At 38.2% G+C, this 72089-nt stretch overlaps 1 protein-coding gene across 1 annotated transcript; it reads left to right on the forward strand.

Moving 5' to 3' along the window:
• Nucleotides 1-2468: 2468 nt before the first annotated feature.
• LOC139671441 (uncharacterized) lies at nucleotides 2469-33542 on the forward strand. The gene is made up of 3 exons (XM_071554269.1): nucleotides 2469-2706; nucleotides 5010-5128; nucleotides 32982-33542. The coding sequence occupies exons 1-3, from the start codon at nucleotides 2469-2471 to the stop codon at nucleotides 33540-33542; spliced, it is 918 nt and encodes a 305-aa protein (XP_071410370.1).
• Nucleotides 33543-72089: the final 38547 nt, after the last annotated feature.

The following is a 72089-nucleotide window of genomic DNA, read 5'->3' on the forward strand; positions in this document are numbered from 1 at the left end:
TTATTTATCATTAAGCAATGGAAAATTTCACAGGAAAAGCTGTGACAATGTACTGTTGTTATGAATTTTTATTATAGCAGTACATTCTATATTTGGGGACAATTAAAAGGGCTTTTAAATTTATAGCAAAAACCAGACCAGAAATAAGGATGGTCACCTCAAAAACAGGGACATAGACAAGGCACAGATGTTTAATGCATTCTTCACCTGAGTCTTCAATAATGGTGATGGGCTATGGCAGTCCAAGGGTCCTGAGTTGGAGGAATATCGCTCTGAGGATGATAAATCCCAGCCAACACTGAACTTGTGCAGGAGCTTCTGCTTCAGATGGATCCCTGTAAGTCTGTGGGCCCTGATGAGAATCATGACAAGGTACTCAAAGATTTGGCTGATGACATCATGGGGCCTCTCTAAGAGTTTTCAATAAGCTTGGTAATCTGGAGAGATGCCAGTTGACTGGAAGCTGATTAACATTGTCCCAGTCTTCAGGAAGGGCAAGAGAAATGACACTGGTAACTACAGGCCTGCCAGTCTCACTTCAGTGAAAAAGAAACATTTGTACAGTGCACTCTTTTGAGCATGGTTTCCTGATAACCCAAAACTATGATAAGCAGCATCCACTGTCACAGAACAGTAAGAGACTGCCATAATTCAATCTACTTTTTCAACACCTTCCCCTCAGACCTCCCAAAAGCAAAACTAACTTCCACATCCTACTGAAAAAAACAACCAAACAAAAAAGAAGTTATTAAAGCTTAAGGGTGTTATCCAATTTACCCACTTATATTTTTTAAAAAAAATTATTTTATATTCTGGAAATCAGTAAATGAAAGGACATAAAATAAAGCTCAGTTGCTTTTTTCTTTTAATTCTTTCTGCCATTTAAGTGATGCTAAGCATGACTTGTTTAAAAGTTTATGAAAATACTATTCTGTCCTCCACCAGTTTGGGGGGAGTTTGTTGGGGTTTTTGTTTTTTCTTTTTAGCTTTTCTTTGTTTACTTGGATTTTTATCTTTTTCATTTCTGAGAATGGCATTTCTTCCTTAAAAGTGATTATGTTTTGTATGAAATGCATTTTGCTCAGCTCCCACAGCATGGAGAGAGCACTGTAAAAGATATATTGACAGCATCTTTCAGGTTGCTCTGACTCTCTGAGACAATGTGTAAATCTAGAAATTGTACTTGCTCCCACTGTGAACATCAGAATTCAGAAATGTCCACAAAAATTTGGCAGCCTTTAATGTGAACTGGTAATTCAGCACACAAATATTTGATATCCTTGCATAAATACAAGGCTTTGCACTCGCACGTGGGGTTTTTTGGTTTTTTTTTGTTTGTTTGTTATTACACTGACTTTATCACTGTCTGAAACTGTGCTATTTTCTGATGCCGTGAATGACCCTTCCCCCCAAAAACAGGACTTTGAGCCACGTTAGTGCAGGGTAAGATAAAAAGTAAAGGTCCTTTAATAACACAGGGCCTACAGCCCACAGGAATACAGGATGACATGCATGTGTCTCAGTTCTTGTTTCCATGGCTTTTATAATAAGATCCCTCCAATCATTGCTTTACACATTTCTCAGTCCAGCCCCAGTCCCACCCCTGGTCCAACCCCCTGGAATTGGGTCTGGGGTCGTCAAGACCCTCTGTCTTCATCAGCTCTTCTTCCTCGGGCACACAAAGGTCTCTTGGAGTTCATCCAGTTCTGGCTTTTGGGTCACTCTGACCTGTGTTTATGTTTCATTCTGTAGGCCTTCTGATATCCTTCAGCTCTTTACCTTGGAAAGGAGTCTAAACAAGATTAATTAACTAAAGGAATTTGAGCTCCCTGTTCTGGAACAGGGGTAGTGATAGAAAGGCATTAAACTTAAACTGTTAGAAATATTAACCCTGTAAAAATCTACAACTACTGTGTTCCTAAAACCTACAAAATGTGAAAATCAGAACAAAACCCCTTTCAGCATCATTTCCATATCACATACTCTCTATTCATCAAGTAATAGACAGAGGATCCAGCTTAGGGCACAGATGCGTAATATAAGAAAAAAATTATCAAAAACCAATAAACACACTTGTCCATTCAGAATGCTCAATTCAGTTTGAAAACACAAGATATCATCTTAGAAATTTGTAAATAGTCTTCATGCAATTAGTTGCTCTCTACAAGAAATTTGTAGCTGAAGAATATTGTGATGGTAGAATTCAGATCAAATAATTTTATTTTTTTTACACTGTGGAAATGCTTCCTTTTTGCCTTTGCCAAACCTTGCTAAATGTAAACCTCTGCAGAGGGATTTAGACAGGGTGGATACAAGGGCCAAGACCAGTGGCATCAGGTTCAACAAGACCAGGTGCCAGGACCTACACTTTGGCCAAAATAGCTCCATGCAGCGCTACAGGCTGGAGACAGAGTGGTTGCAAACTGCCCAGAAAAGGACCTGGGGTAGGTGGTCAACAGCAACGAAACATGAGCCAGCAATGTGTCCAGGTGGCCAAGAAGGCCAAGGACATCCTGGCTTGTATCAGCAATAGTGTCGCCAGCAGGAGCAGGGAAGTGATTCTTGCTGCTCACTCTGCATTGCTGAATCTACACCTCGAGTACTGTGTCCCATTCTGGGTCCCTCAATTCAGGAAGAACATTGAGATGCTGGATCATGTCCAGAGAATGGCAATGAAGCTGGTGAAGGGTGTGAAGTGCATGTCCTGTGAGGACCAGCTGAGGGAGCTGGGGTTGTTTAGCCTGGAGAAGGCTCACGGGTGATCTTAAAACTTTCTGCAATTATTTGAAAGGAGGTTGTAGCCAACTGGGGCTTGGTCTCTTCTCTCGGGCACCCAGTGGTAGGACAAGAGAACATAGCCTCAAACTGTGCCAAGGGAGGTTTAGGCTGGACATTAAGAAGAATTATTTCTTCGCAGAAAGGGTGATTGGGCACTGGAATGGGCTGCCTAAGGAGGTGGTGGAGTCACCATTCCTGAAGGCATTTAAGGAAAGGCTGGAGGTGTCACTCAGTGCCATGGTCTAGTTGACAAGGTGGTGTTTGGTCATAGGTGGGACTAGATGATCTCAGAGGCCTTTTCCAATCTAATTTGTTCCATGATTCTGTGATTCAAAAGATAATTACATTTGCTAACCCCTCTGGCACAACAGTTTGTAACATTCTGTACAGGTTCTTACATAGCCTTGATTTTCTGTCTACAAATAAAAAAAAAATGAACCTGAAAAAGATTTCCTTAACTCAGTTGTCAACTAAGTTGATGTCAACTTTTGTCCAGACAGTGACTTTGGAACACATCAGCTTCTATTTTACACCTTCTTATACATAAGCCTCCTATACTTCAGAAGCAACTTCTTTTATTTCTATAGGAGGAGGAAGTACATCAACACCACAGACTGAAACCAAGTGACAGGAGTGAGCAGTCCCACTCTTTAGAGTCTTTAGAAGTCTATTCAAGATGCACTTGGTCTCAGGACCGAGACTGGGGGCCACTCCCAAGATCAATCACATACACACAGTTTGGGGGGACATATCGAAGGCGATCCATTTCCGGCTGTGGTCTGTTTATAAAGGTCCCCATAGGGGCGGAGTTTGGAGGGGATGGGACAGTACATCTGGGGGCAGGGTTAGGAAGGCAGGGATGGCAAAGGAGCAGGGCAGGAAAGGGGTGTAGAAAAACCTCAGGAAAAAACACACCGAGAGGGGGAAAGAGTATGAAGGATGCAAGTCTAGGAGACTGAGTCCAACAACTTGGAATCTGAGAGAGTACACATTGGCAAGGGAGGTTTTTTGGGCTTATAACAGGTGACACTAGCAGGCAAGTCTGGCAATATGATGGGCTTTTGGAGGGGTTATTTTGGTTTTGATGTTTTTTTTTTTTGTTTGGTTCTTTGTTTGGGCTTTTGTTGTTTTGGTTTGTTTGGGGTTTTCTTAAGGGATGTGTGCACTTGTGGGTTTGGGGTTTTTTTGGTTTGTTTTTTTTTCCCCAACATCAGAGTAAAAAAACCCAACCACTCAACTATATTAAAGAAGAAAACTATGTAACACTGTCAATAATAATTAAAATATTGTCTTTTAAAGTATCCCAAGCCTGACTGTCTGCCCTTATGTTATATATTATTAAGTATCAAACTAAAACAAGAAGTTTTTACATAGGGATCCTGGAGTGTGACAGGAGATCCTTTTTTGAAAAAGTTTGCTGGTGAACTAGAGCAAAAACATAATGAAATGAATAACTAAAGAGCTGAAGTACATGTTTTATAATCTTTCAGGAGTTCAATCTATTTAAAATGTCGAATGAATAGAAAGATAATTCCTTTACAAGTGGGAAATACCTCTAAGAGAATGGAAGTTTGATTGCAGAGAATTCGTAAAAAAGAGTTATATTAAGACCCAACAGCTGAACGGTGAAGCAAGACAAGCCCATTTTATCAACAATGCAAAGCAGATATTTTGATATTGAAGAGGATCAGGGATACTTGAACATCAGCTAATGATTTTTCCACTTCAGAGAATCAGCAGGTAACTTTTAGTAATAATAAGACTTCTGAGGCTTCTCTTTGGTAGATCCTCAAATGCAAAGAGCAGACGAAGCCAAACATACATCTGTCACAGTGATCTATAGCTATACTGTTCTCTCATTTCATACTTCACAGTAATGACATCTGTAGAACTATCTCACAGAACATTTGGGAATAGCACAGCTGTTATGCATCATAATGCATTTTGTTAATAACAGGTTACATAGCACTTTATAAAAAACACAGCTCAGTCAGTATTGCCCTCCTTCTCCCAACACGCAGGGATATACCATCTTAGTGGCCTCCCTTGCCTGTTGGCTTTCCCTTGGTAGCATGAGCACACAGGATCAACACTCTTACCCCTCAGACAGTGACTTTAACAGAGTGACAGGAGAAAGATGATGCTGCCCTTTTCTCTGTCTCATAGAAGAATGAAACAAGAGTCAGATTTTTAAATAAATTTATTCATTTTTGCTTGGTTTACCTGGCAAGGTGCCAGCACCAGCAGGTCTGCAGAGGCAGACCCTGTGTATGGTGGCCAGGCCTCACCTGTGCTGGACGCAGATGTTTCCAGTGGCTCCAGTAGCCCTACCTTAGAGCACATGTCGCAGGTTTGGCCCAGCTGTTGCCAACCCTGGACTGGCCCCCCCCTTCCCCCTCCCAGAACCTTCCCAGCAAAGGAAAGGGGGAAAAAAAAACTGAAGAGAAACGCACTCTAAAGAAACTGAACTGAATAAAATGAATAAATTATATTTACTAACATTTACAAACCACACTGTATACACAATACATAGGATCCCTCCTCCCAGGGGAGAGGGGAAGGGAGAAAAGGGGATTGATTAGCTGGGAAATAGGGAAGACACCAACCCAACCTAAAGAAACTGAATGAATCAAAACAAACACAATTAAAAACCTCAAGGAAGGGGAACAAGAATGAAACAATCTCACCCAGGACAGGAGAACCACCAGGCACCGGAGGGACCAGGCTTCAACCACCTCCCTCCAGCTCCTCAGCCAAGGAAGGGAAGCAAGAAAGAACCAAACCACTCCCCCACTGCTACGTGGAAGACACGTGTGGAATACTTGTAACTTCCTTAGATACAACGGTTACTGAGGAAGCCATGGGTCAAACCATTACAGCACATCTGCGCCCCTCAGCCACAGGTGGGTGCCTTGCCCCAGACTGGAATTATGGATAGAAACAGCTGAGGGAATATGTTACAATGAACATAAAATGAAGGTTAGGTCCTACTGGTATGCCATGCAGAATGAAAAAGCGAGAACTCATCCCTAGTATAAGAATACTTCACCATTCCTTGCTGGGTTGTCTTCAGTTAGCAAGCCTGATTGTCAGAATGGTACTAAAGACATTAACCAACTAAGAGATCAAGTCTGACATGCCAAGTCTTGATCATACTATTTCTGTAATTTTCTGCAGCTTTGTGCAGTGCTCCTATGGTAGGGTTATGATATCAGACTAAAGGGAGGGACAATTTGACATGTATCTTAATTTTTTTGTTCCATAAAGCTAATAGCTCTTGTTGCCAAAGCTAGATGGACACAGAAGACACACACCAGCTAAAATCCATAAAGTTTTTGCAACACCAAGGGGAGAAGCACACTGCTGTACTTACAAGATTTAGCTGACATGGTCTGACACGTGCTTAAATATAGTAATGAAAAGTTTGATATTTACATGGAATCACTGAAAAGGAATTGTAAGAGACGCTCTAGAGAAACAAAGTATTACAATATGTTGTTACATAGGAGTGGGGCAAAATTAAAGCATTCAGTGTGGTTTGGAGCTCATCAGAAACAAAGTAAACATGATGCTTAGCTAATTGCCTTCACAGATGAATGGGGAGAATATGACCTGCAGGAAAAGTACTTTATCTATAAGGAGAGCCATTTCCAATAAAGATAGACTCAGTTCATCTCCAACTGGTCACATCAAAACATGGCTCCCCAGCTCCAACACAGACTCCACAGTTCATGTTTATAAACACATGACTTTGAATCCAAACCATTCCATGGGCATATTTAAAAGTAGAAAAATACAGACTCTGGGTGGGATTCTAGAAAAACACAATTGGCTTATTTGCATAAGTGAAAATTCATATCTATGTATGAATAGTGTCCCTTGATTGGGTTTTTCACTGCTTCACAGGCTATTTAAATATAAAAAAAATTAAACAAAATTAAAACATTCGCTTCCTTGTACTTTTCAGATAGCATCCTATATAATCAGAACAGCCCATGATGAAACTTATCATCTATTCCTTGAAATGCCTGTTAAGAAAGAGATATTAAATCCCTTCATAATTAACATTTCATTTGAGTCAGTGCACTTAAGGAACTTGCACTTCCCTTTCTCCCGTATATGTCATGGTGTTTCTTCGCAGCAACACTATAGAGAAATTTACTAATTATATCTACTCACCTTCAGATAATCTAGTTCAAACTCAAAATGTGTGTTAATAATTTTGTGATGCATTTAGTCCCTGCAGTTGGTGGAGTAGTGGGATTCATACTGATTTCAAACTTCTCACACAGATGGTTTCAGAAAAAAAAGTATCACAAGCAAGTAAATCAACCTTTTACTTCTAATTTTTTTTTCTGTTTTTGGGGGGTTTATTGGTTGGGGGGTTTTTGTTGTTGTTTTTCAACTTTACTATTCAAGACATCACTGGAGTTTCCCTAGGAGAGTTAACTTGCAAGGGAAGGAGCAACACTTACAGAAAAAGATGTGTGACTAAACAAGACAGGTCTTCAGAAAGGCAGAAGTCAATATTGGGGAATAACATTTGAAAGGATGAACATATTGAACCTAAATATTTCATACTTTTTATTTAAGAAAGATATATATCCAGAAACCCCAATAATGGAATAATCAAGAGGGAACAAAGCTCTTGAAGTGAAATATTCTTTCAGAAATCATGACAGTTCCCCTTGAGCTAAGCTGATTTTCAACACAAAAATAATGAAAACCCCCAATCATCTAGAAAGCAAAGCAGTAGCATAATATTTTGAAAGACACAGCTTCTGGATTTAGCACACAGTTTATTTCCTTCTTAATTTTATGACAGGAAGATTGATTTTCTAAGTAAAAGATGAATCAACACTTAGATATGCTTTGGAGACCACTTCAATCAGTAACTGGGGTGAAAGTTTCACATACATGAAGGATTAAATATCACCAAGTAAATTCCGCCCTGAATATATTGGCTATATGTAATTTTACTTTTAGTCACACTTGCTATGTCATTAAAAACCATGAGTATAATAAGAGATCTTAACTTTTTTATGGAAAATATTTAAGCATCTTATTAGCCACTGAGGAAAAGAAACAAAACCAAACAACAACAACAAAATAAAACAACCCAGGCAAGTCTGCTGAAAAGATTTTAAGATGCTCCCTTAAAATCCCATGTGTGGAATAAATTAGTTAAGACTTTTCAGAAGAGTAAAATTTGTGAGTGAGGCTTCATGGTGCATCCAAAGTGTATTTCTATTGAAATATTTTTTCTCATCTAATAGCATCTGCCATAGACTCTGTTTGAGTCATTGAGAGGCACAAAATCTTCAACTATGTGGAAAATAATTGTATCCAGTTCTAATAGTTCTTCATAGATTTCAAACCATCAGCTTCTGTCTTCTTCTCCTTCAAAGAAGGCTGCTTAAAAGAACAGAGAAAAATTAGTTATGCATCTGAAAGCTGTTATGTTTTCATGTACACCATTGAATAGTTTCTGACTTTTCTCCCAAATCTCAATTTCATATAAAACATAATGCACGTGAGTTAGTCAAGTTTTTGCTTCTGTTCAAGGGAACTCACTCTGCCCCTCTGTCATGTAAAAAGGGAAGATTTACTCAAACCCTTGTGTTTGATTAGTCTGTCTGTGCCCAGGGAAAACTGAGACCCTTGTGCCAGACCAGTCTGTCAGCATCCCATTACAGGGACCCTTCACTGAACAGTTCACTGGATCAGAGAGCAGTTTGACTTGTTCAGGGTCACACTCCAAACAGAGAGACCTCCTCCTGGGTCTCCACACCTTTACCTGCTGCCAGTGAGGGTCAGCACTTCTGAAAGACTCACATCAACATTTTACAGAATAATACTCTTTATTAATAAAATTGTGACAGGTTAAGGTTTGAGAATTTTTGGGGATCATATATGACTGCAAAAATGTATTCAAAGCAATATACTAATTCAAAGGAATATACCAACAAGTCTCTGAAAGACTATTTTCGATTTTTTACTATTAGAATTTTAAATACTGTTCTTTACAAAGAGGACTGGTAGTAACAGTCTGATACAAAATAATACCCTGGTTGCTATTACTCATTTCACACATAAGTTAATACTGGTATATATTCCAAAAGGCCGAACCATGTTACATTTGAAATAGGAACTGTTAGTTTAGGAGGAATAAGCCTATTTACCAAGGATGGAATTCTGAAAATAAGTAAATTTCCATTATAATTGTGGAATAAAGGGTCAGAAAGGGCTACCGTCTCCCCCACTCCAAGCCCCAAAATGACAAAAAGTATCTTTTTTTTTTTTTTTGCTTCTTAATGACCTCAGAATCATAATTGTTTCAAGTACCACAGTAAGGAATTAAGTCCATTAGCATAAATGCACAAGTAAACCTCATTTTTCTACTATTTCTACTATTGTTAAACCACATTTACTTAAAAAAATATCTGGAAGAAGAATTTGGCGTAGCATGAACCGATATTTCCCTTGAGTTCCCAACATCAAAAATACAATATTTTTCTGTGTGGTTTTAAGGATGAGCTCTGCTCAGCCCTAGGGTGACCTCTACTTTACGCTAAAGGAGAAAAAAGATTTATCCTATTTCTATTTCACCATGCTCTCCACTAGTGAAAGCAGAGAGACTTGATTATCCCTCAGTATCATTTTCTTCTTTGAAATTGAAAAAGAAGAACACAATAAAAAGACGACAACTGTGATATATTAATCGAAGGAAGGTGGAAAACTGGTATTGAGAAAGAAGAAAATAACTATGAACAAAACTGACAAAGCCATAATTAGTTAGACATTAAAAAAAAAAAAAAAGAAAAATCAACAGACAGAAATTACCACAGTATAAATATACATTTATATAGTGGACTTTCACACTCACAGTCTGACAATCCAGCTTTACTGATTGTAAGAATATCTTCGTTTCCTTCAGTCAATGTAGTCCAGATTGGCAATGTTAAGTAACTTCAGAAAGTAATAGCTGCAGAAAGGTTGGCGTCCTTACACTTGGGAATGCATCAACTATAATCTAGGAAAGTATATTTAACAACATAAAATCCATAGAGGGCAAACCTACCTGGACATCAGTTAGTATATTTCCTTATCTCACTCCTCAAAAATTAGTTTTGTGACTTGTATCCACTTATTCATCCTTTATTTGGATCGAAAATTTCCCCTCACAAAAAAAAAAAAAAAAGAAACTTGGGTAAAGTCAATCAAAAAAGTTTCCAAAAGTCAAGAGCCTGCAATTTTCTTATGTGGAATCCAAATATTTATAATTGAAAATGACATAAAGGAAAAAAATCTACAAAACAAACCCAAAAAACAAAACAACCAAAGGACCATAACAAAAACAAGCAGCTGAAATTTTCTCCTATTGACATTAATGGGCACCATGAACTCCAGCTGGCACAATATTGGGTTCATTTAAATGAAAAAAGAAATAAAATGTGTACTTTATAAGTGACCTTTATATCCAGACTGTTTAATTAAAGTCAACAGGTACATCTAGGGTTTCTGAAGAACTGTTTCATCAGATGTGTGAAGCCCTCTCATTCATTCTGTCTCTAGCAATAAAAAAAAAAAAAAAAAAAAAAAGGTTTTCCTACCCTTATATCTGCAGGGTTTTTTTTTTTTTTTTTTGCATGACAGCATTACAGAAACCTATTTATCTCTGCCTCCCTAGGGAAATACAGCTAGCCACAAATGGTGGTTTAAAGGATTACATAACAGTACTTGCTATAGGCTATTTCATAGCTATGAAACCCACCATGAAATCTTCTGAATTTTGGAGTTCCTTTATTTAAATACAGGGAATTTTACCCCTTTGGAAAACACTGCATTATTCAGCAATATGAAACACACAATTCTGCAAGCACTGGTTTGTTACCTCTAAGACTTTGTGACTTGTTGTATTAATGGTGAAAGACTATGAAGAGAAGGCAAAGGGAAGAGGAAAGGGAAGAAAAAAAAGATTAATTTTGCCTTTTCAACATTAGATTAATTACATGTGAACAAATACCTGAGATACACATAGAGAAATCTTATCAAGAGATTTTGGAAAAAAATATCAATTAGGGCTCCACTGTGTGGATTTTAAAAAAATGATCCACCAAAAATATCTATTAGGGCATAAAATGGGCATGTTAGCATCCCTCTGTATTTATTCTTAAAATATTTCTTTTTTCACCCTGTTTTTACACAATGTTACCCAGAAGTCAGGAGCAAGTTAGAGAAGTATAAATACTGTTTTCAACTTAAGCAAAGAAGATCATCTATATTGATATCTGAAATCTTAAATTCTAGAGACTGACCCTTAAGGACTGCAGGTTCTTGTTTTAATATCCCAAAATATTGAGTCCATTTAGAGGTTCCTCTCCAGAACTTTATTACCTTTCTCTATTGTCAAACATTTTTACATAAAACATGTTCTTGAATTCAGCAATGATGAAGTTGAAAACAAAGACATAGTTACTGTCTTGAAATATATTAAGCAAGTGTCATTGTGGCTTGGAAATGTTACAGATTGCAATTTACCTGGCTGAATTGCAAGGATCAGGATGAAAACGAGGTTCTTGGCGGGGAAGGATTTGTATGTAAAGAAAAACCCATAAAATATTACAGGATGGAAAGAACCACTTCAGAAATGCATCTCATATAGAGTGTAGTTTAGTGTATTTGCTTACGATACATCTATTAAAGCCAACATAAAATCCAATCTTTTCACCCCAGTCAGAATAGATCTTTTGTTTTCAATATTTTGTTTATATAATAAATAATAAATTATGATGCTATAATGTACACAATGCATATGTGAGCTACGTGCAATGTGTTACGTGATGTTTAATTCACTGCTTTGAGAATTTTGCAGACTATGGGAAGAACTACAGTTAGTGATAAACACGCATTTTTTATCTTTCCAGGTAACATGTCCTTTTCCCCTACTTTCCACTATTTTTGCCTTTTTCATTCTTCTCACTCTAAGGATGTCAAGTTCTCAGGTAGACTGGAAGAAGCAGCAAGACCCATTGATTTATTTTTTCTTAAACTAAGAAAATATATGAATATACCTTTTTTCCCAGAATTATTTTTCTCCAAAAAACAACGATGTGAAATTTTATGTATCTCTTATTGATTAGTGACCTCAAAAAAAAAAAAAACCCAAAACTATTTATGATTCTCATAAGAGATGTATTTGGAGTACCGTCCCTTAGACCATGTTTTTCTTAAATGTAATTTTAGTGAGACAAAATCTATTTGTTATAAGTCATTCAATTTTACTTGAAGCTGTTGTAAGTTTTGGTTACCATGTAAAGCCTCAAGCAAATTATTTTTGCAAAAGTATATACTTAACTTCAGTTCTTATCCTGAATATAATTTGATAGAAAATTTCAAATCTATTTTAGACTTTAATTGCATTGCCTTCTAATGTCAAATTTAATCCTAAACTGGCTGACCATTTGGTTCTAAAATTGTGAGGAATTTTACAATTTTTAAGTTATTTATGAATAATCCATACACATAATCCTTATAATTAAATCTTCTAGCTCAACATCATTGTTATTTAAGGGGAAGAGAGCCTGCCTGTCCAAACATAAGGAGGCTTGGGAAGATGAGCCTCTGCCTGGAGCCCTTCACATACATGTCAGCAGCAAACTCCTGTTCCAAGCACAGAATTCAGTCAGCAGTATTTCTGTTACCAAAAATGCCATTTTCAAATTAGATCACATCTCATCTGCAGTTTTCTGAGAATGTTTAATATCTGCATTGTCAACTGAAAAGTTACCTGTATTGTATTAAACTACACTTTGCAAGGAGTCTACAGGAGCAGGGCAGCTGTCGTCTTCAGATTTTTTTTTTTAATGGTAAGCAGTTAGAATTAAAACCTCTTGCTGCTAACATTTCCAAAATCTTGAAACCTTTTAGTTTCAATGGTATCTTCTCATAGGATAATAACTAGCAACTCCTATCTGGTATTTCCTTTCATGATAGCAAAGCTCATTTTGTTTTTATCATCTGGATGCCTTTCAAATATCTTTTACCAAAGTAATTTTTATTTTACACATGTGTTATTTCTTCCTGTCTTTCTCCTCAGATTTCTTCATACAGACAACTCCAAATTCTGAAGAAAGCTATACCTCACATGCTTATTTGACTCCAGGCACACCAGCTTTCAGCTATATGTATGATCTAACATCTATTCTGACCTTTAGTTAGCCCAGAACCTGTCTTCAGAAACAAAAGATATGTGGTGAATGCCCTGGCACTGTCTGAACAACCCTTTCTAAAGGCATGACATTTTCTCACAGTTGACTCAGCTTCACAGGAACAAATCCCAGAGCACCAGGGCATAAAGCAGCAGGGCTTTGCTCTCCTGGGCACATACATACATTGGTTCAGGGACAGTAACACACAGAAGACCTTGCTGTGAGAACACTTATACTCAGGCTAACTAGAACAGTCTGATCCCAGTACTAATTAGCTCAGATAAGTCTGCAATGGAGATATTCCCTATATAGATCCTCACACCATCAATGCCTTCAAAGGACTTTTTAAATTTCCTTTCTGGCTCTAATGGGTATTGGATGGCCAATGGTCACGAAACTAATTCTGACTGCTGAGAATGAAACATTATGGGACATAAATTTATGAATGGAATTGCACAAGGGAAGAGAGTTTGAATGGAAAAAATAATGGCAAAAATATTAGCTATTCACCTCTGTCTACCAAGAAGGACAGAATACATGAACAAAGGAAGTAGAATATTCACTAGGAAGAATGAAGGGGCCAGAAAGCACATGCCCAGAGCATTCTAAAGGATAGCGTACGAAGTAGATAACAATTTTTTTTTTCTGTCCTAAGATGTGGAAAGAATATTTTAATGAATCTGTTTAGTGGTATAATCCATGAGAGATGTTATGGATACTGCTTTTCTTTCAGAGGCATCCTATTTTGTTCTATAGTTTTGCTCTTAATCTATCACATTAGTTGGAGGGAGACAGAACTTTTGGCATTTACCTACAGAACACTGTAGTACACTGTGGTGGTGTGACCCTGGCTGGAGGGCAGGTACCCACCAAAGCTGCTCTACCAATCCCCTTCTCAGCTGGACAGGGAACAAAAAATATAACAAAAAGCTCATGGGGCAAGAGAGGGACAGGAAGAGATCACTCAACAATTCTTGTCATAGGCAAAACAGACTCAGCTTGATGAAATGATTTTAATTTATTTCAAATCAAAACAGGATAGAATTATAAGAGATAAAACTAAATCTTAAAAACACCCTCTGCCCACCAATTCATCCTTCCTAGGCTTACCTTCACTCCTGAATTCTCTGCCTCCTGCCTGTGCAACAACAATGAGGATGGGGAATGCGAGCTTCAGTCTATTCAACACACAACGTCTGGGCCTTAGCTTACTCCTTGGTGGGGGGACTCCTCACAGTCTTCCTGTGATCCATCTTGGAACCTCTCCTATGGGAGACAGTTCTCCATGAACTTCTCCAATGTAAGTGCTTCCCATTGGTTGCAGTTCTTCACAAACTGCTCCAGCATGGGTCCCTTCCACTGGGTACAGTCTTTCAGGAACAGATTGATTCAATGTGGGTCCTCTGTGGGATCACGACTCCTGCCAAAAAACCTACTCCAACATGGGCTCCTCTCTCTGTAGGGTCACAGATCCTGCCTGGAGCCTGCTCCAATAAGGGTTTCCAGTAGGGTCACAGCCTACTTTGGGCATATCAACCAGCTACAACATGGGGTCCTCCACAGGCTGCAAAAGGATATCTGCTCAACCATGGACATCTATGAGCTCCAGGGGGATAGTTTGCCTCACCACAGACTGCAGGCCCATCTCTGCTCTGGCACATGGGCACCTCCCCATCCTTCTTCACTGAACCTGGTGTCTGGAGGGCTGTTCCTCTCACTCCTCTCTCCCAGCTGCTGATGTGCAGCATGTTCTTTTCTCCCTTCTTAAATAGTTTTGTTTTGGAGGTGTTACCACTGTCACTGTTGGGCTTGGCTTTGACCAGCAGAGGGTCTGTCTTGAAGCCAGTTGGCATGGGCTGCATTGGACATGGGGGAAATTTCTAGTAGCTTCTCACAGAAGTCACACCTGTACCTTTCCCCCTTCCCTGCCTCACCCCTCACCCCCTGCTCCCAGATCCTTGCCACACAAATCCAACGCACATACTGAAATGTTAGTCAGCTGCAAGCATCCTCTCCTTTCATTATCTAATTTCTATGCAGGTCAAAACCTGTATGGGTTTTCTGCTCAACAAGAAAATTATTCAGTCATGTAGGCTTGGACCGTTCAACCAGAAGTCTCAGATTTGCTAAAGAAAAGATATCTCCTAAATCACGGTCTACATAAAAGCTGTTGTGGAAAATTAACTTGCTTGTGCTAGCAAAACATATATGGTTTTCATTATATAAATAAAAATCTGTCACTATCTGACACCAAATATATTATTGGTAACTTGCCCTTCCTTTTACCTTATCCAATAATGTCTTCTGATAAAAATAGGCAATTCTCCACCTTTCAATTCAAACTCTAGGATGATATTCACATCTCGCTTGTAGATACCTCGTCAAAAAAAAAAAAAAAAACACGCAAAAAATTTCCATCATGTCATATTCAATTTTTGGTGCTGTTTGCTTTTTGCTTGCTTACTTATCTACCAAGTACTGTCCTTGCTGACTTTGCAGCTTTAGATGTACTATGGTAGGATTCTTTGCAATTACAGAATAAAGTTTGTGACCCCTTTTGTCAACATACTATGGAGTGAGATGCTGCAATGAGATAATACCCTTGGAATGCGAGTAGTAGAAATGTAAGCAAAGCAAACATGAAGATGTCAATCTAAAACACAGATCCAGGCTTAGATTCCTTCTATCCTAATTTACTACTTTCAGCTAATTATTGTATCATTAAGTATGTTCTCTATCCCCTGTTATAATACTAATGCTGAAAGAAAAATAATACAACAAACAAACAACAAAATGGTTGTTATTTTGAAGACATAAACACCTGCTTTAAAATTAGTCTCACTTGCCTGGAATAGGACTACTTTTGCTTAGTGTGTATAGTCAAGGGTGAGTCATTTTAAGATTTATTTTGAGCACTCCAGTAGCTAATAGAGCACTGAGACTAATTCTCCATTTTGAAGGACAGAATTTACCTACATAGCACCCAGACGCAGAAACAGATTGCTATTTACTGAACACGGTTAAATGATTTAGCAATGAGAAGAAAACCTGAATATGAGAAAAGTAATGCCGTGGTTTCACACCTTAATACTGAGTCTCTGACCAGATCATGCAGTAATTCTAAACCTACTGAAAGATGGAGCTGAATGTGGCCACTGAAGAATGGGACGACTGTGCTGAACAACACGTATGACTGTTCTAATTTAATGAAGATGCGAAAAGAATGAAAGCCTTCTTAGCACACTGCACTGTTTTAAAGATCATGCTAGCTCTCTGCTTCCTGAATATCATTAGTTGGACACAACACAGAATGTGATCTTGATAGACAAAGGCTTCTACTTCATTGTGAGTGGTAATACAAACTCCTTAGGGAAATTTCTGCGTTAGTGAAGTTAATGGAAGTTTTGTCACTGTATTCAACTGGACCAGGATTGCACTATCAGAATTAAAGCCAAAAGTAAGAGGTCTTGCTCCAAGCACAGTAGTTACAATGAACATCCTTGTTATGTACTTGATATCAGAGCCTTGATTAAGCCATTCTTCCAACTTCAAATTGTCAATGACTGATAAACTTTTACTCCAAAATATTTTAGGGACTCAGGGATTTTTTTTCTTATTATTTTTTTTAATGAGACTGGACAATTCCTGATGGAGAGGGGAAAAAAAGTGCTTAATTTTACATCATTAATTTTTCCCTTCCTTCAGCTATCACTATGTACATCCTGCTGGGAGATATGCTCAGGAAGGTGTGCAAATGAGTCAGGAAAAACAAGCATGTTGAGCAGTCTGTTTTGCTGCAACATACCAAATACCTTTTCAGGAAAGAACTCAAAGAATAGAAGTCCAGATACAGCCTTAACCATCTTTTTTACCAAAGTTCAGGCATTGTTTATTGGCTATAAAAACAAATGCAAAATTAAAATGTAGCTATTCCTAGGGTGCCAGAAAACCTAGCTTAATTTTCACTCCTCCATAAAGGAGGACTTGATTCTTGGGAAGGAACTCCAGAGTACAAAAGGGAATTTAGAAATTTCAGACCTGGAATAAGAAATATTCCCTGACAGTTCTCAAAGGGCAATCCTGTTTCTTACACTGGACCTCAGTTTAGCTGGCTATAAGATTTGTAAGATTTCTCCAAGGGAAAAACATAGTCACTGTTGGAATAAGCATTAAAGTCAATGTTAATAGTTTAATTTCAGAAATGTTCAGAATCCAGAGGCAGTTACAGCTTTGACTATTATCACTAACTGAGCAATTCTATTAACCTTACACACAGAATTTTGCATAAAGTACAACAGAGGGTACAAGAAGAGAAGCTAAATCTGTAGAACAGGAGCACTGTACTAGGTATATTCAGAAAAAAAAATCCTATGACTTTCAAAAATTTCAGCAAGAAATGTGCATTTTAGCATCATATCCACTTATATGACTCTTTCCTGTGTTTGTGGATTTTGCTTTGGTTTCTTCCCCTCTCTCCCAAACAGCTATCCTTAAAAAGGAACGATTCCACTTAATTAGAGATTTAAAAATACAGAGAACAGTGAATATTTTACTAAGACAAGTTTTGATTTTTTTTTATGTAAAGATTTTTTTTAGCAAGACGTTCAGTTTCATCAGTAGTGGACAAATCTCACACACAAAACTTTCAGACTCTTGTCTGACACTCAAGCCTGAAGGAACAAGAGCCAAAAAGTTAATCTGAAAACCTTTACCCAAAGGTAAACTCCTTCCACTCTGCAGTAAGTAATGAGAAAATTGCAGGATACTTTCCACACTTAAACAAATTAAAAGCCTAAATGGAGCGTAGAGAGAAAGACAAAGTGGCAATTCTTTACTAATTACTGTGCGGCAAATCCAAACACTTTACACTCTGCTGTCATGTTAAGCCTTGGTGAGAAACATATCAACCCTACTTATGTATGTTGCAAAATGCAACCTCGGTATAATGTAGATTTGATTATTCTTTATTCCTTTTCGTGCTGTAACCCCTTTTGTGTGTTAGCCCCAACAGGCAGCTGAGCCCCACCATGCTGCTCACTCGGGTCTGGAGAGAATGGAAAGGATAACAAGTGAGAAAACTAGTAAGCTGAGATAAAAACAGTTTTATAGAGAAAGCAAAACCTGAACACACAAGCAGAGCAAAATAAGGAATTCATTCACCATGTGCTTCTGGGTGGCAGGTGTTCAGCTATCTCCAGGAAAACAGGTCTCCATTACATGTAATGGTTTCTTGGGAAGATATAGGCCATAACTCTGTGAGTGTATTACCCTCCTGCTTTCCACCAGACTTTTTTGCTGAACATGACATCATATGATGTGGAATATATTTTTGTTTGGTTGGGGTACACAACCAAACAGCTCTCCTGCTTGTGTGCCTTTCCAACTTCTTGTGGACATACTACAAAGTGGTGGGACACTGAGAAACAGAAAAGGCCTTGACAGTGTTTAAGCACTACACACAGTCTTTGCATCCCCATGCTAACAATACTGTTATGATCACCAATCCAAAACATGGTACTGTTGCAGCTGCTATGAAGTAAATTAACTCTATCTCAGCCAAGGCCACTACAAGAGCACCCTATCTGTTACAGGCAATTTAAAAATTTCAACCAGAGTAGTATGAGCATAGTTAAAACCATCTGAAAGATTACGAGATAGATTGGCAGAGGAACCATCTGAAAGATTAAGAGATAGATCCTAGCACTTTATTTGGCTAGTAATTCAATTTGCTTTCACTGTAGCCATTGGCAACCAGCATACTTTAGGGTACCATCTCACTTCAACTATTGTGAAGTCACCTTTGGACATCTCATAGATGAAGGAGATTTACAGCAAACCAGCTCACTCAGTCCTTCAGCCTAACTATCTGCAAACTCATACTACTGTCTCCCTGGATGCACACAATTATTTGGCTCCTAATTCTCTCCTGACTCTAGTAACATGACTATAAAAGGAGAACGGAAAGATCTGTTAGACCTGTAGGGAGAGCGATACTGTTTAAAGTTCCCTTCTCAGTGGCTGAAGCCACAGCATACTGGAGAGGAAGGAAACATAGAAAGGGAGTTTTTTCAGCTGTTGTACTCGTTGGCAATTTTCATCTCATTCTTTCTTTACACAGTGTTTTTGCCCTGGAGAAGTGTCGCAGGTTTGGCCTAGCTGTTGCTAACCCTGGACTGGCCCCCCTTCCCTCTCTCAGAACCTTTCCAGCAAAGGAAAGGAAAAAAAAAACTGAAAAGAAACGCACTCTAAAGAAACTGAACTGAATAAAAAGAATAAATTATATTTACTAACATTTACAAACCACACTGTATACACAATACACAGGATCTCACCCCCCAGGGGAGAGGGGAAGGGAGAAAAGGGGATTGAGTAGCTGGAAAATAGGGAAGACACCAACCCAACCTAAAGAAACCGAATGAATCAAAACAAACACTATTAAAAACTTCAAGGAAGGGGAACAAGAATGAAACAATCTCACCCAGGACAGGAGAACCACCAGGGACCGGAGGGACCAGACTCCAACCACTTCCCTCCAGCTCCTCAGCCCAGGACCGGGAAGAAAGAACCAAAACCACTCCTCCACTGCTACGTGGAAGACACGTGTGGAATACTTGTAACTTCCTTAGATACAATGGTTACTGAGGAAGCCATGGGGCAAACCATTACAAGAAGCAAAATAATAAGGAAAACCCAGATACACACTTCAGTACACACTTAAGGGAAGAAGAGCACACTTTCAGGATTATTTCACTTAGAGAAATATAGTCATTATTTTCTTACATTTGATGCATAATGCAATTGTGAGGCAGCAATTTGTTTGCAAGGTGAATTGCAGATAATGTATATGTGATCAGCAGTGTTAACAAGTTCATTTTAGAATGAGCTAATCCTGAGATATAAAAATGCTGCATAAAGGATGGGATGACAGAGGGGCTTCAAAAGTACAGGCCAGGAATGTAAACAACCCACTGATGACTAATTACTGGTGATTAAAGGCTCTCTTCGAGAGCTGGAGCTTGTTTTCTGTGTAAAAATGAAACAAAGCCATAATCAAGGGAGGAAAACAGTATTCATTCATTCATTTAGAATAACAAAAGAATTGAATCAGCTCAACAGAAAAGGAGATTTTTGTTATCTGACCCGAGATGGAAGTCACCTGAGATTAATACAGTGTCTGTGGACCCCCACTTTACACCCCCAGGAAGAACATACACCCACTGCTGGTTCATGCTGAGGTACTGCTACTTATATCCTTACCACAGTTTACTCAACAATGGCCTTTGTGCAAAAGCTTAGGACTGAGCATTAATATCTAGTTGCAATTTATGTATACACCTATGCAGATTTGAAGTAGCCATACAGGGGTTAACTAGTAAACTTTAGTTAAAGGATCTTCATAGATTGAAAATTCTCTATCCTCCACTACTTTTCTGGGAGTTGAACACTGCATTGTAACCTAGTCTGGATCTCAGATGCAACAAAGCATCCAGACTTTTCTCTTGTACTTCTCAAACACTCACTAACCCAAAGCAATGTACTTATTAGCTAGCAATCCCTCTACAAAGGGTGTGAGGGGAGAGCACTGCTCCCTCAAAGCCATTGAGCCAAGCATCAGCATTCAGATAAAAAATTTCACATGCAATTGTTAAGATTTAATAATAAAAATAACAGTATCCAAGGAACTGTTGTTTGCTTAATTTACTGAAAGTAATCCGGTACTAAACAAATATCACATCATCCTGAGATATTTAGCACCAACTTGTTATTAACTGTAAGGGGGAAAGTGGATTTCTTGAACACTACTACATCCTATGGCAAGGATTACTAACTAAACAGACAGAAGAAAAAGTAAAAACACCACCAGAGAAAACTCATATGCATTCACACTAAGTTCTGTGAGTTCGTTTCAACTGTGACTTTGTACACCACCTGGCAGCTCTCATCCTATTTACAAAACACAGTGACCCAATAGAAACGTGTGTGTGGGGAAAATAGAAATAGAGTTTATTGTCTTGAATTGTTGTGCAAGCCCTTAAATCTCTTCATAATTTCCCTCATTCCACAATTACTTTTGCTCCTCCTTTCATGTGTATTTAAACTGCCAGTGCTTTCAGCCATAGCTTTGAATGAGTGCACAGGACAGAAGTACTTCCAGCATCTCTGAAACTCACTTCTCAGACATGTCAATATTTTTGTGTTGACAGCTACATTCAAACTGCCTCTCAATTTACATTTGTATATATCTTTTAGAACGTTATATTTGTTTAAAAAGTAGGTGTGGTTGTGGGTTAGTGGTTTTTATTTTTGCAGTTTCCCAGCAGTTTGTTTAATAAAGGTTTTTAACAAAGTCTCTTTGATGAAAAGCATCTGCAGTTCATTTGAAATAAACTTGGTAACCAAATTTTAATAAAATACATACAAGAAAATTACGATTGTTAAATATAAAATATTTAAGATTTTATTTTATGAGACAGTGTAAGACAATGGAATGAAAAGACTGAACTAACAGATCTAATTCCTGCAAAGTTAAACACTTATTAAAAAAATCCTATACATTAATACAGCAATGTGAGATAGTCATAGAAATATCCTTGGTGCAATCTTCAAGTATTGATATAGCACTTTAACCGACAGGCAAAACATGCAGAAGCCCATAAATATGTTTTTTCCTTATTTGGACTAATTTCCGCATTTGTGGAAAAATAAATTAAAAAATAAATAAAAAAATAAATAAGAAAAAGTATGAAGATGCAGGAAATAGAAAGGTTCTTTTGATGGAGTTTCCCCTAAATTTTATTTCATGTTTTCTTTTTCTTGCTTTAAGATCAATAATCTCATCTCCTACATCTACTCTTATGGATCTCCTCACCCAGGTATAACTTCAAATGATAAGAAAATAAAACAAATTTTAAGAACAGCAAAGTAGCTGAAGAATTTCTGCTATTTAGTATATCACCAGTAGGAATTTTGACTGGTTTAATGTCTATTATTTGTGTTCTTTTATCGTGCAATAGTAAGATGTAACCCTTGGTATCACAATAAGTTGTAATATTGTGGAAGGTTGTGTAGCCAGGATATCCCTCGTAAATTATTCCAAATTTCACCCTTTTCCAATTTACACAAAGAAAAATGGATTGAAAAATAAATGAAAAGTTTACCTTTTTAATTTCTCAGAAGAGTACTACTAAAACAATATCAGTTTAATATATTCAAATCCAGTTGTACTCTGTGATTTGTAGATTTTATTACTATTGGAGTTGCTTCAAAATACCTAATTGACACTGACAATTTGGGCAGTTGTGGTGCATAGTTTTCAAGGTGGGTTTTTATGAAAGTGAAATCACTGTGTCCCTGCCATGCTTTTCAAATCTGTCTTGTAGTCACACAACAGTAACCTGAATCAAGAGAACTATCACAGCTACATACCTCCTGCAAGTAACCATTAGAGAAAAGAACTCCCTTTTACTGCTTCATTTTCTTACTTTAAAAATGTCTCTGCTCATAGATTTTTACTTATTGCAAGAGCAGAGAGGGGAAGATATACAATTCCAAAAAGAAAAGTCAGACAAAAAGAAACTTAATTATCCAGCTCTAAATTTCCTTTTGATGACTCCTTTATTCAAATGCAAGCAAAGAAACAAACACACAGTGATACGACTTCAGTTCTTTTGCCCTCACTTATTTGAGAAGCTATTCCCAGAATTCAATTCTAAATGGTCAAGTTACCACCATAGTTATTTTCCATACAAAACTTAGAAGTTATTAATTCCTCTGTAAATAAGTATACATCAACAGAAATTATAGGTATTAAATACAGCCCTGAAGTGGACAATCTATGGGCAATCACATGATTAATTAGCACAGTACCAGTACCACTGACTAGTAACTTTGAAATCCAAGATAACTTGCTTGCAACCCTTTGACACACTGATTTTGGTTACTGTTGTATGAATGAATGAATCCCCCTTCTAACAAATGGAATGATACTACATTTTCAAGACAGTAAATTCCCTGGTGAATAAAATTGTCTTCTCTCTTTTGAATATCTGACAGGGTTAAATCTCCAAGTTTGTGGGTTTTTTTTGGTTGGTTTTGTTTGTTTGTTTGTTTTGTGGGGTTTTTGGTTTGGTTTGGTTTGATTTTGGGTTTGTTTGTTAGTTAGTTAGTTTGTTTGTTTGTTTCACTTGGAGTTTTTGCATAAGTCCTATAGGAATAATTATGTGATGTTTTGGAATTTACCTATAAAATCCTCATTCAGGAAGAATGCAACCCTCATACTGAAAATCTCTCAAAGTGCAGTGCCAAACACTAATCCCAATAAGGAAATTCTAATAAACCCACAGCTCACTCTGGTGTTTCATCTCCCAGAAACATGAGGAGCTGTAAGTGGCATCTATACCTGTCCAACATCTAATTAAGCAGAGATAAGTCTGTTAGAACTTATGTTAGATGCTAATTTATTAGGAAATTAATAGAAGGAGATCTAGAGAGCTGTGGCCAGATATATCACTGATTTATTGGACTAAAAATCTACACTAAGTGCCTTTTTCAATAGAATTAAACACACACATTGAAGTTTAAAAAATTAAATAATGACATTATGGTGGAAAGCAACTGTCACCTGCTTAAAAAGCAAAGACTAAATGTAAAGAGAAAATGATAATAATGATAATAATGATAATGATGATAATAATGATAATAATGATGATAATGATGATAATGATGATGACAACGATAATAATAATGATGATAATAATGATAATAATAATGATAATAATAATAATAATAATAATAATAATAATAATAATATAAGATAAATTACTACACATTTCTCTCCTCCAGATTTTAATCTGCTTTTTGAATCCCTATTCATTTTTGCTATAAACCAACATACAGTTTCTGGACATGAAAGTAGTCAACAGCAACAAGTTTTCAAAAAGTTGGGCTCTTCATTAAAATAAAACACTAGTCTAAGCCTTTTCCCTTTTCCCAAACACAAAAAGCTCTCTTAAATAACTACTTATCCACACAATACAGCACAGTATGCAGCATTTAGATTTTTGCAGATACCTTGATTAATTTCTAAGCTGATACACTGAAGAACTAAATGAAATTAAGACCATTTCAGAAGCAAAGTGGGCATCTTTTAAAGTTCAGTATGTTCTTGGAAAGGCAAAAAAATCTTGCTTTTAAGAGTCCATAGTTTAAAAAAGGCTTTTTCTCTCCATCTCAAAACCATTCTATAAGGGCAAATTTGGGGTAAAAACCCAACCACCAAGCAGCAGACAAAAATACTTCATTTATTGCTTTTAAAAGTTGCAAAATATGCAAGAATGCTCTCACAGTGAATATCTCCTTTTCAACATTAACTACAGAAGCCTTGGCAGGCCTTTCTAGGAACATAGGGCAAAATAACACATTTCACAGGAATTGAGTGGCTGTAGGAAAATAAACACTGTAGGTGTACATTTACATGATAGTTGAATTAATGGGTATGAATAAAAGGGAGGCCACAAGTTGGTTGAATTCTTCTTGCAATCAGAAAAATATCACTGTTTAAACATAAACTTAGCTGAATGGTAGTAGTGACATAATGAACTTTTAGCTAAGCTTCTGTCCTTCCTGTACATATTAAATTTCCTTCCAGATTATCTGCATGTAGGGAATAATATTTTCCAACACATTAAACTGTCATGGTCTCTTGTGAGGGAATGAAAAGGAGTGGGTTTGGCTGACATACCAAAACTGTGGAGGACAAGATGATTAAGGCCTTCAAGAATTTCATAGGAAAAATACTATCTTTTTCACAACTTCTACAAATAACTTTCAGAAATGCAGGTGCCATTTGTATACACAATTTCAAGATTAATCACCTCTGTAACAGATATAAAATTACTTGGAAGCTTACAGTAGTTGAAATCTCTGTCCATGAGTCAGTGGAGTTAAAGGGCTGGAATTCAATTCCCAAGTGTGTTCTAACCTCACAGCATGAAGGTATATATTCAAAAAAATAGTCATAATTTTCATCAAATATAACATGAAATATGTGTGGTGAATATTAAAAAAAAAACCAAAAAACCACTTTACAAGTACCTCCAAGTAGTCCTTTGAGAGAGCAGTAAGAGGTAAGACAAAGCACCAAAGCACCCCAGCAGATCAAAAAGTCATATATCAAACTGTCAGTTGCCTAAAAATTAAAACTGAAACCCCACACATCCTTCAATAGAACTTAAGAAACTATTTATATTTTTTGCTTAACAAAATCCTAAATCCAGCCCCCAAAGTCTGCTAAAACAGTTAAAGAATCTGAAACAAGCATGTAAAAGACACAGAACTATTGATCCTGTCAAGTTCTGTTAAAGACAAAAAGAGGAAGATGATCAGAGAAACCTTACAAAAATAAATGCTTCCACTCATATGCAGAATATGTTTCTGTTTTGATAGAGACACTAAATCCTCAGAATTATTTTTTATGTACCTGTGAGATAATGGATTCAAATCTCACTGAATCCTATATTCACACTGTCAGTGTGTGTGTAGAGGGGCAGGGGTGAGTGGTCAATGACCTGAATATCCCACTAGGGAGCTGTGGCCACGCTGCCCAAACCATATAATGTGGGAGCATTAAGTTCCATGTGGAGCTTTGCTCTTCTGGCTGTCAGAACCATTGAATCTTGGCAGTAACTAGTTTTCTCTTCTCTCTCCCCTTCTCTCTTTCTTCTTTCTTTACTCTTTTAATCTGTTTTCTTCTTTTACTTATTTCTTCCTCTTGTGGGTAACTTAAAACCATGTGTTTCACTAAAGATTGTTTGTGGTGGGTGTTTCCTTCTGCTGAGTGTTTTGGTGAAATGCTTTTCTTTGGTTATGTGTTATCTCTTATGTGTAAAACTCTTTTGCAAAAATGTCTTATTTTTCTCACCAAATTAAAAGAAATTCTCTTAGATAAAGCATAGCTGCATTTTCTCTGGATGTGAACTCAAAGTAATAGCAAACCGTAGACTTTTTAAAAGTCCTAAATAAATAGAACTGCTCCAGGCAGCTTGTGCCTAAAAATCCAGAGTGGAACAGTACCCATTTCTTCTTTTCCTGTTCTCATAGATCTTTCTCCTTCACTACAGGTGAATGTAGCTTTAGTTTCTTACCTTTAGCCATGCAGAATTAGTCTTTCTTCTGCCCTGTCTTGTACTTCTTTGTTCTCTTTCTGTGGAGGCCACATATTTACTTTGAACACCTCAGAGCCCTTCACAGAGCATCACAGGGGAGAAATGGAACAGAGAGAACCAGGACTGCCAGAGGTCCTTTTCCAACACAGCACACAGGACAGAACAACATCATTACTCTTATTAATATCTAATATTTTACTGTTTTCTTGATCTCACCTAGAAAGCCAAAACCAGCTAAGAGTTTTTGATTCTTTACTTATACAGCGTCCCTTACAGGGTGAATGCTGATTTGCTATCACTGCCACAAGTCCTCACTATGATGCTGGACACTTCTCCTGACAAAATACCTACCACAACTATTAGCTTCACCAGTCACACCTCTTGATTTGTCTGTAATATCCAATCTGATTTAAAAATATAAAAGCAAGTATGGTTCTTATCCAGAAAAAAATATTATCAGAAGTGTTTACTGTCTTTTCAATATAGTAAGAGATTTGATGCTTTGTTTCTCATTTTCTGCACGTGGAAGCTGAGCCTAACCCTACTCTTTACTTGGATACTTAACTTACATTCACATAAACTCAGAAATGCTTCCAAAAGACTGAAGGATTTGCCATAACTATGTCTCATCCTGCTACTGCACAGTTAATATTAGCTCAGCTGAAATGAAAAAACAAAAAAATACATCACTTAAAAAAGAAGAAAGGAAAAAGAAAATATTAAATATTCAGACAAATACTAAAGCCAAGCCAATTCACATCTACAACTAAGTTCATATAAAACTTAAAAATCTGATTTTATTCAGCATAAGAATGTGCAAAATCCAAAGAATAGAGGTAAAATTTACATGTCAATTGTCATCAAAAGTAAAGTCCTGTGAGATATGTGAGAGTGTTAATGTTAGTATTTCTATTTATCTTTGCATCTTTGAGAAATTTCAGGAGAAATGTTATTATTGCAATGGTGAAATTTCTATTGCAGCATGGAATGTATAGCTGCTAGACAGTAACACAATCTATACCTAATGCAGTAAGAGTTATGAATGATAAAACTGCTAAAAGTTTCTGAAAGAAAAAGAGTTGTGTGATACTCAAATTTATACCTGCATTGGCAATTGCTCTCGTAAGCATATACAAAGGTTTGTAGCAAAATACCAGCATTGTAGTCTCTGAGTCAATATTTTATATTCACTGCAAAGGTTTGTAGAAGGAAGAGCCACAAATATCACCGGCAGTTTGACTGTCTTTTAACCCTGATGATTAAAGCACTTGGAATGGAATTTTATTGGCTTATCAGCAAAAATGTTTGCTGCTGCATCCCCTAAGCCCAAATTTGGCATTTTATCTAATTCTTTCCCAAATTTGTGGGTCTGCACACAAATTCTTCCGTTTCCCATGCACACATTTGCAAAACCTAAAGAGACAGTATGCACTTTATGGATTCACCATGGACACACGACTTCAGGCTGTGTGTGTTAAAGATGAGGAAGAGAAGAGAAAAAGAAGCAGCAATACCTTCTGCTTCTTTTGAGATTAAAAGGAATCTTTAAGCATGATCAGAACAAGTGAAAACATTTTCCTCTGATTCTCCTTAAGTATGAAGCAAAGCAACAGAACCTGCCAGGAGGAAGAGCTTTGAATTCCATGGCTACTCCTTCCACAGTACTACAGTTACAGGAATCCAAAGGAAGATAAGTTGCTCAACTACTCTGCACTGGCAGAATAACACTTCATGCCAGGACCCAAAGGGAGAGAGATATATAGATGTGTATTTGGATAGATATAAAAAAGCCTGTCAATTGCCTTGTTCTTTTAGACGCATCTCAGGACAACAAACAAGATGATTTATTGATACCAAAGGCAAGAGTGTCCTCCCAGTTGCATGCTGCATCAAATTCCCACCTCTTTGCATCACCCTCTCTGGTTATCAGAAAGTTAGCTGAGAGATCCTCTCATGCTGCTGAAAGGTTTCCACCCATGTCTTTGTCTCCACCCTTTATCTGCGCGCTAAGGCATTTCAAAATCTCTTTACCACTTGATGGTAACTTGGATGCCAGGTCCTGTTTAACAGCTCTGTCCTCAGTCACCTATAGATGAGCTCTGCATTTCTTTTAAAGGAAATGTCATGAAAGAATAGGGTGGATCAGGTGATACTTTCTCAGGTTTGTTTTGTTTGTCGAGCTTTAAACAGCAGGACAAGTAACACAGTTCTGTAGACACTGCATAAACATAAATGAAGAAAATAGACATATAAGATATTTTGTCCTCTAGGAAGATTGAATTTTTCCATCTGTGCCATAGAAATAGCTTTATTTTCTATGGCATCACTTAAGAACATGAAGTTGATTAATGTCTTGGATCATCTGTCACATGTGGAGAGCTGGGATTGCTTAGCATCATAAGAAGAAAGTTCAAGGAGAATCTCCACACATTTATGTACTCCAGAAAGAGGTGAGACAGATTTGACTCATTGGTACACAGTGAAAGGAAAAGCAATAACAGACATAAATTAAAATAGCAGAGAACTACATCTAAAAATCAAAAAAAAGGAAAAGAAAAGGGGAGGGGAGAGGGAGGGGAGAGGGAGGGAGGGGGGGGAGGGGGGGGAGAGGGGGGGGAGAGGGGGGAGAGGGGGGAAAGGGGGGGGAGGGGGGAGAGGGAGGGGAGAGGGAGGGGAGAGGGAGGGGAGAGGGAGGGGAGAGGGAGGGGAGAGGGAGGGGAGAGGGAGGGGAGAGGGAGGGCAGAGGGGAAACACTTTTTGCCATGATGGTGATCAAATATTAGAAGAGATATTAAACACCCCAAAAGAAAATGTTCTGAACAATAAACTCTAGCTGACCCCACCTGGGAGCATAGGCAAGGATTAGATGAGGTGCCCTCCAGAGACCCCACATACCTCAGCACTTTGCAAGACATGTTTTGAAGATACTACGAGAGTAGCAGTCCAAAATATGCTTTATAAATATTGCATAAAAGCATATTCTATTACCCTATTCATTATTACAATGGTTTTGGAAGAAAGAGTTGGTTGGTTATAGTCACATTTTTGTGTGACTTCTTACGTTTATGTAAAAGTACAGAAATATTTTACAGGAATTAAGAAAACAATGTTTGTTTGTTTTGGATAATCCAAAAAGTATTTGAAAAGGTCTACACAGTCCAATGAGAAAAGTAAGGCACAATGAAATTACATTTCTACTTTTGTTTGTACATGGAAAAAGTAAAAATGTCACTTTGGCTAAGTTAAAAATGGTTTCACGTATTGTAAAAATGTTATCAAACCAGAAGAATAAAAAAAAAAGGTCAAGTTCATGACTGGATGCTTCACTGAATTTGTTTCCACATGGACTTGCCATTTTATTGAAAATATCAAGCACATAGATCAAGGTTCCATAGAAGTGAATTACTAGACCTGATAAGAAAAAAAGTCTTAAAAAGTTTGAAGGTTGTTGCAACACAGGTTAATTGTCTCATTACCCATGAAAAAGGGCAAAAATTTCCCAAACATCTTCCCCTCAAAAAGTATTATTGATGGTTCTGAAAAAAAGGTGACTTGAAAGCAACACAAGGATGTAGAGGAATACTCAGAAAAACAAAAAATAAAATACAACGGTGTCAAATACAACACTTGTTTATACATATCAACCCTTCGGCTTGGGATGTTTAATTAGCATATTGAGATCTCATTAGATTTTGCTTCTTTGGCTTTTTTCCCTGGCAGTATGGCCTGAAGTCAGTGCAAATTAAGTACTCCAACTGCCCCACAAGATTGGGCTCATAATTATTTCTCACCTTAACTTCATCTAGTTCAGCTGAAAGCGACTAAAACTTGAGAAAGAGACAAACATGTTTCAAACAGTCTCATTTGAATGCATTAAAAGTTGTTAATGGGTATGCCTAAAGTGTCAGGCATCTGGCTCAGATGTTGTTTGCAACATATGCTTGCTATGAGCTGTATTAGAAGCACATTTTGAAATAAGGCAGAAGAAAAGATAATTAGTTTGTCAAGGGCTTTTGTGTATAAGACTCAGACTACACAAATATTTGAAAACCAAAAATTTTTTGTAGGAGTTGTACTTCACCTGCATTGTTTTTATTTGGGGGTAAGTTATTATTATTGGTTTTAATTATTATTATTAACTGCAGCAAACTTATCATACAACACAGAATTTAGTAACGACTAAAGGCATATGAGGGAAGTCTAAATTATACATTTATGCTTCTAAGATCACCAGATCCTGGAAGTAGTTCTTTGTGCACACCTTACCCTTCTGGTACACACATGATGCTACAGTATTTTTTATAGTTTTAGCTATGCATGTTCTGCTGCAGTCACTAAAGTGGAAGCACATTTTCTATTCCTTTTTTCCTTCAAAAAGTATATAACTAAATCAAAATGCTGGCTATACCACCAAGATTAAACATGAAGAGAAGATCTTAACCTTGTGTATTACAAGATGGAAAAGAATAAAATTTTACTTTGCTTCATGAAATCCAACAAAGAATCTCAAAAGGCTATTCTACTCCAAGTTATTCCAATGGGAATGGCCAAAGCCCAGCTTATGCCCCCTTAGAAAACATACACTAACAAGAGCAGAACACAAGGGTGAAAGCTCAATTCCTCTGTTAAGACATAAATATACCTACATCAGACACACCTGTATCAAATATACCTAGATCAGACCTAGTGCTAGGAAAAGGAGTAAAAGAAAAGCAGTGTAGTAGATGTTGACACTTAGTCTCTGCAAGGACATACTAGCCAAATTTAGTGCATTGTGGCTGAAAACATGGCTGCTATTTGTTGCTGTTTTTCGGGGTAGCATAGATAGCCATGTTACATCATAGCACACGTGCACAGAACTGCACTCAGGGTCCACAAAATGGCATCCAAAGACTAGTAGCAAGGTCATCCCACTACAAAAGTTCTTCCTGTTGATAATGGGAACAGGCTGATTTGCTAAGTCTTAGTTTGATAACCTGAATAAAATAATATGTCAGCTGTAACTGTTTTATAGGAAGAGAGTAGGGGCCTTTTTATGCCTGATAGTCAGGGTTTATCATTAAGGGAACAAATCCATGGAAATAGGACTGAAGCTCTTTCTTTAAGAGCAGAATACACTTTAAGTTGCTGAAAAGTTGTGAAGATAATTACAGATGCAACTCATGCCTGCATCAGTCACAGAAGCATGCAACTTGATGACAGAAGTTTGTATTGCTTAAATATTTAAGGTAGGATAAGAAGGGTCTAATACTGAGAGATTAAGATCCGGTAAATTCATCAGGAATCTAAGATAGAACAGCTTACAGGATGAACTCACCATGAATTGCAAGTGTCAATGACAGTATTATTGGTCACCTTTTCATCTTCTCTGGTTGAGCTTGGTTACCACAGGGGATGGATGCACTACATGAGTTTGGATGATTAATGGACACCTATTATTTTTGGCCTATAAGGTTGCAACATCACAGTACAGAGACTTGAGGATCACACGGTTTTGCTAAAGTTCCTGAGCTGGAAAGCTGCCAGCCTGGAGAGCTGCTCATAAACAATTAGTAGAACCTTCTTTAATGAGTGCTACAAAAATAGAAAAAAAAAAAAGAAAAAAGAGAAAGCCCAACACACAACTTCACAGAACAAAGCTGTAATAAAGCTGAGGCAATTCAATTGAAAAGTTCTGCTGAACAATTAACAAACCAAGGTCAGAGCACTAAGTGGATTTGCTCTAGTGTAGGCATGTAGGAACACACGTGCACACACATAATTAAAAGAAAAATATTATTTACTGAAAATAAGGGGAATGCTTCCTGAAAAGTCTCTTAAATTAGTGTGTGTGTGGGAAAATAGTGGATAGAATACTGGAACCATTTTGAAAATACAAATGATGGCTTTATTTCCTGCTATACAATTTCTTCTATATACCACAATACAGAAAATGTTATCTCCTTTTTGTTGAAGAAACATGTCTTGGTGAGGGAGGGGGAAGGCAAATTTTTCACCATTACTTCTTCTTTTCCTAAAGAAACAATGAACAAAATCTTCAAAATCTCACAAAGCACATAAGCTAGAAGTTTGCCAACATCTTCTGCTGAGGAAAACTCTAATGCACCCCCCCAAACTAGCAAAAAAAGCCCCAATAAACAACATGAAGTTAATCCCAACTTTAAAAATTTCTGTCAAAACATGTATTTCCTACATTACAGACACTAATGTAGGTACAGAAAATTACATTTTTACCTCAGTAAATATTAATCTCTAAGATCTCTGTATAAATCAGTAATTGACTGTTATTAGCATTGAAATTTCTCAGGCTATCAGATGCAAAGTTTTGTTAGCATTATAAAGACTTTTTTTTCCTTAGAAATAAAAAGATGTAAAATAAGTTACATGACCATACTAAAAAGCACTGAGAATAAGTAGATTGAGGCTATCTAAAATATTTTAACTAAAATATAGTTCACAATGTCTTTCTTATGATGACAGTACTGGTAACAGCTTCTTTAGCTATCACTGCAGAATAAATACTCTAACCTCCCATAAATACTGAAAAAATGAAGCAATATAATTTTTCTTGAAGTCAGCAGTAAAAATAAATCAGATGGGTGGACTTTCCCATGATTTACAGCTCAAAATTAATTAAGACCATCAATAATATACATAAAAATCAAGTAATAAGAAAATTAATGAGAATTATCTCTTTCACGTGTGTTTCTGTAAGCTCCACCCTATGCAGAGTTAATACTGAATCTTAAGACCGACTACTACACACGTTCCTCCCCATGAAACAATGTAATGTAAATTGTGTGGCTACGTTCTATAGTACTAAAGTAAGGGTAAAAACCAAACAAAACAACCACAACCACCACCACCACCACCACCACCACCACCACCACCACCACCACAACCACAACAACCACCACAACAACCACCACCACCACCACAACCACCACCACCACAACCACCACCACCACCACAACCACCACCACCACCACCACAACCACCACAACCACCACCACCACCACCACAACCACCACGACCACCACGACAACCGCGACCACCACGACCACCGCGACCACCACGACAACCGCGACCACCGCGACCACCGCGACCACCGCGACCACCGCGACCACCGCGACCACCGCGACAACAACCACCACCACGACAACAACCACCACGACGACAACAGCAACCACCGCCACGACAACCACCGCCACGACAACAACCACCACCACCAAAACAACCACCACCACCACAACCACCACCACAACAACAACAACCACCACCACAACAACCACAACCACCACCACAACAACCACAACCACCACCACAACAACCACAACCACCACAACCACAACAACAACAACCACAACAACAACAAAATAATTCAGGATAAACTGAGGAAGAGTTTTAGTGGATTTATTTGCACAGCTTTGAAAGAATAGCCTCTGGTCCAGGCTGGAGGCCGGACTTTTTATCCATTCACATCAGCTCCCTATGGAACAACCTCACACCCGAGTATGAGAAAAGGCAAGTTTGAGTATGGTTTTCATGGAACACAGACATGAGCACAATCCCAATGGATGTGCACAGACAACTTGACAACCTGTGCCTGGTCAGCACAGCCACTTATCCCATCTACCTGTTAGAACCACTCGTATACCACAGGAGAAAGACAGGATAGTACAAGATCTTACAAGTACTAGGCCCTTTATATTTTGCTATAAAGAAAAATAGGATTTCTAAGTGAGTGGAATTCAGTCTGGGTCAGGTCCTCAGCAGAATAAAACAAAAAGAAAACAAACAAACAAAAAACAAAAAAAGAAAAGAAAAAATGTATAAGCTACTATTCATTATTTATCCACTTCTGAATTTTAACAAACATCTTTAGTGATAATAGATAGTTTTCTATATTTATAGACAAACAGCACTCTATAAATATTCAATTTGACTATTTAGCATACATATCCCTAGTTTATATACAATAGATGTAAAAGATTGGTAATCACTACACTATTTTACAGTCAAAACTATTCAGTGAAACATTTATTTACTCATTAAAATGCAAATAACTAAATCCCTTTACTCTTTATGGTTTACATTCTTCTAACATCTGAATAAAAGAACAGAATTGATAGGTTAATTCCAGTGCTAACTGGGGAATCATATCATACTTAATGGCCATATAAATATTTGTATCTATATTTCTGTATCACAGTTAACAGTAAGAGATTACCAGTCTCTTAAAGTAAAAGAGTAACCCAGTAAGACACTGCCAGTTTCAGAATTTCATAATTAAGATAAATTAGGTATAGCTTTTGCTGTATGGCATCCAAGGTGGAAAGCTGGAATGCCTTTATAGCGAAGAAAGTTCAGATCCTCTGCAGGACACTTCAGTCACTCAAGCCAGAAATCTGCCTCCTTCTGCACTGCCAGCATATGAAACTGTGCTGCCTCCTTTAAGCTCCTACACTGGAGAGAGTCTAACAATTCTTTCTAGCAGTGAGGAAATGAAATAGTTCAAGGAATACTCCAGTATTTAAAGTCCAGATATATTCACTCTGTGAATGTGTGAAAATTGAGCAGTATTTATGTTGTTTATAGGAAACAAGAAAACTGTTCTTTTAATTCATGAGCTTGCATATCTTGCTGCTAATCAAGAAATGAAAGGAAAATCACCTATTTTTACCCCTACTATTTCAGCACCTATCCCTGAAAGCTGTGCTGCCTTACGAAAGACACATTTTTAAACAGAACCACATAGAACCAAAGAATAGGTCGTACACCTTGATAGTACATAGTTCTAATTTTGCCAAAGGGAATCTGTCAAAGCTCAAAATGTCCTTCCATATAAACTAAAAGTATTGTCAATTCCTAGTCATCATCTCTTATCAGTCCCCTGAATTTGAATTCAAACTACAAACTTCCCTTACAGTCCTTGGAAAAAGTTATTTGTTATGGAGCAATATAGACTATTTCGCTAGAGTTTATAGAAGGCATTTTTTACACAATGACAAATTAGTTATATTGGTGCAAAGCTAAATGATATTTCTCTGATGAAATAAGGGAATACAACAGCCACGCAAAACATGTAAGCACTATGCTTCCTAGTGTCTCAGATAGTTATTAATGTATTTGAAGATGATGTTCTATGATACTACAACCACAATGTTCTTTGAAAAACACCACATGATACTACTGTGTCATAGAATTTTTATCCTAAATCATTAATTTAATTTCAGTCTATGCAAAACAATATTTGACTTGAAAGAAGACTCTGGAAAACTGTTGGGGTTTTTTCCCCTATTTTTGAATTTACTGAAACTTAATTTACAGTCAAGTCTGTAACAGGCAAAGTCTGTTATAGGCGAAGTCTGTAACAGGCAAAGTCTGTAACAATATAGAGAAGGAAAGATGAATGATCAACATTTTAAAATAGGAATAATTCTGTGTTTGGTAATAGCATCAAAGAACATCTTATCTCCATAGGAGCGGAGCACAACATAAAGCTCTGATTTGTTCTTTTGAAGAAGTTTGCCATGTAATGCTTTTCATTACAAGACAGGAAAATCAGTGAAGCATGAAATATCTACTAATAGTTATATTCCTCTTGTTAATCTCTTGCCTTAAATCAAATCTCAGTCTTCCAAGAAACTACTGCTTTGCTGTAAGTACAAAATACATGCAATAAATGTTCTGGCTTATGGCCCTGGCTTGTTGGCTACTAAGTTTTCTGTGAAGTCCAAACATAATGGGAGGATTTTTCTATTTCACAAGATGATAATCAAATTTAATTAACATTTTGTCAAACAGCTAACTCTAAGTTTCCAAGATAAATAGCTTTCACTGAGATGAATAGCCATTTTCTAGTTGGATAACTACTAGCACAAATGGAATCATATTATTTCAAATAATATTCTACTGAGTTAGTTTCTTCCTGACTTACTTTAAAATAGACCTTACTCTTTTTTACTTCAACTACATCTGAAAGACTAAAACAGAGGAAAGAAATGTTGAAGCTCAAAGTTGTCAGTGAAAGAATAAGGTTTTTGGATCTATGCTGCTTGTAGGGCTTTATTTTATAGAAATGTACATGCTTAAACACATGTTCATGTCACCAGAAGAGCAGTCAGCCTGTTCCCACATCAAGTCACTTTTACACACTTCTAGGGCTTCAGTTTCAAGTTTGAGCTGTACCTCATACAAATGAACCAAAAGATCACATGTTTGGACATGTGGAACTAAACCAAACATTCTCCATTTGTCCTAAAAAGGTAACTTCCCTGATTCATCATGGTATCAAGTATCTTTCATCTTTTCCTTATGTCAGGTTGTTAAAAGGCCAACAGCAGTTCTGTGGAGAAAAAACCAAAACCATATCTATACTTCTGCATAAGATAAAAATGATAGCATAGTATATATCATGTGCTCCACAGAGAACATGCTCCAGTAAATAGTCATCTTACAGAAAAGACATTCACCTTCTTAATTTCTTAGTTCCTTAATTAATCATCAAAATTTCCTGTCCAATTGTGATCCCATGCTGACTCTTCTTTTTTATTAATTTTCTTTCCCAATACTAATGCTATGAAATAAATACTCTTATATTATTTGCCTCCAAAAGAGTTAAGTAAAATTTTCAGTATAGACCACATAACAGGTGGCTTGCCTGAGGTTCTGAACACACACAATATATGAGGTTCCTGTAGTTACAAACAAAAAATTCAAACATGGAAATCATATCATATCTCTAGGTGGGTTTAATCATTTGAGGGGTTTTAGTTTGTTTGTTTGTGTGCACGTTTAGGTGAGTTTTATGATAAAGGAATATACAATATCACTCATACCTCAGAACACCACAGTATTTTCACAACACTTGAAGAAACATTTTTAAAATGCCACTTTGAAAAGCTTTTTAGATATTTTATTTAATGTTCTAAAAAGAGCCTCGGCTCAATGTTGTTTATGTCACTAAGATAACTTGCAAAAATAAGATAAAAAATATAGAGATGCTTTTATATTTAGAAAATGTTAAGATAATTTTTTTTTAATTTTAGTAAACTTTTCAGTACTGTCTCTCACAGTACTCTTCTGGACAAAGTGTTATAGTAAATGGGGTTACATCAGGCTGATGACTGGCAACTAATGGGGCTCCATTTTAGGGCCAGCTCTCTTCAATATATTAATCAACAATGGTCATGGCACCAAGCCTGTCAGATTGCAAGAAGAAATGCTCTCATGCACATGGTATCATTTCTGCGGTTGTCCTGTGCAGGGCTAGGAGCTGGATTGTAGGATTCCTGTGGGTCCTTTCCAACTCAGAATATTACATGATTCTGTATTAGATTATGAGTTACACAAATGAGTTTTGTAACACAAAGTCCATTGATAAAATATTTTGAGCCAAATTCAAAGCTAGTGTCTTTGCAATTGTTGAGAAATTTTGTTTCCCCTGTAGGGTTCTTTTAGTCTCATAGACCTGTTCATAATGAGTTTCCATTTCATATTCACCATGTCACTTTGAAGAAAAGATCAATAAAACAGCTAAACATATTTTAGCTCCTCAACATTCTAAACAACGACCTCCAATTTTTCATACCTGTTTTTGTATGACCATAACGGAAGGTAATATTTGAAATGGTAAACTGTCCATGCATAAAACAGCTTTTATGATAATAAAATACTTCAACATTTTATCACTAATAACACTGATTTATTGCTCCCAATACCGTGTGGGTGGAGCAATTCATGTAAGAACCCTAATGCCACTTCCCAATGTTTAAATTAAATTGGCTGTAAAATAGAAATAATAAATTATGTTGCCTTGTGGGTTATAAGATTACATTTGTCCAGTGGTTCATGAAAAATTCTAAGCAATGTATTTGGTTCTTACTTTTCATTAACCATATACCTCACTTATATGGTTAAGTGTTAATACAAGAGAATTATTACTTTGAAGTGGGAGCTGTTCAGAGACATACATGTCTTATTCTAACAGTATCATCCACTTAAAAAAGATCTTTCATTTTCTCTTTTCTCTTTTTAAGATAGCATCTATATTCCCATTTCAAGTTTAGTTACAGCACTTTGCTCACCTGGTACTATACATCACATTCTACAGATATTTCCATCATGAAAGTTTTTGCTGGCCAGTCATTCCACTGTAGTTTTTCTAACCTACACCTTTGATGTGCTTATTCAAAAATCCTACTCCTCTCACAACTAGTGCAACAGTCTTGTCATGTGAAAGGGAGAGGGGCAGAAATGCAAAGATTTCTAGTCCCACCTGTATTAATATAAAGTTAATAGCTATAAGCATCCTCAAAACAATCAAAGCTTTATGAACGCAGCACTGTCTGTCAAACTATGGACAGAACACAAGTTGGAAACATTTTTGACCTTTGAGGACCACACTTAAGCCAGGAAGAACTTAATATCTATAAGCTTCAGAAAATCTCCAGAAAATCAGAGCCTTATGGTCCCAACACTGCCTGTCAAAATATAGACAGCACACAGGTTGGAAGGATCTCTGACCTCTGTTATGAGACCAGACTTAATAGCAAGAAAAGAACTTTCTTCACAACAGCATCCAAAATAACATTTCTTATGTGACAGTTATTGTGGGTTTTGCATTGCCGGTGATAATGTTTAGCTGCAAGATTGTATTTAATTGATGACAAAAGTCCCCAAAAGAAACCAGCACAAAACACATTCTACAGAGACAAACATACCAAACATAAGTTTGAATACAGTAATGTATCCCAATTTCTCTATTTGCCAAACCCTCCTAAACCTTTAACGGGTAGAGACCTATTGGAAAAATAAGAAGCTGAAATTAAACTTTGTAAGAGGGAAGGAATAAAAGATATAATTGCTGAAACTAAATATGTTGAGGCAGTTACCTTTTTCATAGAGGAGGACCATGGTGAGATCCCCACAGAGGTTAAAACTGCTGTCATCTCCATAGTGTGGGCTAGCAATTGTCCTGGGACGTTCAAATGAGCAGAACTTGTAAGCATTGCACTCAAACCAGGAGACAACACTGCTGTCACGTGAAAGGGAGGAGGAAGACAGAAATGCAAAGATTTCTAGTCTTAACTGTATTAATAAGAAATTATTATCAATAAGTGCTTCCAGACAATCAGATCCTTTTGTTTCCAACATTGCCTATTGACTACGAACAGCACAGAGGTTGGAAGGGTTTCTGATTTCTGATATGAAGCCACACTTAATAGCTAGGAAAGAACTTTTCTCACAACAGCTCCCGAAAAAACATTTATTAATACAAGTATGTGACAGTTATTGTGGATTCCGCTTTGCCGGTGAAAATGTTTAGCTGCAAGATTGTATTTAATTGATAATAAAAGACCCCAAAAGAAACCAGCACAAAACACATTTTACAGAGGCAAGCACACCAAACTCAAGTTTCAATACAGTAATATATCCCATTTTCATGACAGACAAAAACTAGCGACAAAAAACTACTAACCAGAAGCACAGCCACCTAAACCACTTATCTAGACACTCAATAACATAGAACAAAAAAATAGCTTGCACACCACTCTCTCTGTAACACAAAGCAAAAGGAAAGAACAGAGCTGCTTCTCATCAACACACGTGTTGAAAAAGAAACTGCACATTGCAAAAGAAAGCAATAACTAATATAAAGTAGCAAAGTGTAAAGCAAGTTACTGTTATTAGTATTAAGGTAGCAAAATGCAATTAGTAAAGAAGGTGCTTATAAAGTAGGAATCAAAGTAGCTGTTGGCATAAGATGTAAGATAGAATGTATGAAGGAATAAACTTTGTAAGAAAGTAAAGTTAAGAAAGTAAAGTATGAAGTATAGAAACACATGGTTCTCACCCTTACATTGTTCCAAGAGAAGGAGGCAGGACAGGCTGCCAGCAGCTACCGTCGCAGAGACATGGCATTTTCCCGTCTGTCCTGCAGTTAAAACTGCATTTCTTTTTATACCTTTTTTTTCCTTCAGGTGGTTTCATGTGACTATAGTCAAAATATTTTGGGAGGTGATATAGATGCCTGAGGGGGGTGGGCTCCTTGAGTCTGCAGGGTGAGTCAAACAGGGTGTGGCAAAGAAAGGCCATGCTAATTTAATAACATGCTATTATTTAGTAATACCCACCACTTATCAGTTTGCCTCACTTTTGTCTTCTTCAGGGAGCACCCATGCAGGGGCCTGAGGCGTTTCCCTCAACCCATTCAGGCTTATCAGGGCCATCACCCTACAACTGGTAAGACAAAACCAACACCTTTTGAAGCTAGAAAGTCATAAGGGGTTAGTCGTTAGAATTGAAAAGTTCCTTAAATTTGAGTTATTAGTAGAATGTAAATACAAATACAACACTCCCATCCTACTGGTAAAAAAGGCTGATGATAAGAGCTATTAATTGGTGTAAGATTAAAGGGTAATTAACAAAATAAGAGGACATTCACCCACTAGTGGCCAACCTCTACACCCTTTTGACCAGACTGACAGATGATTTAGGGTGGTTTGCTGTGCTTGATCTTAAAGATGCCTTTTTCTGCATTTCTGTATCCTAAGACATAACACCATGTGCTTTAAAACTGCTTGATAATCTTCTTCATAATGAAATATGAACAACAAAAATACCCCCAAGAGCAGATTACCAAGACTTTTCAAGTGTATCACATAGCAAATTCTTCATTTGCCTTTGTGTTCAGGTGACCTAGTAGGTCAAGATAATTTGAATTAATAACATCAGAGAAAAATAAGGTCAAAAACTATGCACAGGTTCTTATTCAGTAGAGTGAAAAGGCTTCTTCATGGTAGCTCATATTTTCCCCATATCATGTAAATATTTAAAGCTACCAAAAAATTCCCCACACTAACAACAGTAGAGTTTAGGCTTTTTCTTTTAAAAGAAACTTCTTGATGCTCTGTGATGAACTTACTAGTCTGACTCAATAATGAGTGAGGAGTGATTAAGAACTCAAATGAAAACAGCAAGAACTGACATATTATACCCAGAATCATTTTGTTAATAGCCAAACCCAAATGATTTAATCAATCAGCAAATAAATAAATCTAGTGTCATCTTTGTAACCATGAATATATCTTCTGTATTTTTGTGAATGTCATTAAATCTTTTTATATTAAGTAAATATCTGTCCTCCTATGCTCTGACTATTCAGTGTATCAGCAGAATCTAAAATCTACTTACATACTGAATAAATAATAAGGTTAAAAATCTGTTGCTACTTATTATGAAGACATGCTTAGTATTATGAAGCTTAGGTTAAAAATGGCAAAATTTAGTGTGTTCTCAAAAGTAAATTTAATATTTCAAGATTACTGAGGAGCTGAGGGATTGTACTAACATGCTTAGTAATACATACTACTGCCTCTCATAACATAGTTATTGTGTCTCTTCACTAAAGAGAAATCTTTCTTTTACTTATATTTGGCTTTTGCAGCCACTTTTTTCTTGTCATACACATCAATCTACAGGTCTTTTTGGGTTCTGCAGGTTCTCTTAATTTGAACCAATTGCCTAAGAAATAAACACTGCTTCTTTTAGTAAGATGTTAAGGTGTCCACATTATGTAAAAAGCACTTCAATTATCTGGTAAGATATTTGACAAATAAAATTACTGTGTTCATTCATTGTTATGATTTAGAAGCACAATTATTTGGATTATACATTTTCAAAGCAATACAGTTCCATAGAATAACTAGCAGAATAACTATACAGAATAACTACCTAGATTTTCATGTACTGCTGTGACTCTATATTGCACCTGCTTTCTTTGACTCTAACATTGTTTTGTTGGTGGTTTTTTTTTTAATTTTATTTTAAAATTACAACTCTGTCGGGTATTTGAAAACAAAGTTGTACCATTCAGAAATGCATGTCTAAAAAAATAAACTACAAAAGAAACCCCTACCAACCCTACCAAACAACAAGAACAACAAAAAAGCAGTTTGTCATGTCCTAATGTCTTTTAATGGAAGGTATCAGTGATACTCTTCTCTAATAAGTTGTCAAGATCCAATTATCTACCATCAGGCAGTAGTGGAATGACTTGTTAGAAACTATCTAAAGTGTGTTTTGAAACATTGCTAAATATCATAAAAAGAACAAAACAAACCACTTTGGTTTTACCTCGCCTGATCTTTAGGATACAGACTTGCCTGCTAGACCACAGCACAGTCCTGGTTCTGCAGATCTGCTATGTCTGGACTCCTCCTGGTTACAGCTGCACCTCTAACTGAGGAGCCATGGAAGGTATTACCACTCTAATAATAATTGTACTGCAAACAAAAACATTAACAAAAATATCTTCTGTGCACTCTTGCATTGGCTCATCCAACCCACTGATGATATACTTCAACATAATTCAGGTCCTTGTATCAGGAGACACACAAAAATACTGTCCTAATCCACTAACATTGTAAAGTTGTTCTATCTTTAAGATAGTGAAGTTCCCAGGTTTTCCTTTATTGCTGGTCTTTTTCCCCCTTAGGCTTGGGCTGGTGCACATCCAAAGGCCTTTCTTCATTTTAAGTTTTTATTTATCAGCCCTTCCTCACAGACTTTAAGTACCATTATTTCCTTTACTCCAAAGACTATATCCTCCTTTTCGGTCTCCAACAGTACTGAACTGCAGATGGTATTTACAAGGCATGGAGAAGTTTTTCTCGTGTAAGTACATTAAAGAAGTGGCTTGATCATACGACCACGCCTCCTGAGACAATTCTCCTGGCTTTCAAGGTATTGACTGTTACAAATTCTTCTAAGTCAAAGGAAACCGTTACCACTTGAGCCTCCAAATACTAGCCTAACTACTGCTCACTCAAGAGATAACAACTACAACCAAAACCAGACATAGTTTTGTAGCAATTTTTAATTAATAGTTAGAGCCCTTGAAAAGTGCAATTACACAGACAAACCTATCCAAATATATATACACACACGGCTGCCGTTTGTGAATCCCTCGAAAATACACTGTGAAATACAGGATGAAAACCACTTATGTAGATTTCCAAGTACCTGAATGTCATTTGTCATGAATAGTCTGCACTGTGTCTAGTATTCTGTTCCTGTATTTGACGCTTCCAGTTTGCAGGATTTGAGAATACAGAATGAAATCACACACCTTGAATTTCATTAATACAACTCTGTTTGCTAAGCGGGTTAATAAGCATATGCTGAGTATAGTTACATTCCCTTCAGGAAATGTAAAACACTATTTAAAACAGTGAAATTACCATAATTGAAAGAACACAGATGCTCTTTAATAATCTAGTAGATTGCACCCTCCATGGAAATGCTCATTAATTCTATTTTAAGACAGTGTGATTCACCTGTATGTCAGGTAATTATCATTGAAAGCTAGGTTAGCAGAAAGGTTACATATTCAGGTCTGACGACTCCATCAGGATATGCAAAATTTTCTGTTTGATGGTTATCTGCCTATTCACTTACTTCCCCCAGAGTATGTAATTTATAAGTGTGGAGGGGGATAAAATAAAATCATCAGAAACATTAAAGTCCTTTTTAAAAAAAAAAGAAAATCACTTCTCAGTCAGAGACTTCAAAACATTACTATAATTAATACAGTACTATCTGCAATCCAAAGGAGTAGGTTATGATCCCCATAACTAGACTTCCCAAATCCAAAACTGACTTACTCCAGTAGTAATAAGTCTTGATAAGTTGCTGTAAACTTGAGGAACAAAAGAGTAATGTGTATTAAGTAACAAACAAGGACAGAAGTACAAGCAGAATTTTCAATGAGATCATCCGTACTGTTTTGTACATGTTCACTACAGGACTTTAGTAGTCAAGATTCTTTAACAGAGCCTAATGCAACATCATGTAAGTCCCTGTTACAACATTGTTAAAACAATTAGTAAATTTCTGCCAGAGGCATAATTTGACTTGTGTTCCTTTTACCTTATGAGTGATTTCCATATTCACAATAAAAGGTGTTCAAGTAACACCTTATTTGTTGGTTTACAGAAATGTGTGAAAACGACTCAAGCAAACTTATTTCAAGGGATAGTTCAAACTTATTCATTGCTTGATTATTCAGATAATCAAGTATTTTTCAAATATTAAATCTTTTTCTAAATTGGTTTTTCTTTTCTATATTTCTTACTTCCTGAAATGAATATCTTAAAGTTGCTTACAATTGTGTATGTATGTAAAACACTTAAAAACAGTAAGTATTTAACTCCACACACACAGACTGTTTGTTGTAATCTGTCAAATCAAGTTAATTGCAAAAAATGAAGAAACAGAATTTTCCTAAGCTTATTTTGGCAATTTTTTAATAGTTTTAAAATATACTTTTAGATGTCTTTTCTGTATATGCAGATCCCTGAAGCTTGAACATGTTCACAACTTACTTTTTGGCTGTAGTTAACATATGCTTTGACAAAATGCCAAATATGAATGAAATACCTCCACTTTCCCAAGAGAGTAAGACTCACTCATCAGCTGTTACAACAATGCAGGTATATGTAATACTGTATTTAAAGTATATGCAATACTGTATTTATCAAACCTGTCCTTAAACACTCCTACAGAAGCTGTTGCTGTCCAGTTGGAAACTGTAACAATGTTTTTCAGCAGATTACTCAGAAGGCTAGATTAAGGCATGCATCTCCTGATTTTAAGTCTCAAACAGATAATTCCTTTATTTTAACAATAATTAACAGGGGAAAATGTGGGGGAGTAGGAGAAGTAGGGGAGGAACAGTCTATTACCACCACCAGTGAGAAGGGTCTCTGAGGGCCTCAGCAAAGCAGTTGCCAGTGACTGACGAGGGACAGGGCAGGCAGGAGCAGGGCAAGCATGGTGAGGATGAGGAGAGGTGACAAGGATGAGGAAAGGCCAGCAGGACTGAGAGATGAGGAGTGAGGCCAAGAGTGGGGCTTAGACCCTGGGTAAACCTGAGCTGGAATGGCCACCAAACACCTCTTGGCATGGTCTTAAATGCCCTCTGGTGGATGCTTATTGGCCATTGTGGTTCTGGGAAGACCTTTCCATGACGGTTGCTTGAGCTCAGCCAAGGCAGGAAAATGTAACTAGTTTTGCTGTCAGTCATACATCACGGGCTCCCCAAGATGTCAGCCATCAGCCCAAAATGCCTCCTGGGTCTGTGAAGACAGCCCTGCAAAAAGCTGGTGTCCTCTACTTTTTTTCCGTCCCTGGGCTCCAGTAGTGGGGATCCTGGAAGCTGCCAAACCTACACGGGGCAGTACCCTCAGCTACTGGAATCAGCTCTGTCTTTATGGAGTGGCTGATTGCTGCTTGTGTGGAGTTAAACAGTTTCAAACTAGCCTTCCCTAGGGCACTTAGTTGCCCCATGTCTCGGTGAGAGCAACTAATTACATTATGAATAGGTGTAATTATTTACTGCCCCGGTCAATGTAAAAACATACTAGTGAGTTAGAGACAGAACAGTCTCTTATAGAAGCTGCTCAGGCTGTCTCAAAACAGCCTCCCAGATTCCCACATTGACAAGGACATGAAGTCATAGGACAAGGAGAAATGGCTTTAAATTGAAAGAGGGTAGGATTATATTAGATAATAGGAAGCAATTCTTTACTATCAGGGTGCTGAGGCACTGGAAGAGGTTGCCCATATCAATTGCAGATGCCCCATCCCTGGAAGTATTCAAGGCCCAGTGGGATGGGGTTTGGTTTAGTGGAAGGTGTCCCAGCCCACAATGGGGAGGTCGGAACTAGGTGATATTTAAGGTCTCTTCCAATCCAAACTATTCTATGATTCCCATATGTCAGTTCACCAAAGGGGGGTTTATGTGAGTTTATGCTTTTTCCTCCAGACCACTGTTTCTTGATGGTGTCCAAATGAAAGAGAATACCTCTTGAAGGTCAGGCATTCAATCCACCCTCACAAATTGTCTTCCCAGCCTCCTAATGAATCCAGGATAATCCAAAGATTATTCAGGAAACAGAAGGTTACTTCATTGAACTGTGATTATTCTTTATCCTCCCCTATACACAGTATTGCCCTTTCTTAACAAAAGAACCAAGCATACTCTGAATGAAGTAAGAATAAGCCTTCTGCACAGCTCAGTCTAATACAGAGTTGGGGATCCAATCAAGAAAGCCTTTGCTATAGAAACTCAATGATATGTCACAGTTCGTTTATGATTATAAGCACTCCCTTTAATTTTTCTTTTAAAAAAGTACTTTTATTCAGGCATTTCATTCCATCACAACAATAATGCTATGCTGAAAAGGCATAAACTGTCTAGATCTATTAAGCGTGAAAAGACAAATAAATAAAAGCAGTATAGTATCAGCACATTACCCTTTCAGGTAAAATTAAAAGTAAAATTCAAGGTGAAATTTAACATATTCAGAAGCTGTAACCTCACTGATTCTGTGAATAACTGGAATGAAGACTCTGGAAAGTTGTTGGTAGGGAGTTTGAGTTGATTTATTTTAATCTTTGCAGTGGTGTACTATATCGAAAAAAAGTATAAAAGAGAAATATCTGCTCTTTATGTAGCAAAGCCAAACAAGCAAGAAAATAGAATGTTTCCATTTTATGCTTTCATGATCACATTCAACACACTTATAACTTATAATGGGTTATGAGCTTGACTGAATACATCTGTGGCAATTGTATGTTTCAAAATTACACAAAAACCAAGAAAATGGAAAAAGATGGGAGGGAAGAAGAAAAAATATTTCTTGCCAAAATAAAGATATTTGAGATTTTTTCTAAGATATACTGAAGACAGGAACTGCAGGAAAATGAAAAAAAAAATAGTGTACCCAGGCTCACCAGATTCAAATCAAAAACCCCAACCATCAAACTCTGAAGAGTAGTAATAACAAAGAACAAAAGCTTGCACAAAATCCCAAGACATTTCCACTGGCTTCTAAAGCTGCGTGTAATGTCCACATGAAAGCTGGAGAAACTCTAACACTCCATGAAAATGTAATATGTACCAAAGGTCTATCTTTTAATAAAACACTTCAAAAGTATGAGGCATTATCATTAGTTTCAATTGAATGAAACATCTAAATTAAAAACCAAATTCTGATAAGATTGTGTCATTGTCATTCATGGTGTGAAAACACAGTATAGATTTAGATACCTGAAGTGAGTGTGCTTTTGATAGCTCCTAGTTTACTAAATATAAGATGAAATAGTAAAAAGAGTGACTGAGCCAATTATCCTAGTATCCAGAACAAAAAATAATAGCTGTCTTCAGTTTCTTTCAGCAATCATGCATAGCCTGAGCACATTTTGATAAAGAGGACCCAAACAGGATGCTGTACTCTAAGAAGTTGTCTCTAGAGTTGCTCAAATACAGCTAAGCCTTAGCAACCAGTCTGTAGGACATTTCCAAATATGTAGCTTTTTACAAAATCACATCTGAAAGACAGAAGGGTACAAAACCCCATCAAAAACCAAAATACAAGAAACTTTCCTGTTAAATAAAGAAACTTGCATTCTTTTAGTTTTATTGCACTTATCTTTTCAAGATGCAAAGCTAAAAATATCTAAAATCTTGGTAATGTTTGTAGCCTGAAATCTCTTTCTGAGCCTCTTCCATTCCAGAAATGTACTCAGAATCCATATATAGAGTACTATAGCCAGCAATACATCTCTTTCAGTAGGGGCAGGAAGAGAGGGTGTGGGAGGAAAAAAACAACCCAACCAAAGAAACCAAACCAAAAATCTAAAATCCCCAAGCCACTAACAAACTAGACTTTCTCAAGCCTCAAAGGTGAAATTCTCCCTTTCCATCATCTAAATAGGAATGTGAGACAATGAGCACACCTGTGCAAATGGTGAGGGTCAAGGTTCTGTAGTACTACTTTGGTGTAACTGACCTAGAAAGGATCAGATGACTTTAATTAACAATAAAACACATTTGTTTCTGAACACAATACCACTGATGACTGCAAAACATTCTATTAAATGCTCCCACATAAACACATAACTGAGAAACTGCTCCTGATCAAAGAGATTATAAATTTATGTTAAAACACAGAAACAAAATAATGCTTGGATTTTTCTAAAATGAAGTACAATTCACATCTGTAGGCTTTTGTCTAATTCCTGTGTGGCCATTAGTTCTAGCAAAATTAAAAGAAATTGTAGCAATTCTTTTAGGCCCAATCCTGCTTTGCTAAAACGAATGTAAAATTTACTAGGGGATATTAGGAAGAAGCTGAAATAGCTTTTGTTCTGCTTATTGCACACATTTGGGTATAATGGATTAATTTTAAATTTCCTGGTTTGTTAAAAATGCTATTACTTTATTAATATAACTAATTTGCCAAGCAGCCACCAACATGAAGGCACAGCTAGGGTCTCAAAGTAAAAAAAAAGCCAAAACAATTAAACTCAAAACCCCTATACAAGAAGTTGATCTTTCAGAAAAAGAAGCTCTCCTTATGAAAGAGAAGTTTGAAATAATATCATGACCTTGTGGACTCATTAAAAGAATATTTCCCTTTTTCTTGAGAATAAATATGAACTTTACTAGAGACAGCAGAAGACTCAGCAGAGACAGGACCACAGGCTTCATATCTCATGAATATTAAATTGTGTCATCATTAAGATTCCTCAATAATGTTTGTAACTCAAAATGAAACTTAACAATACCAGTTACAGATTTTTTCTCTATAAATGCACGTCCTCCTTTTCCAGCAGAATTGAGCAAGGCCCAGCTGGATTTTATCCCTGGAGACTTCTTGGCACTCCCAGGCCAAATTTTATTGTTTTTGTAGTTGTAGTGGTATCTTAAGCCAGTTACACTGCGTGTACTGACCATTACTGTTGTTTGGCATACTGAGTCCTGGGTAGAAAGCAGTGTTCCTTTCCTCAATCAGTTTCATTTGTGAACTTGATCCATTTTAATATATCTCTCAAGATAACCTCATTTGTAGGAACATAGTGTTACTGAGATAGCAATGCTGATATAACTGCAACTTATGGACAGGGGAAAATGTTTGAAATCCAACCCTCATCCTCAACTACTCTGGTAAAGGTACCTGCAACACTGTTTTTCAAAATCCTGAAAGGACTATGAAAGTGTAGGAAAACAGAAGCGAAGGGGGCAGCACACAACACAGACAATGTAATACTCCTTTCTACCAATGCAGCTAAAGAAAGAAGTCAAAAAGGCCATCAGAAATAAAACCAACATAGGTGGCTACCTGTAATCACAGAATCACAGACTATTCTGAATTGGAAGGGACCCATAAGGATCATCAAGTCCAACTGTTAAATCAATGGCCCAAATGGGGGATTGAACCCATGATCTTGGCATTGTTACAACCAAGTTTTAACCAACCGAGCTAATCTCAATTCTTAATTGATTATCTTTTCTTGCCTCCAATGTGTATGAAGGTACTTTTCATACAGACCCATCTTTTCTTATGAAATCCTCTTGGTGAGTGCTGCACGCAATTATGCAACTGATGTTCAAAAAATGTATTTTGAGACTAAAGATCCACCCACTAAAAAAACCAACCAAACAAATCAATTAAAAAAAAACCACAACACAACCAAAACAACAAGGAAATAGTTAATTACATCCACCTGTGAGGTTTTTTGGTATTAAGTCTGTTAAGACTTCTGTTAATATCACTTCTGGTAATAACAGCTCAATTTCAGACCCCTATTGTCCACCTACTCAGCTATGTAATGACTAAATTCCAAGGTGGCTGGGCAATCAAGTTCTTCCCACAAAACAGAAAGCTTACATACTCATGAGACACCATGATCTGCTAAAATTCATGGTGAAGCTAAATAAATGGATTGGACAAGAACTCTGTGCCAATGGATTTCTAGTACCCCAGGGTATATGCCACAACATAGTGTAGTCCTCTCAGATAAATGGTAGCTAATAGAATAAATGAATTTAAAATGAGATTACTCATTTAACAATTTTCTACTGTTTTTTTTTTCACATAGCATTTATCTGCAACTAGAAAAATGAGAATTACAGAAAAGTGAATTTAAATGAATTAAAATGCTAATTCGCTGCTATAAACAAACCAAAGATCTCTAAATAAATTAGCTTTTCCTGTTATATAGAGGAAAACTACCACAACTGTTACTTCTTCTCTCACCCCATGCATGCCAGGAAAGACCTAGATGTCATGTGAAAACCCACTCTACAGATAAGTGACCATTTCAATTTCAGAAAGAGTGTCAAGGTCAAGGGAAGATGAACTAAAATGTGGATTATAACAACGTGATGACAAATTCAAATACAAATAGCAAGTCATGATGAGTGCTGCACTGAGTGAAACAGATGATTTGACTGTGCTGAGAACCAAAAAGAAGTAAAATTTTTCATATGCAGGAATATGGAGATGCTACAAAATGCTGCTTCAGCACTTCAAATATCTTCAGATTATCAACAACATTTTAATATTATTAATTAAAAAAATCAGTCATGTTACTATGTCATGTTAATGAGTCACTGTCACTTGACTATCAAGACCAATAGTTCCTTAGCATCTTTTAAAGTAGACATAGGAAAAAGACATAGAAGCTGTCCTCTTACTCCAAGAATAATTCATATTCTGCTCAGTGTTTCTTTCCTTGAATTTTTAAGAGGAATTGTGGAAGAGAAATGCAAAGAAAAAGGCTGTTGTAAAGGAAAGGTTTATATGACAGAGAGGCAGGAATGCCAGCAATCAATACAGTACTTGAACATGCCTATAAAATAAGGCAGATGTTTAGACTAGGTTTCTCAGAGTTTCCTCCAAAACCAAGATAGCCACAGGCTATATGGCTGTATGATTTCTATTTGCAAACAGATAAAAACATAATTTTAAAAGTTTTAGGGCTACTAGTAACATATACTGTCAAGTATGAACAAAACTTATAAACTGTTAGTACACAAGGTTAGTCTTTAAAGACTTATTCCCAAATCATAAAAATGACAATTAGTCAATCTACTGATAATGTTTTTGTCAAAGGCTGTCCCCATCCTTCTCCATAAGGATCAGGTTCAAAGGAGAATTAGGTCAGGATCAAAGGAGATTTTGTTAGGGTGCTGTTTTGATAGGACATAGATACAGATCATCCATCCAGACGAGAATGCATAAAATGTCATCTTTAAACAATGTAAGATCTTTAAATCATGAACCTGACTCTTAGGATGGATTTTAATCTTTCTCTAATCTACTGGAATGGCAACACAGCTAGAGCCAAGGAGTTGAGCAGAATTTTGAGGAAGTGTCAGGGATAACTCCTTGATAGAAGCAATGGGTAAGGCAATTGCACAGTGGATCTACTGTTCACTAAGAGGGATAAACTTGATTGGGAAGATAAGAATTGATGGCAGCTTTGACTGGAGTGACCATGAAATTGAAAAGCACAGGACTCACAGGGGAGGGAAGTGAAGACATCAGGTAGCAGACAAGAGATCCAGGGGCCTAGAAGTGAAGAACTGTCTTTAATCAAGAAACTTGTATGAGTGACCCAATAGCAGGTAGCTCTGGAGGGCAAGGGAGCTTGTAAAACCTGGAAGGTCTTTAAAAGTAATCTCTTAGTTCAAGAAGAGTCACTCAAAATAACAAGAAAAAGAAACAGATTAGCAGATCAATTTAACAGAGAATTCATGACTGTGTTTCAAAGCAAAAAGAGTACACATGATGTGAAAGCAGGAAAAAGCTGCAAGGGAGAACTATAGTAATATTGGTCAGGCAATCAGCTATAATGTGAGAAAAGCCAAGGGCTACCTGGAGTTGATACTTGCAAGTGATACCAAACACAACTAGAGCTTCAAGTGTTATATTAACAGCAAAAGCCTGGGAAAAGAAAGTATGCCTCTCCTATTCTGTAGAGCAGTTGTCTGCAGTGAAAGCAGACACAAATAAGGTTGAACTACTAGTTGTCTGGCTTGCACCCAGCAAGGTCTCCCAGGTCTCTGTGCATAGTGAAAGCATACAAGGAAGACAGGAATTACCAGCAGTAGGCAAGGACCATGTGTAGGAATGAAGAGAATCTTTTGTGATGCAGAGAAGCTTTTGTGACATCACATACTGCTTCCAAGTTTTCAAAAAGAGCTGGACAATGTCACAGAGAGGCCATTATCATATCTGAAAAGCAATGAAGATCAAGGAAAGTCAGTGATGACTGAATGAAAGCAAATACTGAGCAACAATCTGCTGTCTGTCCTGGTAGGTATTCACAGGGGTGCAGCCAGGAAATAAAAGGGAGAAATTATTCCACTCTACTCAGCCTTCATGAGAGCACATATAATAACTGCTTTAATTTTTGGATTCCCTAGCACAGAAATGTTGTCAATTAGTCCAAGCGAGTTCAGCAGGAACTCCCTAGGGTGATCAGGAGCTGGAGTATTTATCACTGAGGGAGGGCAGCTTCTTCAGCATGGAGAAAACAAGACTTCAGTATGACCTAACAGTAGCCTGCCCATATCTGTGTGCAGGTTACTGAGAAGATGGAGGTTGCCTCTTCATAGCAATGCCTGGCAGGACAGGAGTCGTGGCTGGTAAGGTGTGGACATTAGAGAAAAAAAATGCACCTGAGGAATGTGGACAAGGTCACTCAGAGAAACAGTGTAGTCTGTCCTTGGAGGTATTCAAGACTCAACTGGATAAAGCCCTGGGCATCAGGGTCTGAACTTGTAAGAGGCCCTGCTTTACACAGGAGTTTGGACTGGAGAACTTTTGAGTCTTTTCCAGTCTAAATTATTCTGTAACTATATCAAAGGAAGAAATATGCTTGATGAAGACTTTACAGGCAGAACATTATGTGGATAAAACTATTTTCCTTATTTTAGAAATTTGTGTGTACACTGCTGGATGAAAGGGGGATCTGATAAACTCCACAGCTGTGTGAAGAAATGAATTTGAAGATTCAAAGAAATATCTTGTAAAGTAATTTCTGAACTGCAATTGGAGAAAGTGACTAATTACATATTATAATTAGAGTTGTGGTATAACTATTTAAAAGTTCAATAGATAAATAAATAGCTTATGAACAACTTATGTGAAATGACTGCAATTGCTATACTAGGTGTGTTTTTCAATCAGACTTTTGAATCAGATGTCTAAGCAGATCCTTTCTCAAACAGATGAAATTTTTCTAATACTCAAGCTAAAAATCAATCAATGACTATAAGAGCTGACCTATATAAACCATTCTTTCCTTCTCCCTGAAGACACTGTACAGTACAAATACTATTGTGGCAGTTGAGAAATATAATAGTACCATACACAACACTAAGACCTTTCTATGCCTTCAGGGAAAGTTGTAAATATCACTTCAAAATGTACTCATGGTAAGCTGTTAAGAATATCTAAATAACTTCTTCTAATAATACCAATTTGTAAAAATTTGCTAGAATGACAGAAATTAAATTCTCACTGAAACTGACCAGAACACTTTGTACAATACTAGTGGTCACCTTTTCCAAGAGAAAGGAAGAGATTGAAAAATAGGGAAAATGATTGATTAAATCTTACTGAAGACATTAATACTACATATAAACATCATAATAAGGTGGAAAGAAGTCTAGAACTGAAAGGCAATTCATCAAATGCAGCAGCGAGGCAAGTGCAGATGACTTATCTGGAGCATATATGGCAATAGAAGCCAGGTTGTGGCTGTGTATAGTACATGATATTGCTCCATGGATTTGCAAAGGATGGGAAAGGATTGATAGGAGAAACATTAGGCCAGATGTCTAAAGCTTGTGTATGTGGGACTAAGAAACCTCAAGTTTCAGCATCAGTTCCTTATAGAAATGTGATTACTGTCTTTTTACAGACAACATTTAAACATGTAAATCAGTAATTTTAAATCCTAGGAAAGCTAACTGCCTGTCAGAAGAGAAAAAGAATAAGCAAGCTATCCAGGTTCATGATTTCTGTATTCTAACATGACAAGTGACCTCACCTGGAACAGATGCAGCAGCAGAAATACATCTGAATAGGTAAATGCAGAGTGAAAGCACAGGGAAAATGTGCATATGTAAGTGATGTACAAATGAAATGATAAGCCCTGACCTGGTTAGGTGGGCACTGTGGGATTATCACAGCTCTGTAACATCAGCAGCTCAGTACTCAGTAGCAGTCAAAAATGCAAACAAAACATTAGACATTATTAGGAAAGGCATAGAGAACGAAACAAAAATATTGCATTGCTATTTAAGCCCTCCAAAGTAAGATCCAATAAGACAGCAAAAGGTTCAGAGCATGTTGGTAAGAACATTCAGTGGCATTCAACTCTTCCTGCGTGAAAAAACCCAGACTGCCTTGGCATCTTCAAAAGACTCTTGTCTCTCAAAAGGAGAGACAGAGATAAAAGAGGACTATAAAAATCAAACTGACATAGACACAATAGTCATGGAGAAATTGCATACTGTCTCTTCTAATATAAAAACTGGGGACATAAAATGAAACTAGTATAAGCCAGTTTCATAACAAAGGATGCAGTTGCTCAGACAATGCAAGAGTGCCACAAGATGTTGTGACTGCTGAGTTTACAGAGCCTCCAGGGTAAACTGTAAGATTGCATGGAAGCAAAACACTCTGAAACCACATTTAGTAAAAAGTATTGTCAGCCAAAACCAATTCAAAATTGTTGTAGTTTGGGATTATTATGTAAATTCTCTCCCCTGCCACTTAACTGCCCAGGCCAGCGGTTAACAAAAGAGGCAGTTAACTGTGATCGCTGGGGTGGGGGCAGGTTTGTCTCTTTTGGGTTTTTTTTTTGGATATTCTCCTCAGTCTTGGCTCGGCGGAACGGGGGAGTGGGGGCTCCAAGGAGGCAGGCTGCCCTGCTGGTTACTGCTGGGGTTTTCCCTGGCTGTCTTGCCGCTGCCTACTTCGGATTACTTTTTCCTGCTGTGCTGCTACCTGCCTTGGATTTGCTGCTGGTTGCTCGTACCTGTCTGCTTCTTGGACGGGGAACACAGGGGGAAGAGACTGAGTCCATCTGAAAGCCCACTGCTCGTCTGTTTCGCTGGAGAGGGACTGAAACTCACTCTGCAGCCAGCGGGCTGTGACAAGGACACTTAAGTATAACCTTTTCTCCCGGAGGAAAACCTGCTGGGTTTTGTTGTTGTTGTTTTTTTTTTTTTTCCTCTTATGGTGTTGGGGAAGTGGGTTGCACTAGTCTGTTTACATATATATATATATATATAGCAGTTATCCTTCTTGTATTAAAATTCCTTTTCTTAAATTTGATAAAGAGTGGTGTGATTATTGTGGAGGAGGCCCCTCCCCTGCTTGTGGGTAAAACATTTTGGTTTTTCCCCTCAAACCGAGACATTTCTTGGCGCCCAACGTGTGGGGCTTGTAAACAAAGAAGGATAACTGCTATTTTGTGGCACCATGTGGGTCTTGAGCTTAGGGTTCATCAGGACCATCCTGTATAATATATTGGCTTTTTGTTGGTACAAATTCATGCCAAAAGGAGCGGCAGGTTTAAGTCTTATCAACAAATCAATGAGCAAAACTCAAATAGCCGCAATTATTATTGAGTTCTTACTCTGGATTTATGGTGCCATGAATTCGATGCCTTTGGATGTCATGTGGGTGGTGCTCTCCAGGCTGTTTTCCTGCCGCAACCTAAGCTGCTACCTCTGGGGATTCAGTGATAATAGTACGGACCCTTGGGAAGGAACAAAGGGGAATCTCTTCTCCCAACCCTTTGTCCATTCCCCATTCAAGTCTGCTACAACAGCTTTTGAGATGTTTAAATTCTCCCTGGATGCCAGAGATATCTTGCTCTTTATGGTTTTTCTGCAAGGTTGTATCCCTGCGGCTTACAGAATGTTTGAAGGTAGGGCCAGGGTTTTTCCAGAATGCATTCAGAAACCTAGCCCAGTGAAGGGGGAAAAGCGAGAGAATAAAACCCCTGATGCCACAGTGAAGGGAGAAAAGGATGAGGCTAAACCAGGAGGACAGGCCAAGCCTATGGAAGTTGCCCCTATTCAGAAAAGGAAATATAAGACCAAATTAGACCATCCAGCAGACGATGAGGGGGCTGCTGCACCTCCACAGCAAGCAGACCCAGAGCCTGAGATCATCACTGAGTCATTGTCATTTGATAATCTCCGTAGTTTGCGGAAAGACATTGCTCGACACCCGGGTGAGCCCATCCTGACTTGGTTGATCCGAGTTTGGGACCTTATGGGTGAAACCTTACAACTGGATGGTGCTGAAGCCAGGTTTTTGGGGGCTCTGGCCCAGGATGTGGCTATTGAACAGGTGTTCGTGAGGGAATCAAAGCCCCTGTCACTCTGGGCACGACTTCTAACGAGTGTAAGAGAGAAGTTTGTTTATAGAGAAATCCTGCAGGAACATCATATTAGGAAGACTTGGAAGACGATGGAAGAAGGAATTTTACGTCTGAGGGAGATGGCAATGATGGACGTGCTTTTTGGAAGAGGTGGGCAAGCCAATAATGACCCTGACAAGGTCAGATGCACACCACATATGTGGTGGGACCTTTCACGCTCGGGGCCAGCTGAATACACCGATTTCCTGGCATCCATGTATAGGGAAGAGAACCATGAAACAGTGGGCGCTGTAGCAAATAAGCTCCGGATATATGAAAGCATGACCCACAGCCCAATGCAGGCCCGTATTTCTGCTGTAGAGACATTGGTTGAGAGTCTCAAGACGCTGCCTGCAGAGGTAAAAGCGATCAGAGAGGAAATTAGGGAAAGTCTCCAAGTGGCACCAGTGCGAATGAGAACCTCTGAAGTCAGAGCCAGACGCCCCCCAGCCAGAGGAAGTGGACAGACCTCACGAACTGAGATGTGGTACTTCCTGGCCAAACATGGAGAAGACATGGGACGGTGGGATGGGAAACCCACCCGTGCCCTTGCAGCCCGAGTACAAGAACTGAAGGAGAATGGAAGAAGGTCAGTGAGAGTAAGTGCAGTCCCAGTTTCCCACGGGCAAGAATCTGACCCACAGGAGGGCACCTCCCAGGTGTACTCATCGAGAAAAGGTTCTGACCGCTATGACCAGGATCAGTGTTAGAGGGGCCCTGCCTCTAGCCAGGTAGAGGCACGGGACAACCGTGTCTATTGGACTGTGTGGATTCGATGGCCTGGTACATCAGACCCACAAAAGTATAAGGCTTTGGTTGATACTGGCGCTCAATGCACATTAATGCCATCAGGACATGTGGGCTCAGAAACTATTTCTATTTCTGGGGTGACAGGGGGATCTCAAGAGTTGACTGTGCTAGAAGCTGAAGTGAGCTTGACAGGGAGAGATTGGCAGAAACACCCCATTGTGACTGGTCCAGCCGCCCCATGTATCCTGGGCATTGACTACCTCAGGAATGGATATTTTAAGGACCCAAAGGGGCATAGATGGGCTTTTGGAATAGCCACTGTACAGACAGAAGGGATTGAACAATTGAACTCATTGCCAGGTCTCTCAGAAAGTCCTTCTGCTGTTGGACTGTTGAAAGTTGAGGAACAGCAAGTGCCAATTGCCACCACGACAGTGCACCGTCGGCAATACCGAACGAACCGTGATGCTGTGATCCCCATCCATAAGATGATCCGTGAACTGGAGAGCCAAGGGGTGGTCAGCAAAACCCACTCACCCTTCAACAGCCCCATCTGGCCTGTGCATAAGTCTGATGGAGAATGGAGATTGACTGTGGACTATCGTGGCTTGAATGAAGTTACCCCACCGCTGAGTGCCGCTGTGCCGGACATGCTGGAGCTCCAGTATGAACTGGAGTCCAGGGCAGCAAAGTGGTATGCCACTATTGACATTGCTAATGCGTTCTTCTCCATTCCTCTGGCACCAGAGTGCAGGCCACAGTTTGCTTTTACCTGGAGGGGCGTGCAGTACACCTGGAACCGACTACCCCAGGGGTGGAAACACAGTCCCACCATCTGTCATGGACTGATCCAGACTGCACTGGAGAAGGGTGAGGCTCCAGAACACCTGCAATACATTGATGACATCATTGTGTGGGGGGACACAGCAGAAGAGGTTTTTCAGAAAGGAGAGAAAATCATCCAGATCCTTTTGGGAGCTGGCTTTGCCATCAAACGGAGTAAGGTTAAGGGACCAGCCCAAGAGATCCAGTTCCTGGGAGTGAAGTGGCAGGATGGACGCCGTCAGATTCCAACAGAAGTCATCAATAAGATCACAGCAATGTCTCCACCTACCAGCAAAAAGGAAACACAAGCCTTCCTGGGTGCCATAGGGTTCTGGAGGATGCATATCCCAGCATACAGTCAGATCGTAAGCCCTCTCTACTTGGTAACCCGTAAGAAGAATGATTTCCACTGGGGCCCTGAGCAGCAACAAGCCTTTGACCAGATCAAGCATGAGATTGCTCAGGCTGTAGCCCTTGGACCAGTCAGGACAGGACCAGACATACAGAACATGCTCTACTCCGCCGCCGGGAATAATGGCCTGTCTTGGAGCCTTTGGCAGAAGGTGCCTGGTGAGACTCGAGGCCGACCACTTGGATTCTGGGGCCGAGGCTACAGAGGATCTGAAGCCAACTATACCCCCACAGAGAAAGAGATCCTAGCCGCCTATGAAGGAGTCCAAGCCGCCTCAGAGGTGATTGGCACAGAAGCACAGCTGTTTCTGGCACCTCGACTACCAGTGCTGAAGTGGATGTTGTCAGGACAGGCTGCCTCTACACATCACGCCACTGATGCTACCTGGAGCAAGTGGATTGCCCTGATTACGCAGCGCGCCCGTATAGGAAAATCAAATCGCCCTGGGATCCTGGAAATCATCACAAACTGGCCTGAAGGTGAAAATTTTGGTCTAGCAGATGAAGAGGAAGAGCAGGTGACACGTGCGGAAGAAGCTCCACCATACAATCAATTGCCAAAAGAGGAAATACGCTACGCCCTCTTCACCGATGGCTCCTGTCGCATTGTAGGGACTAATCGCAAATGGAAAGCAGCTGTATGGAGTCCCACACGACAAGTTGCAGAAGCTACTGAAGGAGAAGGTGGGTCGAGTCAGTTTGCAGAGCTTAAAGCCGTGCAGTTAGCCCTGGACATTGCTGAACGAGAGAAATGGCCAAAGCTTTACCTCTACACCGACTCATGGATGGTGGCCAATGCTCTCTGGGGATGGTTAGACCGATGGAAGAAAACCAATTGGAAACGCAGAGGGAAACCCATCTGGGCTGCCGATATATGGCAAGATATTGCCACCCGAGTAGAGAAGCTGATTGTGAGAGTCCGCCACGTAGACGCACACGTGCCCAAAAATCGGGCCAATGAGGAACATCTCAACAACCAACAGGCAGACCGAGCTGCGCAAGTGAAAGTATCACAGACAGATCTGGACTGGCAGCACAAGGGAGAGCTGTTCTTGGCTCGATGGGCCCATGATGCCTCGGGCCATCAGGGCAGAGATGCCACTTATAAATGGGCACGAGACCGAGGGGTGGATTTAACCATGGACATTATCTCTCAGGTTATCCACGACTGCGAGACATGTGCTGCCATTAAGCAGGCTAAGAGAGTGAAGCCCCTGTGGTATGGTGGACGCTGGGATAAGTATAAGTACGGGGAGGCCTGGCAGGTTGACTACATCACACTGCCACAGACCCGCCAAGGCAAGCGCTATGTGCTCACCATGGTGGAAGCAACCACAGGGTGGCTGGAGACACACCCAGTGCCTCACGCCACTGCTCGGAACACCATCCTAGGCCTGGAAAAACAAGTGCTGTGGCGACATGGCACCCCAGAATGAATTGAGTCAGATAATGGAACTCATTTCAAAAACAGCTTAGTTGCTACCTGGGCGAGAGAACATGGCATTGAGTGGGTGTATCATATCCCCTACCATGCACCAGCTGCCGGGAAAGTTGAGCGGTGTAATGGACTGTTGAAAACCACTTTGAAGGCGTTGGGTGGAGGGACTTTCAAACACTGGGATCAACACTTAGCAAAAGCTACATGGCTAGTCAACACTAGAGGCTCTGTCAATCGAGCCGGCCCTGCCCAATCAGAACCCCTTCACACTGTAGATGGAGACAAAGTCCCTGTAATACACCTGAGAGGTATGCTAGGGAAAACAGTCTGGATCAACCCTGCCTCAGGCAAAGGCAAACCCATTCGTGGGGTTGTCTTTGCTCAAGGATCTGGTTCCACCTGGTGGGTGATGCAGGAAGATGGAGAGACACGATGTGTACCTCAAGGGGAACTTATCTCTGGGTAAACGACTCATATTACTGTATTTGTAAACACTTAATTATTTGAAAGAAAATTTAAGTTTAATGTAGAGTATCGGCATGGAAGAGAATTTAGGGGTGGATAATGTTGTAGTTTGGGATTATTATGTAAATTCTCTCCCCTGCCACTTAACTGCCCAGGCCAGCGGTTAACAAAAGAGGCAGTTAACTGTGATCGCTGGGGTGGGGGCAGGTTTGTCTCTTTTGGGTTTTTTTTTTTGGATATTCTCCTCAGTCTTGGCTCGGCGGAACGGGGGAGTGGGGGCTCCAAGGAGGCAGCTGCCCTGCTGGTTACTGCTGGGGTTTTCCCTGGCTGTCTTGTCGCTGCCTACTTCGGATTACTTTTTCCTGCTGTGCTGCTACCTGCCTTGGATTTGCTGCTGGTTGCTCGTACCTGTCTGCTTCTTGGACGGGGAACACAGGGGAAAGAGACTGAGTCCATCTGAAAGCCCACTGCTCGTCTGTTTCGCTGGAGAGGGACTGAAACTCACTCTGCAGCCAGCGGGCTGTGACAAGGACACTTAAGTATAACCTTTTCTCCCGGAGGAAAACCTGCTGGGTTTTGTTGTTGTTGTTGTTTTTTTTTTTCCTCTTATGGTGTTGGGGAAGTGGGTTGCACCAGTCTGTTTACATATATATATATATATATAGCAGTTATCCTTCTTGTATTAAAATTCCTTTTCTTAAATTTGATAAAGAGTGGTGTGATTATTGAGGAGGAGGCCCCTCCCCTGCTTGTGGGTAAAACATTTTGGTTTTTCCCCTCAAACCGAGACAAAAATTAAGAGAAGTTCAAATGAAAACCATTACATGCCCTGTCCTTATTATTAGACATTTGCTTTATAAGCTCTGATGGGCCTCAGTTAGTAGATTAGAGGAATCTTTGGTCTGACCCACAACAACCTTTATTCTCTTATATTAATACCACTTTCTGAACCTCAGCTAATGCATCGCCTTTATGCTCTTAAACGACAGTCGAACTAAATCAACATTGACTGTTCAAAGTTCACATTATATCTGCCATGTGAAAATTTCCTGTCTGTACTATTGCATTAATGAAATGAAACAAGAAATTCCCACATACCTACAGCTCACAAATTACTGTTTTATCACATACATTTTTTAATGAATGTGGGATTGACATAGTGTACTTTTTAAACCTTCAATCTTTTTCTTACTCAAACAATGGAATCTTATTTTACTATATAATGTGGATATATACAGTCAGGAATAGTTCCTTACCTGAAAGGGTTTGCCAGCTGAAAGAAGCCATATAGCAGGTGTGAGCATGTATATAAAAGAAATGTCTATCTGCATAGAACTATAAAGCAGGTAGGTAATACAGGATCTAACGTATAACAAAGCAGATGACCTATGCAAGCTGAACCTATTTCTATATGCAATTTCAAGCCACTGTAGCATGAAAAGTGTCATTTTTTTTTCTTTCTTCTCCTCAAGACTCCCATGAGTTTCATCTATGAGGGATTTTATACAAATGCACCTATCTATAGCCTGTTAAGGTTACTTTTTCATGAAGAACACAGCAGGAACTAATTTCATTAGATGTGACAAATAAATTTCCTCATGATAATAGTATGTTTCCTGAACCCACTTGATCCATGCTGAAGACTGTACAAACTCGAACTTCCATTTTTTTCCTATGTGGGTTACACATACCTCATAAAGGAATAATTGAATTTTACTAGATTAATTCTCAGTACGCTTCTCCCTATCTGCCCCAGAAAAGATGGAGACAAGAGTTTAATGATTCAGGTAGACTCAGGACTTCTTCCACTCCAACACAACAGGTGATCTGAAAGTAATCATCTTATAGACATCATATAGACACTGTTGGTACAGTTTTACTTTCAGTTTTCCTAGTCTAGAGAGTGCTCAAACAGTCATTGTGAGTTTGGGGCAAATGAGAATCACAGAATGGTTTGGGTTTGAAGGGATGTCCAGAGATCACCTTGTCCAACTCCATCTGCTAAAGCAGTCTCATCTACAGCAAGCTGCACAGGTGGGTTTGGCATCCACGTGGGTTTTGACTATCTTCAGAGAAGGACATTGCACAACATCTCTGGGCACCCTGTTCCAATACTCTGTCATTCTCAAAGCAAAAATGTTATTCCTCATGTTCAGATGGATCTTTCGGTGCTTCAATAGGTGACCATTGTCCTTGCCCTGTTGCTAGGAGATACAAGTGAGATATCATATAAGGGAGATACAATATAAAAAGTGTTTCAGAAATGTCTTTGTTCCTTTGATTGTAATAGATACTCCAGTCCTTGGAAATCAAATTTCAAGGTACATGGTTAATTTGATCTGAGTTATTGATCTGTCAGGTATATGGAGTCTTACCTTAGATGAAGACCATTACTGATACACACAGTAGAAAGATAAGTTTACTACTCGGAAGATAAACTAGATTGCACTATGGTTGACTGAGTTAAAATTGAATATCTATTTAAGGATTCAAGTTAAAGAGATACCTACTTTTGCAAGGGCATGAATAATCTGAATATAAACAGAAAAATAAAAGGAGGGGGGGGAAGGAGTTTTGGGAAAACAAGGCATAAATATTTGTGACAAGACATTTTTAAACAGCTCCTAATCAAAGTTTGACCCACAAACATTTTTAGTTGGTTTTCACACGGAAAAATTGCCAAAAGCACAGGGATCTAAAGTGAATTATGTTCCTAGCACCTGTCTGGGAACAGGAAACCTAGCAGAAATAAGAAACTGTATAGGTGCTTATGCTCAGAAGGTGTCAGAGTTCACATGACAGTTTCAGACATCAGTAACCAGTCAGGAAAGGGCAAAAATGCCCCAAAGTATGTTTAATACATTATATCTTAACAGACACTAGGAGATCTAATCATGCTTTATTTCTAAAGAAAACTGGGTCTAGCATGTACCATCAATAGTTATTGAGGGTTTTTTAACTTACATAGATTAATCAATTTTCAGGATTTGGAGGGGTTTTTTTAATATAAAATCATAAAATCCCAATAAGACACAGTTCTGTCACTAAAGTCTTAGAGTGTGTGGGTAAATATCCTTAACCTTGTAGAAAAAGAAGGAGAAAGAAGAACATTTTTCCTTCCTGAAGATGTTTCTCCCTCAATACTGAATACAAAAGTAAAAGGGATAAAGATACTGCAGGGTCAACACTGATTTCCAAGAAGAATGTTATCACAGTCTCTTTTTTTTTTCTTCTACACTGTATGATGTGGCACTATGAAGAATTACCTGTGAAAAGTGAAAACATCCTCCCTCAGGTATGAAAAGTAATACAGTAATATAGTTATGCCAGTGTGGAGATCTGCACAGTAATTCAATAGGTGTCTCAGTGGCATGGATCTGTACAGTTAGTGACTGCAGCTGAATGCCTGGAATGAGTATTTGCTTCAGGACATCACTGACCCCACTAACCACTAGACAGTACTTTCCAGCTGTTTGGAGAGAAATAAGACATCCACTGATGCCCAATGACTTTGACAATTTCACGAGATATAGGAATTGCCTCAATTCATTACTGCATTAACATGACAGTTTTTTCCAAAGGCATTCATAGTTCTTGGGAAATGGAAGCACAGAGACCTGAAGATAAGGATAAAAATGACTTTCAAACCTCAGATGTTGTTATGGGTTCCCCTAGGTGGGCCTAGATTTGGGCTCTGAAGTTTGGATTAGGCCAAAGCTGTCAGCTGACTTGAGCTGGGCTGAGCTAACAGCTGACCTCTTCTAGCCAGTAATTTTGTATTCCATACCACATTATGACATCATCTCCAGGGAAGTAGGAACCAGTGTGGGAGTGGTTAAGGCAGTCGCTTCTCAGCCTCCTCTTGGGAGGACACATGATGCTGTCCCAGGGGGGATGGAGAGGACCAGGCCCACCACTGGCTCACAGGGTACCTCAGGAAAGTAAAATGTGTTGTTCTGGGTCTCTCCTTTCTGCTTGGGTTTGTCTCCCTGGGGAATAAGCTTCTTCTTAAGTAATGTGTAGTTAGGACAGTAGAATTTGTGTGTTCGTTAAGAAGTTGAGGTGGGGAACTTGTTGTTGTAGACTTGTGTGAGTGAATATTTGTACTCTCTTCTAATTGTCTCTTTCTTTCTGTGAAAAATATATGTAGATTTAGTATAAATGCAGTTTGAAGTGTTTTTTTCCTTTCCCCTCTCTTTTCCTCCCTTTCCCTGGTGTTAGGAGAGAGACTTCTCTCTCTGTGCTTGGGGGGGTTGGCAGTTGCTTATCTCAAACCAAGACAGATGCAAAGACATGTTTTCACCTGACACCTTTAGACCCGTAAAGATCCTTTCCAACACAAATTATTCTGTGATACCATGACGATCACACAGCATTTACCATATTCTTTTCCTGTTATATTCTTTCTTGTTTTCATATGTGAATTCAAAAATAAAAAGTCTTTTTTAACAGCAGCTGCAGAGATAAGACATTCTGCAGGTCATTCGTGTGTTAATTGACATATCATCTCTTCAAGTCTACCTGGTCAACTTTGATGCCAGTGAACAAAAGAGAAAAGATTTTTTTAACACTAAAAAAGGAAATTTATGATATGCATAATTTTATATAACCTAAGACAGTATGCAAATATTAATTATAGATATATATAATAAATATTACATGTCAAATGGAAAGAAAAACTGCAATTTTGCTACTAAAAAGAAAAGAACAATAAAAAACAAGACAAGTTAAGACTGGAAAAGATTCTTATGCTGCTTACAGAGATGAAAAATATCTAGGGAATTAAATGCTATGCAAGCAAAACATTGTAGAAATATATGCATAGGTAATCCTAATGAATCACAGAATAGAGCAATATACCTTGAGAGGTTATCCAGCTCATACCCTTCCCCAAGCCATGATCATGAGAAAGAGAAGAGAAAAATCACTCCAAAATTTCTGAAAACTATCAAGATGGACTTGCATGAACAAGTATGTTTTCTAAAGGACAAAACTATCAAGGTTAACTGCTGAGAGAACAAACATGAAAACTGAAGAGGAAAAATATGCCAAAGATTTTTGTAAATGGCATTTCTTCCAGCATCTGGAACTAATATCTTATTTTTGTCAGTGTCTGACTCAATACCAAGTATCACTGAAATAGCATGTCAGAGCTCTGATAGGAAAGTTATATCTATTTCTTTTCCCTGTGCACAGTACAGGTAGGAATATTTGATTTCATACTTCATTTGAAAATTACTGTGGGGATTCCAGAAAGCCAATTTGACTTTACAAAATTGATGAATGAGGAAAAAATACTGCTCCTTTTGTGTCTGTTGCTTTTAGAAGCTGTGCACCTGGGACTTTGGCATACTGGGCATTGCTAATGACTCATTGTCACAGTGCTACAGTGAAAATGCTGAGGCTTCTTTTAATCCTCAAGCAACTTGTTCATCAAACCGCATAAATTATTTACATTTTACTGGTTTTTTACTGGTCACCCTTAATAACAGCAAAAAATAAACACTACAAAATTAGCCTATTAAATTTAATAAAGCTTTTAAGTGAAAATGTTCAAGCAGTGAAACCTAAGAAAGGACAAAATTCAGGTTAAATAAGGGAAGTAAAGGGCTGCAAGGGGGAGTGTAATGTGCAGCTGCTGCTGCATCAGCCGTAGAGAGCTGGTTTGCATAGCACTGTACTCAGTGCAGATGTGAAAGGACAAGACACACTAGTTCACTTTGTTTTTTAAATTATTTTAACAGAGCTATGCTAAATCTAAGTTGAGAAGGAACTTATCATCGGATCTGTTGCATCCCCAAGACTTGGATCCTCATCCAGTTATAATTTGTTTGAACTGTAATCATCTTCATTTGGTGCACTAAATGAAACAGACTTCCATAACAGAGTCAGTGAACTACAAAGCAATCATTCACAATTCAAAAAAGCAAAAATGATAGGCACATTAAACTGAAAAATATTACATAAAGGTCTGAAAAACATTGCATAAAGTTTTCTATGTGCTAAAAATACTGAAAGGATTTTTCAAAGTGGAGAGAGAAATATTAATGTATATAGGAAGGTGTGTGGTTTTACCACTTCACTATATAATTACTAATCTATGTTCTACAGACAATAATCTGCAGTAATTGATGAAAATAATTAAATGCAAATTAAATATTTGATAGATGTCAGTTCCTTCAACCATAGACTGAATGAATAAATTTTAAAGCTGTTAAAGACATGGAGAGAGAGACGAGTGGTGATCATTATGAAGTAGCTATTGCTGCTTCTAGTTCAGAGAAAGCAGGTATGGTCTTGCTTGGTGAAATGAGGCAGCTACACATGTTATGAGGCAGATGTTCCTCAGACTGCTATTTTTCACTCACATCAAAATTAGAAAGAAGCTTCCCTTTAATGCATTCTTGGGGAAGTCCATTGCAGGGACTTGAACACTTGCTGTGATCATGTTTATCCAGGATTATCCAAGATAAAAGGAATCCTTTCTACAGATGTTTGGACTGCTCCATAAGCTCCATGGAAAGGAGTCAGAAAATTGGAGGGTCAACATCATAAAACTGTAGTACCTTAGAAACACTGTACCTAAGTCCCAGTAGGCAGCATTGAGGACTTCAGCAATAGCAAGGGAACAAGACAACAGGGAGTCATTTATGAACAACTGTGGCTGAGTCTTCACAAGACCTTGTCAGGTTAACCAGTCTCACTGCCCAGAACACAGACAGGACAGATATTTCCTGTTCACACTTCCTCCATCCCTAGTGAATCTGCAGTTTGACTAAGGAAATATCTGGAAGTAAAAAAAAAAATAAATCTTAAAAAATTCTTAATCATTTACTTGTTAAAATATATGTGATATTTGCGCCTGCTTGTTCAACCTATATATCTCTACTTGAAGGGCGGTCCCATGGTGTAAAGGAGAGCACTCTGGACTCTGAATCCCAAGGATCTGAGTTCGAGTCTCAGTGGAGGACTCTTCCCTGGGCAGTTCAATGCCTCCCTGCAATCCAATCCCGTCAGATCTTGGATGCTCAGCAGGGTCAGCCCCGGTTAGTACCAGGTGCTGTGACAGTCCCAAGGACTTCACTGGCACTGTCCAAGCTCACTCAGCCATGGCAGATGGACCTTAGGACTTAAACGGTGGGGCCAGTTCTGTACACGCTGTGCCTCACCTAAAAATTCCACTGCACAGGCTGGAAGGGCCCACCCACATGGGGAGAGCCCTTCCCAAATCAGCATTCGTGAAGTCTGTCCATACATATATATACATCTCTAATTGAGGTCTTCTTAAGACGCTAAAAGAAAATAACACATTACTCCTCAAAAGTTATATTATTTTGTTTTAAATTTGGACACTCTCTTGATATAAGGTATAGAAAATGCTTACAAAGTTATGACATGGAAAGTTGTCCATCATAAGATATATCTGAATTAGCAATAATATTTACAACTATTTTGGGATCCTTTAAATAAAAAATAAAAAAAGGTTAGTGAAAGAATAGCACATATTCTTGTTGCATAAACACTTAATTAACAAACATATGTAGAAAAATAAAATAGGCGAATATCCCCCAGACCTCAAATATAAAAAAAACCCTCCTAATTCAGTCTTGAGATATCCAAGAGAACACTTTCTAAGTGCTAGAAGGTGAAACTGGTGGAAAAATACATGTCCTCACTCAAATATTTTGCAAGCTTTCTGTTAAGTCATAAGGAAACCAAATAGAACCCCCAAAGCACTAAAGGACAGTGTCTTCACCGATTTTGCTTCACCCACAATAATCCCTTTCTCCAAAAATCTCTATCAAAAGATGTGCTGCATGTTTGTATTGGGTTTGTGGGGCCAGATTTTGGTAGCAGGGTGGCCGCAGGGCTGGCTTCTGTGAGAAGGTAATAGAACCTTTCCCCATGTCCAACAGAGCCAATGCCAGTCAGTTCCAAGATGGATCCACTTCTGATCAAGGCCGAGCACATCAGTGACATGGCAGCAACTCTGGGAAAAAGTCTTTAAGAAAGGTTTAAAAAATGCTGAAGAACAATTGTAGCTGGAGAGGGGAAGAAGAGGAACAACCCTGCAGACACCCAAGGTCAGCAATGAAGGAAAGGGAAGAGTTGCTCCAGACTCCAAAGCAGAGATTCTCCTGGAGCCCATGGTGCAGCCCACAGTGAGGCAGGTGTCTCCCTGCAGCCCATGGATGTCCACAGGGGAGCAGAGATCCACCTGCAACCCATGAAGCAGGTGGATGCCTGAATGAGGCTGCAGCCCTGTGGGAAAACAGCTCTACAGCAGGTTTCTGGCAGGCCTTGTGGGCCTGAGGAGACAGGAGCTTGTGATGGAGCAGGTTTTCTCTCAGAACTTGTGACCCTGCAGGGGACCCACATTGGAGAAGGGGAAGAGAGTGAGGAGGAAAGCATGGCAGAGACATCATCTGGTGGACTGACTGCAATCCCCATTTTCTGTCCACCTGCACCCCTTCCTGGAGAGGACATAGAGAAAATAAAGAGTGAAGTTAAGATCATCAAGAAGGAAGGGGTAGGGGAAACCTGTTTTAAGATTTGGTTTTATTTCTAATTATCCTACTCTGATTGGATTTGCAATAAATTAAATTAGTTTGTCTGAGTCAAGAATGTTTTGCCTATGATGATAATTAATGAGTGATCTCTCCCTGTCCTTATCTCACTGCACAAGACCATCATATTTTCCTTCACCTGCCCAGTGAGGAGGGGAGTGATAAAGCATCTTTTTGGACACCTGATATCCAGCCAAGGTCAACCCACAGTAGAGTGAATCCTAAGCTCCAGTTTTAATGACAAGTTAATACGACTGGAACAAATTGTTCCTATAAATCCTAAATTTGCATTTGCAGGAACAAATGCTTCATATGCTCAAGAACTCAGGCAATAACTGTTACAAGCTAGTACCACACCAATTCCCAGTGCTCAGCAACCGAGATAAAGGAGTATTCAGCTTCACAGGTCACCTCAACCAGGCATCAAGCACATTTTTCATTTCAAGGGATGTCAAACCAAGAACTAAATTAAAATGAAAGCACGATCCACTCATGCGTATTCATTCACACATGCAATATTTTCCTCCAGACTTAGCAGCAGCAGCTCCCACCTCTGAGTAACAGAGTAAATAACAAAACCCTTTAATGCTCAGTAGGTCAGACTGGCACTTGAAATGTCAACACAGAAGTTTACAGGAAGAACAAATCTAAGAGAGCAATAAAATTTCTACAGAACCCCATCATGATATTAGCACAGAAAGAGACTAACTTAACACAACCAAATGTGAAAAATTAAGTCAGACCAAATGCAGACTGACTCACTCAAAATGGGTGAGGGCATAACCAATCAGAAAATACTAGCTAAATACCTTGTGCTCCTTTCTTAGCTTAAATAAAATTTGTATAACTTATAATGCATTATAACCCTTAAATGCACTGAATAACCTACATTCACAGACTAAACAGGAGAGAGAAGTTCTAGTCCAGTTTCCACTCTTTTGGGAAATTGGGTGGACTTTTAGCATTTTCATCTTCAGTATTTTCACTGTCGAACAGGCTAGACTGGACACAAGAAATATACTTACTTTATATATATATATATATATATATTTATATAAATTTAACTTCCCAAGAAATTCTGCTGCTTCCCATTGAATTTTATACTGAATCAGAAAAGCAGAAGTCATGTAAAATTTAGCAATAATCAAAGTTTCAAACCCAGTGTTTTATACAAGTAAGACTATTTCTACTAATTAAATATTTTTGTTGATTTATTCCACAATACTTAAATCAAGTTGCAAGAACTATTAAAATAAATAAATGCAAAAAAAAATGTGCTCTAACATTAAAATGCCTGAAGTATTTTGCTTCTCTTTTTTTTCACTTCTGCATTCTTAATTCTGTTCTTTGCAGCACAAAACAAAACAAACCAACTAAAAAAAAGAAAAGCCAAAACAAACACACAAAATAGTCTCCACCAAAGACCAAACAGCTTTTTAATACCTTTTTAATTTGTGTATTGCAGAATAGTTTACATATGTCAAGCAAGAAAGGGAAGTGTATGCAAATCTTTATTTAAAAAAAAAAACAAACTCTGGAATTTAGACTTTCAGGGGAAAAAGTAGTTAATTCTAAGTTGCAAATCAGTGTTTGGCACTGAAATTATTCATTACAAAAGAATAAAAACTCTCTTGACTGAACTTGATGTTACTATAGGTACATACAACACTGAATATGGTTTTAATTAAATATATATATTTTTTGCAATTTTAAATCATAGCCCTTAATCTAAAGTAGAGAGCATGACTATTGAAAGTCTTACTGCAGAAATACTGCTCTGAATCACCAGTGCTTCATAATTACTTTATAATCTATTGTGTAATCTAGACAAATCTCTTTTTTTGTTTAAAAAAATAATACTGCTATGATGTACACTACAAGTTAATTACCAACCATAGTTTTTTCACATCAAAAGTAGCAACAGCTGCATTTTTTAATGAACTGCGGAAAGAAACAACATTTAGATTAAATAATCTAGCAAAACTTCTCTCCCTGTCAAAGCCATGTTTCCCTGACTTTCTTTTATTTGATTCTATTTGGCTCTATTTCCCATCTGCTTATATATATGCTGAGCTTCAAATCTTCACAAGCAAAGTTTATTTTATTCACTTCTTTTCACTCAGATTTTTGCAATCTTATTGGGTTCAAGAGAGATTATCAGAAAAGACTTTCATATGCACAAAACATAAAATGCATACCTCAAAAAGTAATTTTTGTTGTATTGTTGGGGGTTTTTCCCCAAAAGAAGCCCAGACTGAAATATGTCATCATATTTGTTACATAATTGAAACAGGTAATAGCAACAGTTTCTGTGCTGTGTTTGAATTCAGATTACTAGAACCATTAAAAGATAGAAAATGTAGTCAGAGAATGCCACACGCTTTTCTCTGTGTGTCCTTTGACAGTAAAGCTTGGAGGAGAAAAAAAAAAAGGGGGGTTTTTTTGTTACCTTAGAATGTTCTAATAATTCGAGGAAATCTACAATAAATAATTTGCAAAAGCTATTTGCAAAAGTTTGCTCTCAATGTCCACTTCAAATCCTATTTAGCAAACTAACTATACACTTCAAATAAGAGTTGAGTACTTAAATTTCAGTCTCCTACATGGTGCATGAGATTGGATCAGACCTTACCTAACCATACTGTTATTTGTAACAGATTTTATTTTCACATACATAACATATTCTGTAGCTGCTGTTAGTAAATTGCATATGACTAGTGACATAATGAGTCCATGTATTTGTACTTGGGATTGTCATGGCAAACTGGAATAGCTATTCACTGGCATTGTAGGGATTCTGTTGCCTATATAGTTTTCATGCAGTTTCCTTTTTTGAAACAGAGCAGAGACGCAGTGATGCTTGATTAAATCTACAGGGGCATTGAATATAAACTCATATTCACTGTTAACTGGAACTGAAACTTTCAGACCTGTTGGGCCTTTGCTCAAGGACAGAGAATTTCTGATTTCATCAGCAACAGATAACTCTACAATGAACAATGGTCTCTGTCTTGGTTTGAGATAAGCAACTGCCAACCTCCCCAAGCACAGAGAGAAAAGCCTCCCTCCTAACACCAGGGAAAGGGCGGAAAAGAGAGGGGAAAGGAAAAAAAACACTTCAAACTGCATTTATACTAAATCTACATATATTTTTCACAGAAAGAAAGAGACAATTAGA

This window comes from Pithys albifrons, chromosome 4 (genome assembly GCF_047495875.1).
Source record: "Pithys albifrons albifrons isolate INPA30051 chromosome 4, PitAlb_v1, whole genome shotgun sequence".
Taxonomy (NCBI): Eukaryota; Metazoa; Chordata; class Aves; order Passeriformes; family Thamnophilidae; genus Pithys; species Pithys albifrons.

Excerpts from the sequence above, each read along its gene's own strand:
- LOC139671441 (XM_071554269.1), top strand. The coding sequence starts at position 2,469 with ATGAGCCAGCAATGTGTCCAGGTGGCCAAGAAGGCCAAGGACATCCTG. Across the intron at positions 2,707-5,009 it reads GGGTGTGAAGTGCATGTCCT|GTGCCAGCACCAGCAGGTCT; the intron begins GTGAGGACCAGC and ends TTACCTGGCAAG. Across the intron at positions 5,129-32,981 it reads CCTTAGAGCACATGTCGCAG|GGTAAAAACCAAACAAAACA; the intron begins GTTTGGCCCAGC and ends TACTAAAGTAAG.